This window comes from Centropristis striata, chromosome 4, assembly GCF_030273125.1.
Source record: "Centropristis striata isolate RG_2023a ecotype Rhode Island chromosome 4, C.striata_1.0, whole genome shotgun sequence".
Lineage (NCBI taxonomy): Eukaryota > Metazoa > Chordata > Actinopteri > Perciformes > Serranidae > Centropristis > Centropristis striata.
Window position 1 is genome coordinate 39854127 of NC_081520.1, and position 72089 is coordinate 39926215.

The window sequence follows — 72089 nt, forward strand, 5'->3', positions numbered from 1 at the left end:
CTAATAATCCTGCAATGGGAACTGATGTTTATCTGTTATACAATAGTTTGTCATTGTGCTGTTCTTTACTGGTCTTTCTGCTATCTTCTGCTGTTTTGTGACAGACAGAGGGTGAAGATAAAACTTCTAAACAAACACTGCAGGATCTGCACGTTAACCCCTCTAATGTTTTGGACTCTATCGCACCATCTGTTAGAGAGAGAGGGAGGAAAAAAAAGACAGTACAAAGAGTACAAAGAAGCACAGAAAGAGGAGACATTCATATATACATAGTTATACACAGACAAAAGGAAAGACGGACAGAGATGGAGGATTAGATGTAAAGTGTCTCCGAGCAGCAGGGAGTTGGCTCTCCGAGGCAGCTGATTATAAAAACAGTCACCACATTGCACACCCTCATTTGCATAGATGCTCAGTCAGCGCCATCCCAGTCTTGGGGTTTGTAGGTAACTAATGGCGGCGTAGACAGAGAGCAGACCGTCCTCCAATCGGAGACAATCTGTGCAAGTGGAGGACAGGCCGACACTGCCACCTAGTGGACAGTAAAGGTACCAAAGTCACAAGCAGGTTTGGTGCAAAGCGAGTTCTTCATCTTAACCCTCTATCGTACACATTATCATGCCGATTAGGGAAAAAAGTTTGCCTTAAAATAGATTAAATAAACATAATCTGAAGAAAAAAAAAACGTTTTTGGGGTTTGTTGCCTGTAGGCAACATTGTCCCATAACGATGCATAGGTGAAAAAGAAAGTTTTTAAATTAATTTCAACATAATTGATTTAATAAACACGTTTAAAAGATTCAGTAGCTTCAACAGGGTACAATACATAATATTTTAAATTTAAAAACATTATAAAAGGAACTTTTTTAACCTTTTTCTTGTCTGAATTTTGCCTGTAGGCAACATTGTACCATTGAACCAATAACCCATTGAAATGAATGTCTTGAACAGTCTGTGTATAAAATATATATCTCAAAAATGAAGTTTACTCACCTATCAGAAGGAATATATTTTTTTCCAGATGGAAAAGGGCCAGAAGATAACATTTTGAGTGACTTTTGTGGCGCAAAATGGCAAAGCTGTTTACTTTGGAAAAGTCTGCAAAATAGGGTTTCAATATGGCCTCTTGGAGGTCATGTGACTAATTAAAGTTTGCTATTGGTTCCCTATACTCTTCCCTCTTTTTTTAAAGTATCGCATCACTCAAAAACATGCATTGTAGAAATTTGACAGGCAAAAAATGGGTATGTTGCCTGAGGGCAACACCATACCATAGAGGGTTAACTGTAGAAAAGAAAATCATGCAATAAAGAGGGAGGATAGTATTTATTGTGTGTTATGCTTCTTTTGTATGCAGGTTTTGTGTTGCAGTACTCTGTGGACAACACAGAGGAATGGAAAGATGTTTTCATCAGTTCTACTGAACGCTCATTCAAGTTGGACAACCTGCGCTGTGGCACCTGGTATAAAGTGAAGCTGGCTGCAAAGAACAGCGTCGGAGCCGGACGCATCAGTGAGATCATTGAGGCAAAGACCCACGGGCGAGGTGAGGAGCCTAGGGTGGAGGATGAAGGAAAGGTAGTGAGGGTACAAAGAGGTGAAAAATACAGTCACTGAAACAATTATTAGATCCTTTTTCTTTAATTTCTTGTTCATTTTTGTGTCTGGTACAACTACAGGTACATCTGTTTGGACAAATATAATGATAACAACAAAAATAGCTCGCAAGAGTTTAATTTCAGAGCTGATATCTAGACATTTTCCATGGTTTTCTTGATATTTACCAAAATCATTATCATTATCGGAGTAGCAAGGTATGTATTACGACAGCAAAGTCATCTTATAGGCTCACACACAAAGTTAATATACACGAACAAACCTACAAAAATGTCCGTCAAAAGTCATCAATATTAATTGTCAAACATGTAATGAACATCCACAACTTGCAGCCATTGCTTTCTGAAGGATTCACATGGAAGATTGTGCTGGAATCATTAAGAGAAACCTTACAACTGCAGTCATGCTCTATTCTCTGTTTACATGCCTTCACTACTTCCTGTTTCCTGTTTCTTTTCCACCTTCAAAGTAAAAGCTCCACCAACTTTTTTAAGGAAATAACAATACAAATAAATGTTTAAAAGTTAACTTAAACTCTTCACATATTAAAGACATACAGGGCAGAACAAGGTATGTGGGGGTTCCTCAGACCCACATGGTATGGAACCACTGACCTAAAGGATCAAATTTAAAGTCTTTTTGCAACATACTTAATAATTAGCTGATAAAATATTTTTTATAGTCAAAAAAGTAAAATAATACCTTTAAATCATCACTTAAGCAACCTGACTGACACTGTACTTGGTGTCATCTGATTTGAAAGCTTACAACATACAAATATAGGTGAATTATTTCTAGATTAAAATTACACAATATTTAAAACATTTCATAACACCTACTCTAGCAGTTACTGCTGCTGACTGTTACCATGCAAGACGTTGCTTTTGGTGAATCACACAGGCCTGCTTATGTTGTCTTATGTTCACAGTTCAATACAATACAATACAAATGTATTTATAAAGCACATTTAAAAACAACTGCGTTGACCAAAGCACTGCATGACAATAAGCATTCTAGAAAAAAAGCAGAATAGAGCACAGTTCTTGTGCTGCAGAAGTTGCTTCTGAAACCTCAACATGGTAGTGAGGTTAAAAGTGTGTATAACTGGATATTATTATGCAAATGCAGTGATATTATTATGCAAATGCATTGGTTTGAAATCTTTGAAAGGCATCACAGCTGAACCACACCCTTTATCAGGCAAAGAACTATATTTGGTAACTTCAGGTAATATTTCGAGAAAAAGTTGCAAATTTACTAGATTAAAGTGGCAAATCTACGAAAAAAAAGTCGTAGATTTAAGAGATTTAAAGTGGGAAAAAAGCAACTTTTTTCTCTCCCAGATTCAACACTTTAAATCTCATAAATCTGCACATTTTTCTCTTGTAGATTTGCCACTTTAATCCCGTAAACTTTTTTCTCAAAATATTATTTTTTTACACATTCTGGCAGTATGTAATATCCTCCAATATTCTCTAGGGTTGAAATTTGGAATTTGCAAGTATTTCAATGAGATTTAAAGTGGTGAATCTGGGAGAAAAAAGTTGCTTTTTTCCCACTTTTTTCTCGTAAATCTGCGACTTTTTTTCGCGCAGATTTGCCACTTTAAACCTCTTAAATCTGCGACTTTTTTTCTTGTAGGTTTGCCACTTTAATCTAGTAAATTTGCAACTTTTTTCTCGAAATATTACCTGAAGTTACCAAATATAGTTCTTTGCCTGATAAAGGGTTAAAAGAGATTTTAAAACAGGCAGTGTAGGGGCCAGTCTGGTCTGTAGGGCTCTCTTTCATCTCATGATATTCCCTTTTTTACAGAACCACAGTTCAATAAGGATCAGCCGGTCTTCACTCACATCAACTCCAGCCACGCCCGCCTCAACCTGCAGGGCTGGGCTAGTGGAGGCTGTCCAATCAGCGCTGTCACTCTGGAGTTTAGACCAAAAGGTGAGTCATTGTCTTTTCTATTTGCAGTAATATTTCAAGCGACCATGCAACAAATCAAATAGAAAAAGTCTGCACAAAGACTTATCTTTTTAACTTGGCTTTTACCTGAACCATTTTTAGAGATTTTTCTGCTCATGCATCTTAGTGTTATTACATCTTCTCTTTTATTTATTTATTTATTTATTTGCTACGATTTATTAGTCTATCTCTATATATAGATTTTATCATGCTCTAGTTATATTAATTATTTATTTATTGTTTTATCTTTTTTTTATCTAGCTTTTTATTTTATTATATTTGTTTTTTTTTTATTTTATTATATTTTATATATATACTTTCCATGGTCATTATTGACTTTTATTTTTTTATTATTATTATAAATATATATTTTTATCTTATTTTATTTTATTTTATTTTATTTTATCTTAGTTTATCCTTTATCTAATTAATTTCTAACCTGCCTCCAGTGTTTCCTCACTGCTCCATGTTGAGATGGAGCTTCCTCAGTTCCTCAGTTTGTGCTTTGTTTTTAATAGGATGGGTGGGGTGGAGGGTGTTTGTTTCTATGTTTTGTTATCTTTTTATTATCATTATTTTCTACTTTCTGTTTTATGTAAAGCGCTTTGTGTTGCATCTCGCTTGTATGAAAAGTGCTATACAAATAAAGTCTGATTGATTGATTGATTGATAGAAACAAAGGTATACAGTACAGGCCAAAAGTTTGGACACACACCTTCTCATTCAATGCGTTTTTCTTTATTTTCATGACTATTTACATTGTAGATTCTCACTGAAGGCATCAAAACTATGAATGAACACATGTGGAATTATGTACTTAACAAAAAAAGTGTGAAATAACTGAAAACATGTCTTGTATTTTAGATTCCTCAAAGTAACCACCCTTTGCTTACTAGAAAATAAGACATGTTTTCAGTTATTTCACACTTTTTTGTGAAGTACATAATTCCACATGTGTTCATTAATAGTTTTGATGAATTTACAATGTCAATAGTCATGAAAATAAAGGAAACGCATTGAATGAGAAGGTGTGTCCAAACTTTTGGCCTGTACTGTATATTGTTAGTTTTGAGGTAACTTTTCATCTTTTAATGGAAAGGAAAGGAAATAGATCATCATTCAGATTATTATGTGTTCTTGCTGCAGGTACGTGGGCGTGGCAGAACGTACGCACCAACGCCACCACAGACGTGTTCCTGGCGGAGCTGCGTGAGGCCACCTGGTATGAGCTGAAGATGAAAGCCTGTAACAGCGCCGGCTGTGGAAACCAGAGCTCCCAGTTTGCAACACTGGATTATGACGGCAGTGAGTATTTTTTTTATTTAACCTTTATTTAACCAGGGAATATCTCATTGAGATTAAGAACCTCTTTTTCAAGGGAGCCCTGGAAGAAGTAGAAGTAGACTCTCTTTGTTTGGCTATTCAAATCAATACTTTGTGTGAAATTATTGATTTATTTAACAAGTAGCTGTGTAATAAAACGGATAATGTACAGCATGATTTAAGACCTGCACCAGCTTGTCAGAATTCATTTCACAATAATAACCAACTTGCTGTACAGCATAGGTGTCAAACTCTGGCCCGTGGGCCAAATTTGGCCCGCAGTATAATTATATTTGGCCCGCGAGGAAATACCAAATGACAACCAGAGCTGGCCCGCCGGTATTATACAGCGCAAATAAGACTACAAATCCCAGAATGCTCTGCTGGTGTTTTGGCTTGAACACAGTAGATCAGTGTGGAGCAAACTGAGCAACAATTAAAGTTGTCTTTATGTTCTTAATTTCGTAAAACTGGAAAAAATCTGTTTTTCTTTACGAGGGTCTTCAAATACATTTTTATATTTAAAAAAATGGGTAACGCTTTATAATAAGGTCCTTAATAAGCATTAATTAACAAGTAATAAGGCATTGTTCTCGCTTTAGATCCAGTAGTTGCAAAAAGCATAGTTAACTTATAGTTAACTTATAATAGATGAGCAATAAAGTATATTTTAATATCAATAAGCAAGCAAAATAAGATTAATAAAGGCATGGCAAGGACATAATGGGTGGGTCATGGGTGTTTGTAATGCCATTATTAACACTTATATAAGCTTATAAACACACAATAATGTTAATAAGCATCTTGTAAGGACTTACAAGGGCCTTATTACTTGTTCATTAATGGTTATTTCAAGGACCTTAATATAAAGTGTTACCAAAAAATGTTTTTTGATATCCCAACTGATTTGATATACAGTACAGGCCAAAAGTTTGGACACACCTTCTCATTCAATGCGTTTCCTTTATTTTCATGACTTTTTACATTGTAGATTCATCAAAACTATTAATGAACACATGTGGAATTATGTACTTAACAAAAATGTGTGAAATAACTGAAAACATGTCTTATATTCTAGTAAGCAATGGGTGGTTACTTTGAGGAATCTAAAATATAAGACATGTTTTCAGTTATTTCACACTTTCTTGTTAAGAACATAATTCCATATGTGTTCATTCATAGTTCTGATGCCTTCAGTGAGAATCTACAATGTAAATTGTCATGAAAATAAAGAAAAATGCATTGAATGAGAAGGTGTGTGTCCAAACTTTTGGCCTGTACTGTATATGTATTTTTGTTTTCATCCTATTTTTTTACTACTTACTTGTGTTGCATGTGTGTTGTTGTTTTTATTCGAAGTTCATCACTCTGAATACCTTAAAATGTTGTTGTAAAAGGGCAGTAATGCATCTCTGCTCTTCCTGTTTACAGGCACAATTCCACCAATCAAATCCCCGCTGGAAAAGAACGATGATGTCAAGAAGCTGTTTTCGATTGGCTGTCCTGTGATCCTGGTCACTCTGGGTGTTGCGTTGCTCTTCATCATTCGCAAGAAACGCAAAGAAAAGAGGCTGAAGAGACTAAGAGGTAAGAGAAGTGGTAGGAAGCAAGGTTATAATACTTTTGGATTTTTCATTAGTTTTAGTTTTAATTTCGTTGTCAATTTTTGTTTTCAAATTCGGTTAGTTTTAGTTAGTTTTCAGAGTGAGTTCATTAGTTTTAGTTTATTTTTTATTAGTTTTAGTGTTTTAGTAGTTTTTTTGTAATGGGGTATTTGTTGGGTGCCAGATTCAATAAGGTCACAATAAATGTTTCCTTTATTTCCTTTGTCTGATCCATCTCAGCCCCAATAAGTTTATTAAGTCATAAAACCAGATGGATTAAATAGATTTAATATCAACCAAAAGAATTAGGTATGAAAAAAGTTGACAAAGACGAAAACGAAGGACATTTTCACTATAATTTCAGTTAGTTTTAGTTAGTTTTGTAACCACAAAATACAGTTTTTTAAAAAACTCTTGTTTTCATTTTTATTTCAGTTAACGAAAATGTTTTTTCAATTTTAGTTTTTGTTATTTCGTTAGTTTTCGTTAACTATAATAACCTTGGTAGGAAGGAATTGGCAAGAAGAACAAAGCCGTCTTCAGAGAGATTCCTGAAGCAGACTTCACAGAGAATCTCGAATGAAGTCTCGAGAGTTGCATTTATTTTAAATGATTGATTTGTTTGTCAGAAATAAATAATTTGTAATGTTCTCTGCTCTGTGTAGATGCCAAAAGCCTCGCAGAGATGCTGATCAGGTAAGACTGCCATTTCCCAGCGCTTCTCATAAAAAATCAGTTGGAAATATTGTTCAGTGTAACTCATAATTAATTTCACAAACCCACAATTTTTTTTTAAAGCCTTGAATGTTGAATGTACTCGTCTTGTTCCTCTGGATTAGTAAAAACAACCGCAGCTTCGACACCCCGGTGAAGGGACCTCCACAGGGCCCACGGCTACACATCGACATCCCCAGAGTGCAGCTGCTTATTGAGGACAAAGAAGGCATCAAGCAGATCGGTGAGAGGAAGAAAGAGCGACAGAAAGAGTTGTTTTGTGTGTTCACATGTTTGTGCATGACCGTTGGATTAAATTATCTTTTAATCAAATGATGAAATTATGAAATTTTTGAGGAATTTGACTTGTGGGGGTTTTTTATTAGCCTGGGTATACCCATACTGCCTTGCGCATTCGATTTCATTTCGAACTGCCAAAGGGTCTGGAAACCAGGGAGGTTTCTTAGCCCTGTTTTAGGGATCCAATCACAGAACGGGGAGGGACAGCAAGACGATGACGCGTACTACTCGACAGACGGAAGCTTGTAGTTTTCTTACGGATCCAACATGGCTGCTGCAGACGCGAAACTCTCTTTAGCTGTAGATGGTGTTTTAAATAGTTTAGAGCGAAAGTTGAAAGGCGAAAGGCCTCTCGGCGGCTCCGCTGAGATCACCGGCGTTATGGTACCGGGGCTATTAGCTGCTAGCCGCTAGCGGCCGGTGATCTGGCTCCGAGCCGGGGGACAGCGGAGCCCCCAGAGACCCGCAGCAGCTTGTTTGTTGCCCATAAAATCAGTGGATGTGTGTGGCTGAATGACATGAGGGGGAATAAAGCGTGAAAATAAATAATCTTGCAGAAAGCGAGAACTGGAGAAGCAAAGCAGCAAGCAACACACACACACACACACACACACACACAACAAACATCCATTTCTGTTGCTCTACTACGTCATCTGGTATAACTGATCTGATTGGCTAAGAGCTACCTACAGACGCTTTGATAGACATTCTAAGCGTCCAATAAACGGCTCCGGAGGATCGTAAACCACACCTCCTCTACGGAGAAATGAACGGGTGGTTTCCAGACCAAATCTCATTTGAGATTAGTCTGGTGTTAGCCAGGCTAGGTTTTTATATGTCAGGAGCTGCTTTCATTTCATAATTCTGTATCTTATAGGTGAGGACAAAGCAACTATCCCTGTGACAGACACAGAGTTCAACCAGACAAACCCTCAGAGCTTCTGCACAGGTGTGTCGGTCCATCACCCGGCCCTCATCCAGAACACCGGCCCTCTGATCGACATGTCAGACATCAGACCAGGAACCAGTAAGTGCTCTCCATTTTCATGTCACGTAGAGAGTGAAGATAGGCCTTTTTATTCTGCAAATACTTGTTCATTTTCCTGGCTTTTTCTTTTTGATCTACTTAGAAATGACAGGAAGAAAGTTTAAATTACAAAAGAAAGAAGAAACACTATATGTGTGTGTTTCCATTAAATATTCTGTCTGAGAGCTACCTTTTCCAACTTAATCATTTCTATTGCTTTAGTGATCTTTTTTTCTGAGCCGTTGTATTTAAAGCAATCTTTTTTTTAACTGGCTTTAAACAGCCTCTGTACATCCTTCTTATTTTTTCGTCTGTTTCCCACCAGATCCAGTGTCTAGGAAGAGTGTAAAGTCGGCCCACAGCATCAGAAACCGCTACTCCAGTCAGTGGACTCTGACCAAGTGCCAGGCCTCCACGCCAGCCCGCACGCTCACCTCAGACTGGCGCACAGTCGGCTCCCAGCACGGCATCACCGTCACAGAGAGTGACAGCTACAGCGCCAGCCTCTCACAGGACACAGGTTGGCTCCATTAACATGCACATATAAGTAAAACTTGATTCAAATGTAGATTAGAATGTGCTGCAGCAGTGGGCTACACCTCATAAAACCTTTGCAAAACTTGAGAAAAAAAGATAGGATGAGATATAACTTTATTTATCCCGCAGTGGGGAAATTTAATTGTCACAGCAGCACATAGATATAAGAACTGAATAAGAATAAGAATATAAAAAATAAGACATATACCGGTACATACATTCTATACACATTCTATACATACATTTCTGCTATTTGGCATTATTATTAATATATAGTATTGTGTTGTTTGTTTTCCTGAGAGTACTTTGCATTTTACAGATATTGCACATTGGAGAAAAAATATTTTAGCATGTTAAATAAGTTAAATAAGTTGTTGCATGTAGTGGTATGAACATCAATGACTAAATATATTTAAATACATTCAGAGATCTACACATTATAGTATATGTGTACCAGGATAGTGACCTGGTGGTACAAACAGTGCTGTATTATGTGGTACTGCTGTTAAAAAATGCAACAAAATTAAAACAAAACAAAATTACCAAAAAAGACACAAATTGACCACAAAATTATAAAAAAAAACCCAAAATGACCAAAAAAAGACACAAAATTACCAGAAAATACACAAAATGACCAAAAAAGACACACAATGACCAAAAAAAGACACAAAATGACCAAAAAAAGACACAAAAAGGCCATAAAAAAGACACAAAATGACCAAAAAAAGACATTAAGTGACCAAAAAGACTAAAACACATTAACACATCAACACTTTAACACAGTGGAGACAGAGCTGAAATCAGAAATCATCTCGCGACCCCAATTGGGGTCCCGACCCCAAGGTTGAGAATAACTGGTATAGTGAACTATATAATGACAATAAAGACTATTTGATTTGATTTGATAAAATGCATTTAACTTTATTTCCCTTCTTCTCTCTTTCATAGATAAGGGTCGCAACAGCATGGTGTCGACAGAGAGCGCCTCCTCCACCTACGAGGAGCTGGCCAGAGCGTACGAGCACGCCAAGCTGGAGGAGCACCTGCAGCACGCCAAGTTTGAGATTACTGAGTGCTTTATCTCTGACAGCTCCTCTGATCAGATGACCACAGGAACCAATGACAATGCAGACAGCATGACGTCCATGAGCACACCTTCAGAGCCCGGAATCTGCCGTTTCACTGCCTCGCCACCCAAACCCCAGGACTACGACCGTGGCAAGAATGTAGCTGTGCCCATTCCACACCGCGCCAAGAGTGAGTGGCTGCTCCTTTTGTTGTTTTTAAGAAGTACTTTTTACATGATATTTTACATCAATTTAGATTGTTGTTGATATGAGTCATCGAGTATAGAGATGTGTTCCTTCACTTAAATATGATACACTGTAACAAATTGCTGTAAGAAAACAGCCAAATTGTGACAGTAACATACTGTTTTCCATTAAAAAGGTATTATACTGTAGAAAACAATGCTTTTGTAGGCAGCTTGCCGTTTCCCATAAAATATATTATATATATATACATATATGATTATATATATTATATTATATTATATTATATTATATATTTTATTTAACTAACTCATTCAGTATATGGTATATTAAAATTACTGAGGTTACAGTGAAGACATTGCTTAATTCTTAATTAATAGTAACTGGCTTTCAGACAGTAATATACTGCAACAATATTGCAACTAGCTTCAGCACTATACTGTGTTTTAGTCTACTATAAAAATCAATGAAATGCAGGATTTTACTGTAATTCAGTATGTGGTTTTATCACAGTAACATACTGTAAAGTAGATAACAGTAAGGGAACTGTACAATTAGACAATTGTTTACAGTGTAGACAATATGGCACTTCACAAACAAAACACATTTTTGGAAATGTAGTAGAAAGAACTATTTTCTTTTTCTAGTATGGTTACATGAAACTCACAACAAGGTATGTGGATTATCTTGAAAATTCAGGTCATTATTTTTTGCAAAGAGACATTGCTGTTGGTTGAGAACTGCAACCCAAGTGCCATCTTGTTCAATTACATTGGAGAGAAGCCAGACATCCCCAACGCTGGGCAACACACACAATCTGAAAAAAGTACATAAGTAACACTGGAAGTCAGAGAAAAATACTGTTGTTTTTTTTTATTTTGGGGTGAACTGTCCCTTCAAATATAAAATGGCTTAGATAGAAATGGGGTTAGTTATTAATATATCAGAATCAGAATTTATTCATCAAATAATGAAAAAAACGTGTAATATGGATTAGGTACCTGAACAGCAAAATGATAAACGTGGCAATAAAATAGGAAACACTTATATAAGCTTATAAACACACAATAATGTTGATAAGCATCTTGTAAGGCCTTACAAGGGCCTTATTACTTGTTAATTAATGGTTATTACAAGGACCTTAATATAAAGCGTTACCACATTTTTTTTATGAGAAGTAATATTCTGTCTAATGGGTTGGGTGTATGTAGTGTGCAAAGATATCTATAATGTTTCCAGATGAGTCTAGTTAAATCAGCAGTTTAGATAAATAGTAAGTAAGTAAGTAAGTAAGTAAACTTTATTTATATAGCACCTTTCACAGACAGAAGTCACAAAGTGCTTCACATAGAAATCATACACATAACATAAAAATGTACATACAAGTTTTAAAAGACCAAAACAACAGCATTTTAAACAACCATAGCAGTCCCGAAACAATTAATCAAAAGCCTGAACAAATAGAAATGTCTTCAGTTGGCTTCTAAAAGTGACAATACAAATACAGTTTCACAGTGTGCACAATGACTTGAATCAAATTTAATGTAACTTTTCCCTTCAAGGTGACTACTGCAACCTCCCCCTCTACATGAAGTCAGATCCCTTCTTCCGGAAGCAGTCGGAGCACCATGACCCGTGTCCAGTGGTTCCTCCACGTGAAGCCTCCATCCGTGGCCTGGCCCAGCGGGCGTACCACACCCAGGGCCGTCATGTGACTATGGACTCTGCCAAGCAGCAGGCCCTGACCATGGGCCACTCTGGCCTGTCCAACCTCAGCTCCTCTGGAGGAGCAACAGGAGGCTGTGGAGGAGGTAGTGGAGGAGCGTCTGCTAGCTCCAGCAGCTCCACGCTCCCCCAGAGGACTCTCACCATGCCGGGCTCCTCTGCCTCCGTGGCCCAGAGCGCAGCGGCAGCCGCTGCTGCGACCGCCGCCGCCGCTGCTGCTGCATCATCGTCCTCCGGCGCCACGGGAGGGACTCCTGGAGGAGCCTCCTCGTCCTCCTCCAAGATGGGAGGATCCAGAGACTCTCTCCTGGAGAGCAGCTCCTCGGGCTTGGGCAGACTGCAGAAGCAGAGGGATGGGAGGGAGGGAGGGGCGGGGGCCTACTCCAAGTCGTACACTCTGGTGTAGCCTGCCATCACCGCGGCCTCTCACTGTAACTCTTAACAGGACGCTGGGCACGCCAGCACTCGCCTGGAGCCTCTAAAGGAAAAAGTGGGATGAGGAACATACACATGCACAGCTGACCCGTCAGTGCCTGCGCTGTGCCAGGCTGCAGGGGGCTGGTTGGGTTCCCATTGACACTACTGTATGAAGGGGTCAGAGTTGGGTCTCCACAGCACAGGGGTTTGCCTTTCTTTCTGCCTGATTGCTTTCTATTATTATTATTGTGTCATCTTTCTCTTTCCCTAATTTCATCACCCTGGAAAATCACTTGCCAAAACATAAAATGATTCATCTGTTCACCTCATGCTTTCATTTTCCTGGTAAGGACACAGTACTTATGCACAAAATGCTTTCCACGTGCACTGTCTTGTTTTCTGGATCAAGACAGTCGTAGAATGAACCAGGTTGCTTGAGTTTTTGAGGTTTTTAAGTTTTTAAATATCTTTTCTGGTCTCTGTTTGGAAGAAGAGCTCATATCACAGCATTGTGCCATTAGCAGGATGCTTTTTACTGTATGCATAAACCACCAACCTTGGTGTTAACACTGGCTCTGAGAGGTTACTCCATCATGGATTCACACATTAGAGGCAGTGGAAGGACTGTCGTCTCAATACCAGATTTGAGATGTGGAGAATTTTTCTTATACATGCAATGGATGACACAGCGTAGTGGTCTTAACTGATGCTTTTATAAACAGACTCAAAGCAGGAAGAGATACAAAAAAAAAAGAAATGTCAAGCATCATCAAGTGAAAGATGAACCCAAACCTTTTTTTTCTCCTCCATCAGTTTTCTGTTTATTTCCTGATGATGGAAGTATAATCTCATGTGCACTAAGACAAAGTTAGAATGGATCCAAGTAACAGAAACCTTCACAAGCCTGCGTGTGTGTGCGTGTGGGTGTATATGTGTAAATATATATATGTATACATGTGGCAGGCACACACCAACAGTGGACCTTTTTAAAAATCAATCTGTATGCTGACCTCTCGGGCAGACGTCTGTGTCAAAACTGAACCCCCCTCCCCACCCCCCCACTGTTCATTTTGTACCTGTGAAAGGGGATTTCGGGGACAGTAACCATGACGATGCTGACGATGTAACGCTATACGATCCTAATTTGGTCCAGCATTTTGAAACTTTGTTTTGTTAAGTGTGATTGACATTATTGCTTAGGAAGTGATACTGAAGAGAAAGTGTGTTCAATTACTTTCTTATCTTTCTCCTCGTCAGAACAAAGAAGGAAGAGACCCTTTTATGATTCAACATGGCACCACAATCCCATTATTCTTTGTTTAACTGCATCCATTTTCCCTCTTTTCTATCCCTCCCCACCTTCACCTCTACCCACCCAGTCCCCCATCATATCCATACAGTGTCACTGTGACCTACTGCTAGCATACTGGCTAGTTAAAAAGACAGACTGACTGAGAGAAGAGGTCTAATATGCACAGACAGGCAGAAATGCTACTTGATGTTCAATGACAACTTGAATGGAGAGACAAGTTGCAGCAAATTTATTGAGATGTATACAAGAAAAATCATATTTGTATGAAGTGATCTTGAACTATGAACGGACAATGACTTTGAGATTATAGACAGAGAGCTCAAGTGTTGATAGAATTTGCAGTTGTGTTAGGGAAACAGGGAGAGGGGGCAACATAGACGAGAGAAATAAGTGGTCTTCAAAACTAAAAGATGTGTTTTCAAGTCCCTCCACCTCACTGAAATTTATTTGAGCTTTATGCATGGTACTGTATCTGCTAACTTTTAAGTTTATTATTTGTTTTTTCCCATTTCTTCTCCCAAAGCTTAATCCCATAACAAAGATCGTTCCAAAAAAAGAGTTGCTCCAAATGTTTTGCAATGGTAAAACGTAACATCAGGGCTCTCGCAATAGAAAAAAGAAAAAGATATGATATATGTTTGTTTTTAAAAGTATGTACATATATATTTCTATTCAAATATATAGCAAATATATGAATATTGAAAAAAGCAGAGAAATATAAAAGCCGTTCTAATTGAAAATATATATAAAAGATCACAAGACAATCGCTCAGAGTGAAAAACTGCAAGGAAGGAAGGAAGGAAGGAAGAAAAAGAAGAGCTTAAACGGGTAACACAACCAAGGACAGGAGATCTGGGAGAGAAAGGAAGTGGTGTGAAAGAAAGTTAAAGGGTGAAACTTGAGGTTTGAGGAATGAAACAATGACGCCCTTGTGATTTTGTAAATGTTTCAGCTGCAGCGCCTGTGCAGCAGGTAGCAGCTGAGAGGACAAGCACAGTAAAGTCAAACTATAGTGTGAGATTGTGTCGCTGGTTAACTGTGGTCTATGGCTCAGTGCAGAAAGTGTGGTGTTGAAAAAGAAAACAGTAAAACAAGGACAGCCTATACAGTAAGTGAGCCTATTGTAATATGTTGTATTGTACCTTCCAAAGGTGTGTTCACAAACTCAATGCCATTACCTGACTATAATTAATGAAGACAAACAGACCGAAAAGTATTTCTGTTTCTTATCTGTGTCATAGCAAGTCCTGAACCCGGTCTCACAGGAATCCGTGAAATAGCCACGGATTCGCTTAACTCAAAATCCGTGGAATAGCCACGGAATCACTCAAATTTCCGTGAAACTGACACGGATTTCGCTACAATGCAAGTTAATGACAGTCATATCCCGTGGCTATTCCAACATACAAAGTGATTATGCACATTCACTGAGTGAATATTTAGAAAATAAAACATATATTTCTCGCAAGAAATGATATCAAAATCCATTTTTATGCAGAAACTAAGTCAAAATATTGATTTTTTTCAATTAAAATGAGAGAACTGTCCGTCATGTTTTTTGTTCTGACCGCCGGGACCTTGAAAGTCACGTGACTTGGAACAAACCAATAGGAACAAATCATGAAAGAACTTTGTACTGGAACCTGGTCTCACAGAAATCCGTGAAATAGCCACGGATTTGCTTAACTCAAAATCCGTGGAATAGCCACGGAATCACTCAAATTTCTGTGAAACTGACACGGATTTCGCTACAATGCAAGTTAATATTTTTTCCTATTGGTCTGTTCCAAGTCACGTGACTTTCAAGGTCCCGGCGGTCAGAACAAAAAACATGGTGGACAGTTCTCTCATTTTTAGTGAAAAAAATCAATATTTTGACTTAGTTTCTGCATAAAAATGGATTTTGATCACATTTCTTGCGAGAAATATATGTTTTATTTTCTAAATATTCACTCAGTGAATGTACATAATCACTTTGTATGTTGGAATAGCCACGGGACATGACTGGCATTAACTTGCATTGTAGCGAAATCCGTGTCAGTTTCACGGAAATTTGAGTGATTCCGTGGCTATTCCACGGATTTTGAGTTAAGCGAATCCGTGGCTATTTCACGGATTCCTGTGAGACCAGGTTGGAAGTCCTCCCCAAACTCCAGGACTGCAGGCCAATAAACATACCACACAGTAACGCTTATAACTGCTCATATATGTATTAATGCTCCCTTTAATTTTAAATCTAGACAGGAGAGAAATTAATTTAGCTTTCCATTGTTAGTGGTCATGAAGCTTTTCCTTTTGGCCTTTATGTTTCAAGTCGTGAAAATACTTGTTTTCAGTAAAACAAGAGTTTGGGAATGGGGCAGGCCTGTTTTTAGCAACCAAAAACAGAGGCTTCCTTACTCCGGTTGTATGGATATTGGATGGAGTGATGGAACAAACTTCTGTCCAATCTGCTTTTCCCCGATTTGTCAGTGAAGTTGCCTCTACTGTAAAACACAGATCTACAGTCAATTTGCTCAAAGTGATGTAGACGTTTAAGAAAAAGTCCACCGTCTGATACTTTTACACTAAGAATATCAGCAATATGTACAGTAATGTTTAAAACAACAGTTTTACATCTTGGGAAATATGCTGATTTGCTTTATTGCAGAGAGTTAGATGAAAATATTGCAAAGTGTAAAAACAACATCTTACTAAAATGATAGAATAGGTTGTTTGCCAGTGACTCATATGTACAGTACAGGCCAAAAGTTTGGACACACACCTTCTCATTCAATGCGTTTTTCTTTATTTTCATGACTTTTGACATTGTAAATTCATCAAAACTATTAATGAACACATGTGGAATTATGTACTTAACAAAAAAGTGTGAAATAACTGAAAACATGTCTTATATTCTACACTGCAAAAAAGCCAACTTGTATTTTTTGGCCTAAAACAGTGATTTAAGTTGGTAAAACTTGGAAATATAAATTATTGACATTTAGGGCAATAATGTAAGTTAGCACAACAAAGGAAGCCAGTTGTCTGCTCAAAAACAAGTTTGTGAGTTGTTGTTATTTATATCTTTAAGTTGGGGTTCACAACAAGGGACAATAGTTCTGCTAACTCTTATTTCTTTGTTGTGAAATTCGGTCATTAGCGAAAGCTAGCGGCTAACTGATGCTAGCGGCTAACTGATGCTAGCATTAGCGTATCAATGCTAACTCAAAATTGTGGTCGCAACATTAGCTGACATTTCATAGCGGCGTTACAATTGTGCCAATTCAGCACATTGCAGAAATTAGCAGAAGTAAGGATTAAAAGTTATTACAATGTAAAATTATAAGTTAGTACTTAGTAATAACTTTGACAAAAATCTGAATTCAGAGTTGAGCAAACTCAAAAATAAAACTTAAAATATTTAGTTTAATTGTCCAACTTAACATTTTTTTTTTTAAAAGTTTGTTGCCTTGAAATTTTGAGTTCACCCAACTTTTCTTTTTTTGCAGTGTAGTCAGCAAAGGGTGGTTACTTTGAGGAATCTCAAATACAAGACATGTTTTCAGTTATTTCACACTTTTTTTGTTAAGTACATAATTCCATATGTGTTCATTCATAGTTTTGATGCCTTCAGTGAGAATCTACAATGTAAATAGTCATGAAAATAAAGAAAAACGCATTGAATGAGAAGGTGTGTCCAAACTTTTGGCCTGTACTGTATATAAATGTTATATTTAAAGTGACAGGATTAAGGCCCTAAATAAACACTTCCAGACCTTTTCAAGTTGTATTAAAACCTAAAATTGACGAGTTGCCTTTAAGAAACTGGTAAGCATACTGTACACAATGCTTTACAGTAAAGCACTTGTGTTTCTCATTGATTATTCTCATTGTTTTTGACAGATTTGGCCAAATATCTGCAATGTTTCAATGACCAATGAGTGATTAATGGTGGATTGTTTTCTTAAAATACAACAAACATACTTTCCAAACTGACTCTGAGTCTGTGTTGATGAGGCTAACTTCACATGTGCTACTTCCCCGACCTTTTCCACATCTGCTCAACCAATCAGATCTTCCCCTCTCACTGTACCCCCTGCCCACCTATACAACATTATTTCTACTCCATAATAGAAGACTTGTGTACATAGGAAAGTGTTTTGTATAAATGAGTACTATTTTCGACATCTTCACTAGAAACCAGGGCACAATGTAAACTTTGAACTGAAGTTATTGTAATGGAACAGAAGAGGACTTAATGAAAAACTATAGAATTATACAGACACCGCTTTATCTTGATTTATGGACCAGTTGAAACATGTCAGAGTGGACCATGCATAGTTAACAATATTTATTTCTTCTTTTACAGGACATTTGGTTGCATTGTCTCCTTTTTTTTTGTTTTTTACTTTGTCACAGGTGGCTTGATTTAGAGTTTGCCTTTTTTTTTTTTTAATCCCACTTTTTGGGGGGAGGACAGCAGCATTGCATGTTCTGAAAATTTTTGCTGGTTATAAAAGAAAAGGGGAAATGCTGAATTGAACACTTTAAAAAGGGGGTTAATGAAAACATTTTGAAAATGCAGAGGTTGTTCCTTAAACTTTTATGGGGAAACGTTGCTTCAATTTGCAATTGCTTGTGTTTAACTCTACATTTTCTTTTCTATGAAAACAAACAAAAACAGAAAAAGAGTACTCAACACCTTGTGCAATAAAGCTATCTTTTTATGAACCGTGATCATATTATTCATTCTTTCAAAACCATGTAGCATTACAGATTAAGTGCCTCCTGTATTATCAGACTGACATGGTTTAAAGATCCACATATTTTATTGTTGTAGTTCAAACTACACAAAAATGTAGTTTATCCATTATATGATTCAGAACCAGTGGTGGAAGAAGTATTCAGATCCTTTACTTAAGTAAAAGTACTCATAAAACACTGTGGAATTACTCCACTAGAAGTAAAAGTCCTGCATTCAAAACATGCTGAAGTAAAAGTACAAAAGTATCAGCACCAAAATGTACTTAAAGTATCAAAAGTAAAAGTACTCGTTTTGCAGAATGAACCCACTCAGATTGTTTTATATGTTCTAAATATATTATAAGATTATTTGTATTGATCCATTTATATAAGTAGCATTTTACTGTTGTCCAGATAGGACTAATTTTAACTACTTAATACACTGTTATGTTTTATAAATGTGTAATCATATTAAATATTTTTTCATGTTGAATCTGAAAAGTAACTAAAGCTGTCAGCTAAATGTAGTGGAGTAAAAAGTACAATATTTGCCTCAAAATGTAGTGGAGTAGAAGTATAAAGTTACATAAAATGGAAATACTCAAGTAAAGTACAAGTAACTCAAAATTGTACTTAAGTACAGTACTTGAGTAAATGTACTTAGTTACTTCCCACCACTGTTCAGAACCTGTTTGAACCACTAGAGGGCATCATGCAGCAATGAAACACAGTAAAGGCTTACAGAAGAGTTTATTGAATAGGTTCAATTTTAACACTTTTATTTTTAAAATACAGTGTTGACAACGTTTGATTATTATTTTTTTCCATATTTATATACTCTTTTATATATTTACAGCATAAACATAGTCACACACTCACATCACAGCACGTGGGAACTAACATTCATTCAAATGTTCAGTGTATTATAATATATATAATATATTATTCACATAAAGTTTTAGATATTATTACAAGAAAGTGCTGATGTAGGCTAATACTGTACTGTTTAATTGTATTTATACTGTGTCACTTATCCTGGAGCTCCACTAAGTGTGAGTGCTTTTGTGTATGTCAGTACAACAACCTGGTCTCACAGGAATCCGTGAAATAGCCACGGATTCGCTCAAATTTCCGTGAAACTGACACAGATTTCGCTACAATGCAAGTTAATGACAGTCATATCCCGTGGCTATCCCAACATACAAAGTGATTATGTACATTCACTGAGTGAAGATTTAGAAAATAAAACATATTTCTCGCTAGAAATGTGATCAAAACCCATTTTTATGCAGAAACTAAGTCAAAATATTGATTTTTTTCACTAAAAATGAGAGAACTGTCCGCCATGTTTTTTGACGTGACTTGGAACAAACAAATAGGAAAAAATATTAACAGTTAATATTTTTTCCTATTGGTTTGTTCCAAGTCACGTGACTTTCAAGGTCCTGGTGGTCAGAACAAAAAACATGGCGGACAGTTCTCTCAATTTTAGTGAAAAAAATCAATATTTTCTGCATAAAAATGGATTTTGATCACATTTCTTGCGAGAAATATATGTTTTATTTTCTAAATATTCACTCAGTGAATGTACATAATCACTTTGTATGTTGGAATAGCCACGCGATATGACTGTCATTAACTTGCATTGTAGCAAAATCCGTGTCAGTTTCACGGAAATTTGAGTGAATCCGTGGCTATTCCACGGATTTTGAGTTAAGCGAATCCGTGGCTATTTCACGAATTTCTGTGAGACCAGGTTCCAGTACAAAGTTCTTTCATGGTTTGGATCCACATGCGATCTCCGAGGCTTGAAGCACCGATTCAACCATCCCCCTCTTTCTTCATCTATTTGCCGTTCTTTTGCTTCTTCTGTTGGAACTTCCTGAAGTGGGTCTGAATGGTGGCGGCGGCCTTGTCGGCTTCAACGGGACTGAGCGGAGGATCAGCCGGAACGATGCAGGTCCCATTGGTGGCATTGGAGTCTGAGCACGACAGGACACAGGGGACAGCCAGAGATGCTGAAGCTATAGCCATGGAGACATAGTCTGTAGCAATAATTAGGTTCAAACACATGGTTTTCATATTAGCCTCTGGTCTAAGTGGTCTATTTTTCTGGCTAAAGTTGGTTAGATTTGACACTTGATTCAAATCAAGTGATTTTGAGATGAATTTCTACAGTTCAGGCCAAAAGTTTGGACACACCTTCTCATTCAATGCGTTTCCTTTATTTTCATGACTATTGACATTGTAAATTCATCAAAACTATTCGTGAACACATGTGGAATTATGTACTTAACAAAAAAAAAGTGAAATAACTGAAAACATGTCTTATATTCTAGTAAGCAAAGGGTGGTTACTTTGAGGAATCTAAAATACAAGACATGTTTTCAGTTATTTCACACTTTTTTTGTTAAGTACACTGTAAAAAATAATATGTTAAATATACGGTAAATTACCGGCAGCTTTGGTTGCCAGAGTGGGTTTTCTACTGTAAATTTAAATGTAAATCTCAGCAAAAACTGTAATTTAGACTGAATATTCCCTTTATTTTAGGGTAATTGTCTCATTGTGTCATCGTGGAATTTCTCCATTAACCTCACATGAAAATGTTATATTTATACAGCAGAACTGTGTTTCCTACAGTAAAAGTAAAAGTTTTGTGCTATTCTTTGATTTACAGTAATTAAAAGTGTCTACTACGGTGATATGCAATTTAAAATTTTACGAACTATTTCTGATGTAATTTGACAGAGTTTTACTGTGATTATAACTTTTTTTTTACAGTGTACATAATTCCATATGTGTTCATTCATAGTTTTGATGCCTTCAGTGAGAATCTACAATGTAAATAGTCATGAAAATAAAGAAAAACGCATTGAATGAGAAGGTGTGTCCAAACTTTTGGCCTGTACTGTATAGCAGAAAAATAGCCAGCATTGACATTAATTAAGAGTGTCACTTACTCTTTCTATACACTCCTATGCTGTTCCTCCTGAGGCCATCAAACTGTGAATGAAACAGAATACAGTGTGTTAGAAGCAAGCAGCAACTTCCAGGGCGGAAAAATTAAGGCAATGCAGAAGTGCTAAAATCTGCAGTTTCCTAAATGGCCACTAGAGGTCATCAATCCACATAAACCTCCATGTTCAAACTTTATTTATATAGCACTTTTCATACATAAAAATGCAACACAAAGTGCTTTACAAAAAAAAAGAATAATAAAAACAAACAATAAAAATGACGAAAATATAGCATGTTAAAATGCACGACTTTGCAGCAGAAATAGCCTGGTACAAAAACTGGTTTTGGTCTGTTTGGCTCGTTTTTTTTTCTGCTTTATAACAAAATGGTACAGGGGTTATATTATACCTGTTTAAATTAAGGCTTAAAGTTATGCATAATTAAGGGTGGGGCAATTTTATTACATTTTGATGACGTTTTTTATTAAATTTGAATGACATGCTATACTATGACGTTTTTATTACATTTTCAAAAATAGTGATAAACACCATATTATGGGATATATCCAAAGAGGAACCCCTCAAGAAAAAGTCAATGTGGATTTTTGTCAAAAATGATCAAAATTTAAAATCCCTAAAAATTCTTAAAATGGGTCAATTATAGTCTGTTGATACAAATTAGAGCATAAATGGCCAGAAATGGCAGAAAAATACCATATTATGAGATGTCCAAAAATGAACCCCTCAAGAAAAAGTCATACTATAACATGTCAATTTTTGTCAAAAATTGTCAAATTTTAAAATGCCTAAAAATGCTAGAAATGGCCCAATTATAATCTGTTGATACCTACGGAAGTACAGTTTGTCCAAAAGTAGCAAAACAAGAAAAAAAAACCATCATATTATGGGATGTCCAGAAATGACCCCCTCAAAAAAAAAGTAATTCTATAGCAAGTCTATTTTTGTCAAAAATGGTCAAATTTTAAAATGCCTAAAATTGCTTTAAATGGTTCAAATATAGTCTGTTGATAAACAGAGAAACATCAATAAGAAAAACATCAACTTTCCAAAAATGGCCCCCTCAAAAAAAGCCATCCCATAGTTTCTCGATATTTGTCAAATTTTAAAATGCCTAAAAATGCTAGAAATGTTCCAATTATAGTCTGTTGATATATATGGTACTATAGTTTGTCCAAAAGTAGCAACAAAAAAACCCACCAAAAAAAAGTTACAATTTTAAAATGCCTAAAGATGCTACAAATGACCCAAATTGATATATTTTCATTAGATAAACAATACATTAATGTGTCACATCTAAGAAGTAGTGATGGGTAGATGAAGCCTCATGAAGCCTTGAACCTTTCCAGCCAACTGGTTCGAGAAAAGGTTCATATCTTGAGGCTTCATGTGCTCACAAACCCCCTGCTGGTCCAAATCGTCATTGACCTTTGAGCTGTTTGTGAGGCCTCTTGGTGCATGGGAATAATCACTGCCAACAGAAATAAAAACACCTTAATTGATTTGATTTTGTGTGGTTCATTTATTTATCTGTTGTTTTGATTAATATGTGGGTAATGCTAATAGCAGTGTATAAGTAATTATTAATAATAATATATAATAATCATTATTATTTACTTTACCAGCATTATTTCAGTCAATGATAAAATAAATCCAATAGGACATGAAATGTTTGTTAAAAGTGTTTTCAAAGCATGGGGCAGAGATGGGACATCAATTGTGCTTGTGACTTTATTGATTGCAGTTTAAAAACAACAATTTCTCCACTGTGCTTGGACTCAGCCGGTTTCTTTTTTTGGAGACAACCTCTCCAGCTTTCGAAAAAACTCATTCACATGGGACTGAGGAGGCAGGGGTGCACAAGTCAAAACCATTTCCGGAACCACCGAGGCTTCGAACGTCATCAATGACGTCACTCGCCCTAAACAACACAAGCGTCGATACGCGCTCCACCAAAGACTTCCGGGATTTCTCGACACACGCTCCGAAGCATCGGCACGATCCGACCCATCACTACTAAGAAGGGCTTGAATCATTTTTTTGAGTCCATCTGTGGTATCCCTGGGGTCCCAACATGATTCTCTGAAGTTCTTTTATGAAATTTTAATGGCATATGCCTATGACACACTCGCCGACGCACAGAGGGCGATACAATCAGTTATGACAATTATCAACATTACAATCTTATCTGGAACTTGGATGAAACATTGTTCACATACCACCAACTGACAATCAAACCCAGTGACTCAGGCGCTTCTGCGAAATTCTTTACCTCGACAGGACAAAATGTGCTGCGATTAAGGAATGAATGTGCATGTGTGATTGCACCGATGTGTGTGTCCTTTCTACGTACAGTTAGAGTAATGACCTCAAACACAAATCCTCTTGATTGGGATTACTGCTCAAGCAGCGCAGCAGCAGGGAAGCCAGAGAGGCTGAGGACTGGACCAGCTTAGCCTGCTTATGCGTCAGTTTGGCTGCATTAAGTCCCACACACCAGCTCCATGAGCGCCCCAACGAGGTTCACTCTCTACTTCTACCGGAGGCGTTTAGATGTATTTAAACTGACATAAAACATCTTGCTTCACCTCTGCCTCTTCCTTCTCCATTTGTGCATGTTCTTGTGGGCTAATGTGTTCTCTCGCCTCCTCATCTGAGCACCTGTGCCCTCGGTTAACCACCCAAAGTTCCACTTCCTGCTGAACTTCAGCTCTAAAAGAGCTGAAAAAGTCAAAAGTCTGCAGTGCATCAGAAGCAACATTCAAACCGGTAACCTCAAACAACGACTAGGGCACAAAATACCCACAGAGAGATACATAACAGGTTTTTTTTTGTTTGTTTTTAAGCGTAGCACATCAGAAATGACTCTGAAATGTGCTTCTTGATCCAGAAATCAAACATGAAAAACCTGAGGAAAAGCAAAAATAACTGAAGTTGTGGACAGTGTCGATTAACGTTCAAGGACTTATTGATTTACTGATATTGATTCGCTGCAGGGCCAAAAGGTCAGTAATCAACTCAGTCTGATGCTCTCAACCTTATTTTTTTTATTGGATTTCTATATGATATATTACTGTTTGAGTGTAGGAGCACAAAAAGTCATCTCTATCTTGTAGGTTATTACTTACTTCTGCAGCTGTCCCCAGAGATACTAAAAGCAAACACAGAGCTTACAGCTCACATGCTGACTGCTGAGCTTTCCACATGCTCTGTCTCACCATTAGATAACACAAGATTAGACACAACTGATTTATGAGTAAAAATTCCAGCCACACTGACAAGGGGAAACTTTCTATTTCTTTCAAAATGACAGTTTTATCTTGTGAATGAGATAAAACTGATGTAATGATAAAACCAGAAGAGAGGATGTGAGGTAACAGTGGATTACTCAGTCATGCGCAGAAAGAATGTGCGTCATATCAGCTGTAAGGAGTCAATCACCTTGGTACATCAGCATGGCAACGTGTGTGTGTGTGTGTGTTCTTGTACTTCCTACATAGTGAGGACCGGTACACGTTTTTAACCAACAGAGTGTTTTGCAAAGTGAGGACATTTCAGCCGGTCTTCACTTCTTTAAAGGCTTTTTTGCAATTTCAGACTTTGTTTTAAGGGTTAAAGGTTACAATTAGGTTTATGTTAGGGTTAATGTTGGGCATTTAAGTTGTGATGATGAAGGTTAGGTTACAAGGTTATTAAAGTTATCAAAAATGAAATACAATAACGAAAACTAGAATTGAACAAACATTTTTCGTTAACTGAAGTGTTATAAGAGTTTGTTTTTTTTAAAGATAATTAACTGAAACTGTATAGCATGGTTACAAAACTAACTAAAACACATCTTTTTTTAAAAATTTCATACATAATGAAGATGGATCAGACAAAGGAAATAAAGGCAAAATTTACTGTGACCTCTTTTAATCTCCCATCCAACAAATACCCCATTACAAAAAACAAAAACTAATAAAAACTAAACTAAAACTATCAAACTCACTCTAAAAACTCTGAAAAACTAACTGAATTTGAAAACAAAAATTCACAACAAAATTAAAACTAATGAAAAATCCAAAACTATTATAACTATTATAAAGAATTCACCGTTCCAATGAGGGCCCTCACTAAGATAGAAGTATAAGAAGTTTGCGTGTGTGTGTGTGTGTGTGTGTGTGTGTGTGTGTACTTGTTCTTCCTACATAGTGAGGACCGGAACACGTTTTTAACCAACAGAGTGAGAGCATTTTTGCAAAGTGAGGACATTTTGGCCGTTCCTCACAAAACTAACAAAAATCATAGTGAAAATGTCCTTTGTTTTCGTCTTTGTCAACTTTTTTCATACATAATGAAGATTGATAAACCAAAGGACATAAAGGCAAAATTTACTGTGACCTCTTTTAATCTCCCACTCAACAAATAACCCATTACAAAAAAAAAACTAACTAACTAACTGCTAAACTAAAACTATAGCATTTAAAAAAAAATAAATACTAAACTAAAACTAACAAACTCACTCAATTCAAAACTATTATAACCTTGCAAGGGAATTCACTATTCCAATGAGGGCCCTCACAAAGATAGAAGTACAAGAATGTGTGTGTGTGTGTGTGTGTGTGTGTGTGTGTGTGTGTGTGTGTGTGTGTGTATACTGAGGTACAGAACAGCTCACCTCATCTACTTTGCTGCTCCTCCGACTGTGTGACACTGAGTGAACCTGCCAAGGCAAAGGCTGGGACACCATATAAGGCAAAGGGTCCTGCTGCTTCGCAAACCGCACCCCTATCTGAAAATGAAAAAGAGTTTGGGTTAGAGGTGGCAATGTAAACCTAAAACATGTAACGGTAACGCTTTATATTAAGGTCCTTGTAATAACCATTAATTAACAAGTAACCCACCCATTATGTCTTTGCCATGCCTTTATTAATCTTATTTTGTTTGTTTATTGATATTAAAATATACTTTATTGCTCATCTATTATAAGTTAACTATAAGTTAACTATGCTTTTTGCAACTACCGGATCTAAAGCGAGAACAATGCCTTATTACTTGTTAATTAATGGTTATTAAGGACCTTATTATAAAGCGTTACCCATGTAACTTCAGAAAAAAGTCACCTCTCTCCCACATGATTAATTTACTAAAAAAAAAAGAAGTAAAAACCATTATATTTTCAGCACAGTTTCCGTTAGTTTATTACCTCATTCATCAGGAACCATATTAAACAATAATAATCTCACATAAGAAGAAGACATGCATTGTACCAGATTAAACTACTAGCTAATTTCCATCCATTGAACTTGTCTTTGCAATTAATGCAAATTCAAGTTCAAAAACTGTAAATACTAAATTCAACTAAGGATCCAAATAGCCAGCAACTATTAATTATTACACCCAACAATTCTTCCCACCTCATATCTCCAGCAAAATGGAGTACAGACATAGGAATGGATTATAATCGAAAATGAATAGCACACAAACTATCTTCAATAAAAATACTCACATTATGTCTCAAATTAATGTAGACATGGTTGGTTTCTCACAGTCAAAAAAATCAACTTTTTAATATCACAAAAAAATATGCAAGTCCATGCTTTGTTCCATTTCTAAATGGCCTTAAAAAAGGCAGATTGTGCAAAAGGAGTTTGACTTCCTGAGATCTTGGTGACTTTTCACTGCTGACCTGGTCATTTTTTTATATTTCTATGAACACATAGTATTGGTGTTACATAATTAGCAGAAAGGAATAACAGAGAGGAATGATGCACATTAAAGGTTTGGTTTACACATTCATTATATTTGGATGTTGTTCATATAAGCCTGCTTTTAATTTGTCACATTTGTTTTAACATGCTCTAATCACATTTTGAGGTAACGCTTTATAATAAGGTTAATTATAACCATTAATTAACAAGTAATAAGGCATTGTCCTCGCTTTAGATCCGGTAGTTGCAAAAAACATAGTTAACTTATAGTTAACTTATAATAGATGAGACATAATGAGGCAAAGACATAATGAGTGGGTCATGGGTATTTGTAATGCCATTATTAACACTTATATAAGCTTATAAACACACAATAATGTTAATAAGCATCTTGTAAGGATTTACAAGGGCCTTATTACTTGTTAATTAATAGTTATTACAAGGACCTTAATATAAAACCACAATGTTGCAGTTGCTGCAAAAACACACAGGACTTTACTCACTACTTTATCTTCTATTTTTATATGAGGCTATTTTAAAACATAATGCATATCGAATAATACTGAATATTTAAAGTGAACAGAATATTAGACTGACACAACACATTTTGCCCAAACAATAATCAATTGACTTGACTCCATTTCTATTTCTATTCCATCAATCATTCTTGTCATCTTACCGATTCTACGACTTTGACCACCATATACATGGCCGTTAGCATGGTGATCAACATCTTGACCACTATTCCTTTAGTTTCTCTAGTAATCCTTAAAGCTCTCCTTGATTTTTGATAACTTTCCTCAGTCCTGCTGCAGGAAAGATGCAGTGAGTCCAAACACAAACAGATCCAAAGCAATCAGGAATGCAACGCAGGGCTGCTCAGGGGAAAGACAATTGGACACGCAGAGTTGAGTATGTCCACTCACACAGGTCTCAGGTGCACCGGACACTCACACACATACATAAACATGTGCACACAGTCCATTCTCACAGTCTCTGACACACAAGGGTAAGACTGCTAAAGAGCTTTGCAGGACAGAAATAGAGAAGCAGTAATCTTTTCCTTTGCACAACACTTATCCCTCAGGAGTGTTTACCTCTCTGGCAGAAGAGGCAGATCAGGTTTTAATTTTATCTATTTTAATCTCACATTGGATTAAAAACAGAACATGAACCCATGTCATAATTTTCTTTGCATAATTGTATTTTCCTTCTAGTTCAAATGTCTGACATGCTGATTAAACAAGCGTGTTATCCTGATGTGAATCAGGGAGAAGTTGACAAGCTGACGTACACTGCAAAAAAAGCCAACTTGTATTTTTTGGCCTAAAACAGTGATTTAAGTTGGTAAAACTTGGAAATATAAATTATTGACATTTAGGGCAATAATGTAAGTTAGCACAACAAAGGAAGCCAGTTGTCTGCTCAAAAACAAGTTGGTGAGTTGTTGTTACTTATATCTTTAAGTTGGGGTTCAAAACAAGGGACAATAGTTCTGCTAACTCTTATTTCTTTGTTGTGAAATTCGGTCATTAGCGAAAGTTAGCGGCTAACTGATGCTAGCGGCTAACTGATGCTAGCGGCGCTGCTTGTTACAGCTACAAGAGTAGCCATTAGCGTATCAATGCTAACTCAAAATTGTGGTCGCAACATTAGCTGACATTTCATAGCGGCGTTACAATCGTGCCAATTCAGCACATTGCAGAAGTTAGCAGAAGTAAGGATTAAAAGTTATTACAATGTAAAATTATAAATTTGTACAATTTACAGTTGAGTTGACAAAAATCTGAATTCAGAGTTGAGCAAACTCAAAAACAAAACTTAAAATGTTTAGTTTAATTGTCCAACTTAAAATTTTATCGAAGTTTGTTGCCTTGAAATTTTGAGTTCACCCAACTTTTCTTTTTTTGCAGTGTAACAGGTAACACTTTCTAATGGGGAACCTTATTAAGTGTCTAAAATGTAACTAATAAACATTTTATTTAGGTTAAAAACCCATTTGTTATTTTTAATAAATGTTTAATAAGTTGTTCAAAAATAGATTTTGGTCCCATGGAGCCCTTTTCCAAGCTATAAGTGGTCATACAGTCTGATCAATGAAAAGAATTGTTCACAACATGGCAACCCAAAGTTTACTTTTATGAATGTTTTTTAAGATGAAGTACGTTAATTAGTCACCATAATGGAAGCTAACTCATATGAGTGGTATGGGATTTTTGAGTCCAATACGAAACCAATTTTGGAGGGGAAATAATTCACTGATTATTGATATGACAGCCAACATTTTTGGGCTACAATGAAAATGGGTCTTTCAATGAGGATTATACATCAATATGACTCTGCAGAGGTACTAAGAAGGCTGCTTTCTTATAGAATAACTTTAAATTATTTTTAACATTATTATAAAATGTATTACTACGGAAGCGTATTGCTGCCACCCTTATAAAAAAAAAAAATCCTCCATTTATCTCGTTATAACGAGATACTATCACATTATTTCGAGATAATGACAGTTTCTCGTTATAACGAGATAATAAAAGTTTCTCGTTATAACGAGATACTATCACATTATTTCGAGATAATGATAGTTTCTCATTATAACGAGATAAATGGAGGATATTTTTTATAAGGGTGGCAAAACTGAAAACTAAGAAAAAAAGTAAAAGGAAAAAAAGGAGAAAAAAAGCTAAATAAACATCAGTACTGTATGTTTCGTGTCAGTTAATTTGTGGATCATTTGAATATAAAAGATAAATATTAATAAGATAAATAGCTTACATTATATCTTAATTACCCCAAGCAGAGTTTCTCCGCATAGTTTGTTGCGTAAAATAAGTTTTAATGTTGGTGCATATCAGACAACATAAATGCTGATACTGATAGATCTGATATGTCTGTTTTCTTACTAGAAAGTGGAACCAACATACCGACCAACAGATTCAGGATCAGATCAAGTTGGCTGATTCCCCTTGTGATATAAATTTAATTGAATAAATGCATTGAACTCCAACTAGTTATTAAGGATTCAAATTGCAAATATTCCCTGCCCTATTGTAATTATGATTGTGTGGCCCTCTTGTAATTATGGGTTCATGGTCTCCATATAAGAAGGCGAAAAGGGCGAATAATTGACAGAAGTTTGAATCTGCCTGGATTTACAAACTTAAATCCAGCAATCTGCATTAAAAGGTGTGTGATGTGTTAAATCTACTTTTTTCAAATGCATTCAGTATGAGGACACTTTGATTAATTTTGCCATACACACTTTTTTGTGACAGTAAAGTTGAAGTGCAGTGGCTCAAACAGCGTGCCGCTGGGATTTCTAAGAAAAGATGACGTGGGGCTGGAGGGAAACTGGTTATTGCACAAAGAAGAAGAAGCTTTGGTAACGCTTTATATTAAGGTCCTTGTAATAACCATTAATTAACAAGTAATAAGGCATTGTTCTCGCTTTAGATCCCTTTAGCTGCAAAAAGCATAGTTAACTGTTAACAAGTGCATAGTTAACTTATAATAGATGAGCAATAAAGTATATTTTAATATCAATAAGCAAACAAAAGATTAATAAAGGCATGGCAAAGACATAATGGGAGGGTTATGGGTGTTTGTAATGCTATTATGAAGATTTATAAGATACTCATGAGGCTTTTATTAATGTTCTTATTATACATCTCTTATAGCCTGCTATTAGCTGTATTATAATGCCATTATTAACACTTATATAGGCTTATAAACACACAGTAATGTTAACCCTCTATGGTACGTTTTTTGGCCTGTCAAATTTCTACAATATAGGTTTTTGAAAGATGCGATACTTTAAAAAAAAGGGGGAGAGTCTAGGGAACCACTAGCAATGCTTTAATTTGTCATCATTTGACCTCCAGGAGGCCATATTGAAATCCTTTTTTGTAGACTTTTCCGAAGGAAACAGCTTTACACCATAGGTGACCTTTATTTTTGATAGTTTCATCCACTTAGACTGTTCAAGACATTCATTTCAATGGGCTGTTGGTTCAATTGTACAATGTTGCCTACAAGCAAAATTCAGACAGGAAACCAGTTGAAAAAGTTCCTTTTATAATGTTATTACAAATAAAATGTTACGCATTGAAGCTCCTAAATCTTTTACACATGTTTATTAAATAAATTATGTTAATGTGTGCACCGTTTAGGGACAATGTTGCCTACGGGGCAACAAACAAAAAAACCTTCCAAAAAAATGACTATGAAAATCAAATTTCTACAATGCATGTTTTTGAGAGCTGCGATACTTTAAAAAAAGAGGGAAGGGTCTAGGGAACCAATAGCAATGCTTTAATTTGTCACATGACCTCCAGGAGGCCATATTGAAACCCTTTTTTGCAGACTTTTCCAGAGGAAACAGTTTTACCATTTTGTGCCACACAACGTCATTTCCTGGCCCTTTTCCATCTGGAAAAAATATAATCCTACTGATAGGTGAGTAAACCTTCTTTTTTGATAGTTTCATACACTTCATACACACGACAATGGGTCGTTGGTTCAATGGTACGGACAAGAAACGGGTAAAAAAGTTCCTTTTATAATGTTTTTTAAATTTAAAATGCTTTGTATTGTACCCTGTTGAAGCTACTGACTCTTTTACACATGTTTATTAAATAAATTATGTTAAAATTAATTTTAAAAACTTTATTTTTCACTTGTGCACCGTTATGGTACAATGTTGCCTACGGGCAACAAACCCCAAAAACTTCCCACCCCCAATTTTTTTTAAAGAAAATTTCTTCAGAATATGTTAATTTAGTCTATTTTCAGACAAAAAACACTCCAAACATATTTTCCTAACTGCCATCATAATGCGTACCGTAGAGGGTTAATAAGCATCTTGTAAGGACTTACAAGGGCCTTATTACTTGTTAATTAATGGTTATTACAAGGACCTTAATATAAAGCGTTACCGAAGCTTTCTATGAATTAGAGGTAGTGTCAGTCGGCCAACTACTTATTAGTAGTAATCAGCTGGAGCTATCTGAGAGATCACACATGACTGAGGCTTTATGTGCGTCATTGTCTGGAGCCTCGCCTCTGACCCTGCAGACCAATGATAATGCTTTGGACAGGTGTCACACTGAGTTTCACTGAGGCTTAGTAAGACAGACGCCGCCTGCTGTTATCTGAGTATCAAGTGTCATGTGAAGACGTGTTATAATACGACTAGTGTCACTTGTCAACTCTTACCTACGTCTGCCTCCACGAAGGCTGTGGGTCTGTGTGCGTATGAATGATGTTCATTTTGTTCTTATGCGATTAGGGAGAAGAGCAGGAATGTGTCTTATCACTGAAAAGACAAGTATAAAAGCTCTCAAAAACCACTGCAGTGGTGACAGACCAAATGTGAGGGACTCTTCTTTTCCCAAACAATTTTATGAGGAGAAATAGGTAAGAACATTTTGATTTTAGCACAAATGCTAACAAATGCTAACACAGACACTTACACAAATGACTGAAACCGGCAGCTGTGGTTGCCAGAACTTTACCGTAATAAATACGTTGCAACTTTTTGTAATATTACAGTAAAATTGTATTAGCACTGTTGATTTCCCATTTAAGATTGCCATTTTAGTCCATATTTTAGCGTAAAAAGATAAAGTTTTTCCATCAAAAGAAACGCTGCTCTGCCATATAACTGACAAGAAATACTTTATAAATGCTGCATAAATTAAAGATTTTACCATTAAATATTACAGTATATTTCTGTTGGAGATATGGTGTTTAGTACATTTAACAGTGAAAAAAAGTATTTTTTACAAAAAAGAAATGCAAAAATTACGGCTTGTATATATACAGTATATTTTTTGCACGACAAACATGGTGCCAGTGGATTTTACAGTGAAGTAATGTATTTAAAAAAAAAAAAAAGTAATACTAAATACTGTTTTGGCTGATATAAACATTTACGATGTTTCATTGTTACTGAAACTGAATTAACCCATTTATCATTTTACAGTCTGTAAATTTTACGGTGAAAAACTGCTAAACCACGACAGTAAAAGACCATAAAATGATAAATGGGTTAATTCAGTTTCAGTAACAATGAAACACCATAAATGTATATATCAGCCAAAACAGTATTTTTTACAGTTTTTTATTTTTTTAAATACATTACTCCACTGTTAAATACACTGGCACCGTGTTTGTAGCAAAATATATATTGTAATATATATACAAGCATCACTGTAACTTTTGCATTTTTTTTTTTTGTAAAAATACTTTTTTTTTTAACTGTTAAATGTACTTAACACCATATATGTAACAGAAATATACTGTGATATTTAATGGTAAAATCTTTAATTTATGCGGCATTTATAAAGTATTTTCTTGTCAATTATATGGCAAAACAGCGTTTCTTTTGATGGAAAAACTTTATCTTTTACAGTAAAATATGGAATAAAATGGCAATCTTAAACAGGAAATCCACAGTGCTAAAAACATTTTACCCTAATATTAAAAATAGTTGTACCGTATTTATTATGGTAAAGTTCTGGCAACCACAGCTGCCGGTTTTTTACCGTAAAAACAACAGTTTTTTTTTTACAGTGTATCATTAATGGCCTATTTGTTTCATTAGAGAATTTATATATGGACATGTTGCTTGAGGGAAATATTGTTTTGGTGCAGAAGGGCAGCTGTGTGAACATCAACACTATATTTTAGTGAGTTAAAAATAGAAGAATCAAGATTTGGAAAAAAGTTCACAAACTTTATAGTTTATAGTTGCTGACACTTATCTGACTGAACATGCAATGTTCTTCTTAAATTCTCCTATTTTTGTGATTCATGTGTATTCGACAATACAGGTCAGAGTTTATAATAAGGTGCAAATAATACATTTAGAAACACATTACAGTAACAGACATGTTTCTCAAAAAATCAGACAATATAGTGAAATAGTGATACGCTACTTAAAAACAGACTGATATGCTTTTTATTCCACTACATCTATCTGACAACTGAGTTACTAATACTTTTTTACAGATTAAAATTTTACTTAATTACTAATTTAAAACACAAAAGATTTGACCTGTGACCTCTTATATAAACATGTTGCACCAAAGAGATATTTCCCCTTGAAATGTCTAACATGGTTTTATTTGAATGACAATTTAAGGCTCAAATTGGTAAAATTATTATTAGAGTTGCGCATCAGAACTTAGTTCTTCGTTCTTTAATCTTCGATTATTTATCTCATACCCCTTAGATTAATCTTTGACTTGCACTCGGTTGCATTAGTATTGATGATCAAATACCATATAACAAATATGTTATAACATAACAATTACAGGTGACACAAATTTTAAATGCATATTTAACTTTTTTTGTTTTTTATAATTCAAAGTTTTTATGATCGTTTCATTTTTACAACATACAAACGAACATCAAACAAACTAGACATGATGGAGGTCATAAAAAAATAAAAATAAATAAAAATAAAAAAATAAAAAAAATAAATAAAAAATAAGAAAATACAATAATAGTAAATAAATAAAATACAAAATCTGAAAATAAATTAACTAAAAACAAGACAGGCAAATGCATATTTAACTTGTAATTGATTTGATTTTAGCTTAAGTTAGTTTATTGCTAAGTTTGTGTGCTATATTAAATGACATATTAATTTTATGATTTCACCAACTTTATTCCTGCATAATAGCAAACAGTCAGCAATGAGGTGAGACCATTGCTCACCACTGGAAAGCAGCCAAACTAATCTGAAACTAAAGCGCTGTGAGCTTAAAGCTTTGGGAGGTATAGTCACTTTAATATCAGTCTACAAGTGTTGAAACTTATCGTTGTGATTGTCTCCTGATCTGAAGAGAGGCCACTATAACAGCATCACATGTTCAGCCTGTTTTATTGTAGTGAAAACAAAACAGGGAGGAGAGTCTTGCTTCAGTGAAGCATTTCAGGGAGATAAAAGTCCGGACAAACCAGCCTCCACTGTACTTTCCACAATGAGCAGTCCCTGAGACACCTGGGAGTAAATTTAGAAACACATTACAGTAACAGACATGTTTCTAAAAAAATCACACAATATAGTGAAATAGTGATACGCTACTTAAAAACGAACCTGGTCTCACAGAAATCCGTGAAATAGCCACGGATTTCACTTAACTCAAAATCCGTGGAACAGCCACGGAATCGCTCACATTTCCGTGAAACTGACACGGATTTCGCTACAATGCAAGTTAATATTTGTTCCTATTGGTTTGTTCCAAGTCACGTGACTTTCAAGGTCCCGGTGGTCAGAACAAAAAACATGGCGGACAGTTCTCTCATTTTTAGTGAAAAATCAATATTTTGACTTAGTTTCTGCATAAAAATGGATTTTGATCACATTTCTAACGAGAAATATATGTTTTATTTTCTAAATATTCATTCAGTGAATGTACATAATCACTTTGTATGTTGGAATAGCCACGGGATATGACTGTCATTAACTTGCATTGTAGCGAAATCCGTGTCAGTTTCACGGAAATTTGAGCGATTTCGTGGCTATTCCACGGATTTTGAGTTAAGCGAAATCCGTGGCTATTTCACGGATTTCTGTGAGACCAGGTTGTTAAAAACAGACTAATATGCTTTTTATTCCACTACATCTATCTGACAGCTGAGTTACTAATAACTTTTTACAGATTACAATTTTACTTATAAAAAATATGATCAGAATTTAAAACACATAAGATTTGACCTGTGACCTCTGATATAAACATGTTGCACCAAAGAGATATTTCCGGACGAACCAGCCTCCACTGTACTTTCCACAATGAGCAGTCCCTGAGACACCAGGTGACATCACACTCTTATCTATTGTAAGCAGGACACATGAGGTTTCCATTTTCTGTGGTATTAGACCAAATAAGATTGATGGTCCTTTTGGCTGTTTTGTGTTACCAGAAATGTAATGTCATGAATTTTAATCATAGGTTTCCAGTCAACACGGGAAAATAACTCACTTGAAACGGAGAGAAGAGACACTCAGCTGGATTAGTCATGTCAGTCAAGCTGGCTAAGAGGCCCAGCAGCAAAAAGAAAAGTATGTTTCCTTTTTTATTTTTCAGGGGTGTTGGTGTCATAGAAATACACATTTTGAAAGGAACTTTGGTAACGCTTTATATTAAGGTCCTTGTAATAACCATTAATTAACAAGTAATAAGTCCTTACAAGATGCTTATTAACATTATTGTGTGTTTATAAGCTTATATAAGTGTTAATAATGTCATTACAAACACCCATGACCCACCCATTATGTCTTTGCCATGCCTTTATTAATCTTATTTTGTTTGCTTATTGATATTAAAATATACTTTATTGCTCATCTATTATAAGTTAACTATAAGTTAACTATGCTTTTTGCAACTACCGGATCTAAAGCGAGAACAATGTCTTATTACTTGTTAATTAATGGTTTTTAAGGACCTTATTATAAAGCGTTACCGGAATTTTTAGTTGTAACATGACAAAATATTCTATGGATTAATCAATTAAAAGATTGATAAAACAGCTATTCTCAACCTTGGGGTCACGAGATGATTTCTGGGGGTCGCCAAATCATTTTGGAAGTCAGCTCTGTCTCCACTGTGTTAAAGTGTTCATGTGTTAATGTGTTTTAGTCTTTTTGGTCTTTTTTTTTTTTTGTCATTTTGTGTCCTTTTTTGATCATTTTCTGGTCAATTTGTGTCTTTTTTGGTAATTTTGTTTCCTTTTTTTGGTAATTTTGTGTCTTTTTTGGTCATTTTTTTTCTTTTTTGTGTCATTTTGTGTCTTTTTTTTTTTTGTCATTTTGAGTCTTTTTTGGTAATTTTGTTTCCTTTTTTTTGGTAATTTTGTGTCTTTTTTGGTAATTTTTTTTTCTTTTTTTGGTCATTTTGTGTCTTTTTTTTTGGTCATTTTGAGTCTATTTTTGGTCATTTTGTTTCCTTTTTTTGGTCATTTTGTTTCTTTTTTGGGTGATCTGAACTGTGCGTGTGAGATTCTGTTCAGTGAGCGGGGGTCGCGGATAACATGCATGTTAAATTGGGGGTCGCGACTCAAAAAGGTTGAGAACTACTGTGATAAAAATGCCTACCTGCCAACTGTTACAGCTACAAATGTGCCTATGCTTCCCCTAAACCTCAGCTAATCCAAGTATCTTTACATCCAAAGTGAATGCGTTGGGTAATAATGCAAAACACCTTTTTTTTCGTGCTATTAATGAAGGCAGAAATAAATTAGGGCTGACCACTATAGTGGCATGCTGTGACTGCTCTGGCTTTGGAAAGGAAAAGAGAAAAGAAAAAAGAAACCTGTGGCTTGGAGGGATAGGTTGATTAAAGCACAGAATTGCTGAATGTTTTAATGTGTTTGGCAATTAATAATAATTGGTGGCGGCAGCAAGTGTACATTTGTATGTTAATTGCACCACGGGATGGTGCTTTTAACAGGGACCACTGATGTTTTGTTTGCAGGTGAAGCTGAGACTCTGAGATAAAATGTAATGGGCTGTTCTGTTTTTTTAATGGTAATTACAATTGTTAATGGTGCATGTTATATCTATACCTACAGTTTATATGTAACTTTGAACAAAAAGGAAAAGGATCTTATTTTGCATCTTGTCTAAGACAAAAGCTGAAAAGGAGTGTTCAAAATAAGGATTAATAAGAACTCAGTATAAGTATATATTGTACATAATTTATGCACTATTTTTTTTCTCGCATTTTAACAAAACAAGGGCAACTTTTATTAGTTTAAACACTTTGCCTGAGGAATTTCCTAAGTACCACTTTAAGCCAAATTAATGACATGTTTTAGCTTTTTTTACCCCCAAATCATATGAAATTTTATTTTACATTAAACTGGATAAAACCATAAGGTAACACTTTACAATAACCATCATTTATAAATGGTAAACAGATAGTTTATTCATGTTTAATCATCATTTATAAACCATATATAGACCATTTAGAATAGTAAATACATCATTTATTAATGTTTAACTAACTAAATAATTTATAAATGGCTAATAGATGGTTTATTAATGTAAGTTTATAGTTACTTTCCCATTAAAAAACAATTTAATTATAATTAATAGTTCATTAATAGTTTAAGTTGCACTCATTTTAACATTTTTAACACCATATTAAGTATGTTAATGATTTTGAAATGATTTATATACCTTTAAGAAATTGGCTGAAAATATTTAAAGATTAAATATGTATATAGCACTTTGAAAATGGTTAATAATTGGTTTATAAACCATCTATAAACATTATTTAGTTGGTTATTATAAAGTGTTACCAAACATAACACCACGTATGAATATGTAGTGTATCCACTGGCTAAATGATGAATTATTTTTCAAACCAGAACCTCCAAAGGAGAATGCCCAAGCCGAGGTCCTAAATAAACTGGGTCTGGAAGCCTTCTGGACTACACCACTGGACCCAGCATCCATGTTGGACATCAGCACGTGGACTCTGGAGAACCAAGATCCTGTAGAACCCAAAGATCTACCAAATGCTTTCCTCAGACGCCTTTGGCTGCTCAGCCCAGATGCCCGCAGCCCGAGCTTTAAACCTCTGCATGATGATCTGAAGAGTGACAACACATCCCCCGAGGAGATGATCAATAGTTTTGGTGGGACAAGCCAGTGTGCTGTCAATCCCCTCGATCTAGTTACAGCTGTCTTTATGTCCGCCAACACTTTTCTTCAGCAGGAGATGACTGTGCGCATGTTGCAGTGCCAGTTTGCTGTGCCCCTTGTCCTCCCAAGCATAGCTCCAAAAGAAACTGGTCAGTTCCTTCTTTGGCCTTTAAGAGGTGCTGTGAGCCAATGGAAGTCTCGATTTCCCATTAACAACACAAAGGTCCACGAGGGGGACTTGGCCAGTACATACATGCCTTTGGTTTCCTGTGTGAAGCTTGGTCACAGTGGTGTCTCTAAGTCACAGGTGCTAAACAAAGTTATAAATGGACTCAGATCTCCCTGTGACACTTTCCTCCACAGAGGGGTGGATGGAGGAGAGTTGCCGCCAAGACTCTCCAATGGCCTGGTAGAGATTGGATGGCATCTACCCATTGGAGACACTGCCAAAGATATATTCCCTGTTCCTGTGGTCATTGCAAACCTCCGTGGGGACGCCAGCACACATGAGAAACAGCTCAGCTTCCTATGTCAAGCCTCTTCTGCTGTGGTTGTTTTCTGTGGGAATCTTAGCGAGAAAGAAAAACAACTTCTTGTCACCTGCAGAGAAATGGCGAGCAAGCTCATATTGATTGACCTATCAGACGCTGAGGAGGATCAGAGCAGAGTTGTGGGATTTGTTGGTCAGAACCTTGAAGAATACATGGGGCTTCCTGGAGGATCAGTGTTGAAAGGTAAAGATCTGAGTGAAGAGGAGCTGGCTAATAGGCTGTGTGACACCCTGACGGATTGGTTACCAAATGAGCTGAAACATGTTTCACTTGAGGCAGCAGCGAAATTAGCAGAGGAGCTAGGCTTTAATGTGGATGAAGGGGCAGTCTGTAAGAAGGCAATGGCCAAAGTGGAGCAAGTATTGAAAGGTTTAGATGAGGGATCTGCTGAATATAGGGAGAAACAGCTTCCTTTGCAGGGGCCTTTGTGGAGCAAACTTGCCGAAATAGAAAAGGAGGAAAGCAAACAGAGAAAAGAAGGAAAAGCAGTTGATTCCCAACTGCAAAAAGAAAAGAAAGACATCTTGGTGGAGTTGAGCACGTACAAAATGACCTCAGCGATGAAGCTTTTCACTGATGTGGTTTTCACATCAGATAAAGTGGAGAGGACTTATTTCCTCAGTTGGATGAAGCTGAGGCTTCAGCTGAAGCAAATCAAAAATCGAAACAGTCCACAAGATCTATTTACAAACCTTAAGACAGAACTGGGTGATGGCATCCCAGAACATTACAGCGAGCTCCATAACGGAGTCAATGTCTACCTTGGAGACAGTGATAGTTTCTGCACAGATTCAACATTTGAGGAGGAAACTGAAGAGCAGCACGCATCTGAGGATCAGTTTGAGATAGGTCAAGATTCAGAGAATATTCTGCAGAAGTCTACAGAAAACACCATACAGGTCACACACAATCCTGTCTTACAGCAGCAGTTAGATATGATGTCAAATGAAGAAGAGATGTTAGGTGATGAAATTTCACATCTGTCTGAAGAAAATGAAACCTTAAGCTCCCAATGGGACCAGCAAGATGAAACAGAGCTCTCACTCAAGAAGTCAGATTCAACTTTTTCTGCCGAGCAACAGATGTATCTAGATGTTGCCTCCTCATATTCACAGCCTTTGGAAGCTGATCAGTCCTCGCTGGGACTTGAGCACTTTTTGCGTGAGATGGGTTTAATTTTTGAGCTAACCCACATCAGCCCCGGGAGTGGGAGCCACAATGTGTTGCGTCTCCCAAGCGTAGCTACAGACCTTCTTCTCTATGGGATCCCACTTGAACTAATGGATGGAGACGCCTCAAACATCCCCATCAGCTGGCTGAGCTGTGTATTTGCAGAGCTCAAGCGGCGGATACCTCAAGAAAAGTGCAGGACCCGAGTGCTGACGAACCTTGGAATACATCAAAGCAGCAATGCTGAGGTTCTTTCTGCACTATTTGGGGTAAAATTTCATGACGTAAAGCAAAGAGCCACGAAAGGGGTGTACATGGTCGCCCTGTGTCTCCCTGATAACCTCAGACAGGACATGGAGTGTGATTTACTGGTGTTGATTGATGTCGAGGGCCTCTGCTCGCTGTCAGACAATGAAAGAAATATGCTGATCCACGACAACGAGATGGCCACTGTTGCAACAGGACTGAGCGATGTTTTAATGCAGAACATCTCGTCACATGCTGGGATGGAGTATGAAAATAACTTAGCCGTTATAATCAGTGCTCTCCTACGCATCAAAGAGTGCGGTTCCATGCCCAGTTGCCAAGTCTTGACCCAAGATGAAGAATTAAGCAGCAAATTACAAGCCTCACAGTTAAAGCGTGTATCTGATATGCTTCAGACTGAGACTAGTGACAGAGGAACTAGAGATGCTAATAACCATTGTCCCAAGACCACAGCCTGTATCACATGTGTCAAAGGACCATGGAATAATAAGTCACTCTCTGAATCAATTGAAACCCAGTACAGTGAGACTGTGTTAACACTTAAGCAAAACCTGTTTGGGTCGTTGAAGAAATGTGCAGCGAAGTCTAAAGCAACAGGTCTTCCTGAAATCATGAGCCGTTTGTGTGCTGTTTGGGATAAAGTAAAAGCAGAATCATTCTCCATTGGTCTGCAAAATACTGACACAGGTTTAGCATTCTCGTTACTGTGCACAAAGCTTTCCCAGTCTGAGGAGATATTCCTGGAGCACATGGAAAACTGGCTTAAGGGGGCCACAAAGAAAATCATTGCCACAAAGGCAAAGGCTTTAGATACTGAGATCCAAAATGGCCTTTTGAGCGAGCTAAGGGTTGAAGCCAGAGAGGAAATCCAAACGGAGGTGGACAAACTCCGGACAAAAAACGTCTCCTTGATGGAAGACAACCCTCTCAACATGAACAGATTCAGGCCAATCCTAATGAGCAACTTGGATGACCTCCAGGAACAAGTAATGGAAGACATAATACAAAGGTTGGGGACAGTCAATGAGGACCACTGTTCTTCAACGCAGTTGGGAAAATTTGAGACATTGTTGGAAAAAGAAGAGGAATCAAAGCTACTACAACTGTTAGAGAACAGCAAGTCAACCAACGTTCTCCTTCAAGATGCAGAACTGGAAGAGGAGTTTGAGGGTGTGTGGAGTAAGACGTTGTCCGACTTTGACTTCAGGCTTTCAGAAAGAGATGATATCACAGCAAGAGTGACAAATGTTTTGAAAGAAAATCTAATCAGCCGTGGTCTCCAGAAACACGTAAAAAAACTTGATGTCATCGGTCAAAACCAGGCACCGAGCTTCCAGGTTTATGATGAGCACTTTGGATACCGCAGCAGATTAAAGCGCATGTTTGAAGACAACAACAGGCTGCAGAGGGAGGCAGCTCAACAGGTAGCATGCAATGTTATAGAAGAATACAATCAGTTTGTGGCAGAGAAATTGAGCTTACCAGCAGATTTCTCTGACAGCTACATTACAACACTGTTAGAAAATGTTGAAAAAGCTTTGAAAGAAAAATCAATGGAAATCAGATCAGCTTTTGAAGTGGACCTGAAAGTTCATCTCTGCAGCGCTGCAAGCAAAGATTTCCAGAAAATACATGACCGCTTTGCCAAGGACACTGAGGTTTTGACATGTATCACTGCGACCAAGAGTACATACCTGGCTGAGTTTATCTACCAGTTCAGGAAAAGAGACCAGTGCCAGAGGGTGGCTCAAGCATTTACCTCTATGGTCGTCAAACCCACCGTGTTGGAATACATCTATAGACCACTGGGAATGCGTATTGTGGGAGATATCCAAGCTAAAGCCCAGCAGTATCAGTCCCAAAGGGCCTTCCAGCAAAGCTTACTGGAAGAGCTGATAGTGGAGGACCACTTTGAAAGCTTCTTGGAATATCTGCATTCCTATGAAAACTTCAGAGTGAGGAAGATCCAGGAGGCAGTGGCAGCTTACTTCTCCGAATCAACCAACCTGGACAAATGGAGGCAACAGAGACTTGGAGAAATCGTAGGAAAGGTTGCAGCAGCAGTGAGCCTTACAGCAGAAGGTACCAATGGAGTGCTGAGTGATACAAAGCCGCTGCTGGAGAGAGTGTGCCTCACTTTGGAGACAGATGGAGATCTGGATGTCTCCAGGGCCTCTCTGGATGGACCTTTCTTCAGTATCACCACAGAATGGGACCGCTTCGTCACATGTCTAATGGAGTTCTTGGCTGCAATGCGGTTGGACCTAGCCAAAGAGTTCGCCCAAAAAGTGGATATCACCAGCCTTTTTGAGGGCCTTACAATTCAGCCCCAAGACGTCCTCTTCAACAGAGTGAAAGGCTGTGGCCAGCAGTGTCCTCTCTGCAGAGCCCCATGTGAGCTGGAGGAGTGGGGACATGAGGTTCATGAAGCTGTCCTCCACAGGCCCAGTGGCATGATGCCCCACAACACTGGTTCTCTGTCCTGTTCCAGTTTCCCTGAAAGCATGACTGAAGACCTCCATACCCTCCACCCAGACTGGAGCTTCTCCACCGAGGACCCAAGCAGCCAGATGCCCAGTGCTTACTGGAGGTACTGTGTGATTTATTAATGCTTTAATTTCACAATCATTATGTTGCTTTTACATAGCATTACATTCATCTGTTTTCTATATACCAGTATACAGTACAGGCCAAAAGTTTGGACACGCCTTCTCATTCAATGTGTTTCCTTTATTTTCATTACTATTGACATTGTGATTCATCAAAACTATTAAAGAACACATGTGGAATTATGTACTTAACAAAAAAGTGTGAAATCACTGAAAACATGTCTTATATTCTAGTAGGCAAAGGGTGGTTACTTTGAGGAATCTAAAATACAAGACATGTTTTCAGTTATTTCACACTTTTTTTGTTAAGTACATAATGCCATATGTGTTCATTCATAGTTTTGATGCCTTCAGTGAGAATCTACAATGTAAATAGTCATGAAAATAAAGAAAAACGCATTGAATGAGAAGGTGTGTGTCCAAACTTTTGGCCTGTACTGTATATATTTTTGTATGAAAATGTTGCAAAAATTTGCAAAATATGTTTTAATTTACAGATATGTCTTGGCGAGATTCAGCGAGAGGTTTGCAGAAGAATACGAGCAGAAGTCAGCAAATATTCCCGAGGAGTGGAAGAAGATCACGAAGGAGGAGGCGTTAAACAGTCTGAAGGAGGTCTTCCTCATGGGACAGAGCAAATAACTGGACCACCTTGTGCTGTATGTTGCCTTTATAATAACACATGTAACATTATATTGATCAAGTTCAGATTTCATCTGGTTTAGAGGTCTTATATGTCTATATATATCTTATATATGTATCAAGGATGTTGATGGTGATGATAATGGTAATAGTGGACAGAAAGGTATTTAAATGGACTATTCATTCGAAACACTGACAATGATAGGTGATTTGTGTTCTGCCTTTTCTTTTTATTGTCTTCTTGATAAAATAGTGTTAAAATATGCTTTTGAAATATATTGTAAATGTTGACTCTTCTTCTCCACTATATTGTGAAAAACTGTGAGGTATTATTATGCATTAACAGCCAACCAATGACAAAAACCTCCGAGATCAAAATAAAATCTGTTTACCTATTTAGACGTTTAAAAAGGAATGTGAATGTTTTGGGGTTTAGGGAATGGCAGAAATGTAAAATAGTCATTAAAATATTTTATCTTAACTGTTTCTCACTATACTGTATATCCAGTGTGGGTTCTGAAATGACCAACTAGAATGTATCAGTTAACCATTGGTTTTATAAAGAATATAATGTAATAAAAAATGTTCCTATCTGTATGTATTTTCTCCTCGCTTCATTTGAAACTGTCACACCTACTGAAACGTGCTGCTCATTTCATACCACACCAGGTTCTGATAGGATTTAGCTTTTCCTTTCCAATGTAATTTACTGTATATAAATTATTGCAAATGAAGCCAAGATCCTGATAGCAATTTAGGATAAAATGTGGCCCGCACAATCATAATTTCTGCCACAACAACACCATCAAACTGTAACCGTATAACATTAAACTAATTGTCTCTGCATTCATAGCACAGACAGGATCTTCTACTTGGCCAGTCAGGACAAAATTAACCCTTTTTATGGAAAAAATACACTCAATACACTCATACTACTCAATAAAGGAGAAGAATGAGTGAAGTAGAGGGAAAATTCAAATGGTGAAATCCACAAGAGGGCAATGTGGGATGGAGGAATCCCTGACAGCTCAACGCTGAGACGTATGATCAATGTTTTATATGTGTGAACAGGAGCAAACCTGACTAGCACTTTAATATATAGGCTAGTCATTCATCTGTCCATCTATTCTACCTGTGCAGGATATTTTATTCAATGATTGTTTTATTAATAAACAAATGTATACAAATTATACCATTTTTACACATTAAATCTGATAAAACTGCCCTTCAGGAAGAGACGGTAAAAGACAGTGACAGTGACATTGAGATTGAATACTAGTAAATGGACAGACTGGTCATCATGTGACAGCAAAGGCCACTTCTGTTCTTCAGCTTGGATTCTGTACAACCATGTGACCATCTCAGGCTGCATGTGAAGGCTTAAAAAATCAAATTATATTGATCTGAAAGTCAATATAAACCGCAGTGCTTTTATTTTGAAAAAAAATAGCAAACATTAGCATTAGCACTAGAGCTAACAAGCACTTTTACTATAGTTAAGACAACAAATATAGCCACTAATATATATGACAGAATAAAATAAACTTTAACAAACCTTGTGTCCTGTCAGTCAGCCACTATAGAAGCCTTTTGATACTTTATATCAACTTTATATGAATTACAACGCACTCGTTATTATTTACCGTTTGTTTTTCATTTTTACCGTTCTACCTGTTATTCCTGTCACTACCTTTCAAAAATAAAAGCACCCGTTTCACACTGGACTGTGCCTTTTCAAAATAAAAGCATCACAACATTGTAAAATACCTAGAAAATTTACAAAAATGAAAAAACAAGCTCTATAATACAAAAACAACAATAGGAACCTTGCTAAAGGTCATTTACAGTTGTGTTTAAAATAAATGAAATAGTGATATAGTGATTGGAGTATTTACTACTTTTTACTGCTATATTTGATTTACTCCACATTAACAGTCTTATCATAACATGTGTTCCTATCAGTAGCAGCACAAAATCAGATAATTTACTGTATTTTATAAAGCGATTACATTAATATTGAGCAGAATTTAGTTCAGAGTTTTGATCCGGCCCCTGCAACCTTCGTGGTATTGGTCATGTGGCCCCTTGGTAAATTTAATTGCCCACCCCTGTTCTAGACTCTGAGCAAGGTGATAAACTGCTTTAAGAATTTGTTACATTTAAAGACGCATCTTTATATTTAAAGCGTACATGATGTGGTCCTAGTTCCTTACTTCTGTAGGGCGAGGCTTGGCTGCAGAGATTGAAACAATCTGCAGCAGTTGCCCTGGAGGAGCTGTGATTTCATCAGAAATTCGTCATTGCCCTCCCACACTTCCTCAGTGTGATGTAATGTGGAGCACTTTGTTTTATGCAAAAGGTCAGGAGATTTCTACGTGCCACTCTGTCATCATGCCACACTTGGTCTATATATTTTGCACTGTACAGTACAAGTGCAATTGTTTAAATTGTTCCATCCATGTTCCTTTCTTCACTTCTTTTATGATAAGCGGAGGAAAATTAATGAATGGATGGATGGATGAATTCTTCAGGAGTTCCATGAATCCATGAAAAACTCTTGAAAAACTAACTTCCTCACCTCCTGAATAGTATTATCACTTCATTAACATTACATCACATTTTCTACACTACAAACAGCATATTGTTACAGTCTGAAAGAGCCACACCAACATTAAATAGCAGTGATTTCAAAATCTTTGTTAAACAAATCAGTATAGGATTTCCCTACAGAACCTCTGAGTGGATTAAATACTACACGAATAAAACAGTCGGGAAAATAAACGTTAAACATCGGGTGGTTGCTTTTTTATGTGGCATGACTAATCATTATTTTGCAGGCAAATTATTTTTAAAAAGACAAATTTGACAATTTTTTTCTAGTCAATGACCTCCTCCGGTTGTGTTTGTTTTGTTGGATAATCACAGCATGGGTTAGTATGCCTTGCAGCCAGATGGAGAAAACAAAGCCACACAAGCAGCAGCATGCCATGAGCCGCAGGTTTAGGGACCGACATAAGTATAAGGTGGAAAAAAATTGTATTGGGCAGATCAATACAGCCTGCAGCTCTCTATGTTTTCTAGACACACCAGGGAGAAGCTCAATGAGAAAGAAATTTAAAAGAAGGGATAACTGTCTCTTCAACTGAGAGTTTATTCTTTGCTGGTGATGTAATTTTGGCACAAAGTGCAGCTTAAAGTTATCAAAGCCAGGATTCATTAAGGTGCCATCATTCAAATTTTTACAAGTACAGATTGAAGCATTATTCAATATGCACTTTGAACTGTTTTCAGCCACAGCTCCCACAGACTAACGGAATAAATAACTACATTTTAATGGTCAATTTACAGGCTCCGAGTTGTTTTCCAGGCAGGAAACGCATGCAGACAACTCCAGAGGCCTGAGGCAGGATGGAAGAAAATGAGGCAGGGTTTAGATAAACAGACAAATAATGAGGCAGATACTGTAGCAGGCAACTGCAAGCTTACACGTAGGGCAGAACGGAATAATCTGGCTAAGGGCGACTAAAAATTGCACTCTATAAAATAATATAAGGTACACTTACATAAGGTTAAATAATTCCAATTGAGGTTCTAGTATTTACTGGGAACTCTCACAAAACCTACTGGAATCCTGCAGGAAACTAGACTTTTAGGATGTGTGTTTGTTTGCATACTGAAGACTGCTATAATAAGTAATAATAATATAAGTACTGAAAGATTAATTCTCCAAACCCCATTAATGCTGCCATAGATAAATTACTGCACTCCCTCCTCCTTGAAATGGCATTATTACAGTCCGCCAATAAATCTTATTTGATTGAAAGTTTTAATAAACAGTTTTTGTTAAAGCAGTTTTAGATCGGAGGTAGTTCAACTGTAAGGTCATTTTAATTTTTATGCATCAGTTTCCCAACGTTAGAGAAAAATGACATTAGTAGATGTTATGAAAAAATAGCTAAATAAGTAAATAAATGCATGCAACTCATGGAAGTGAAATAGTTACATACAGTGGTGGTTCTAGACCAGTTTTACAGTGTTTAATCAGAGGGGCACATTAGCACATGGAAAAATGGCAAAGATGATATTTAAGCTTTCAAAATCTTTGAATGTCTTGAAAAAGACACAAAATGACCAAAAAAGACACAAAATGAGAAGACAGAATAACCAAAAAAAACCCCCACAGAAGACATAAAAATGACAAAAAAGACACAAAATGACAAAAAAAAGACACAAAATAACTAAAACAGACACAAAAAAGACACAAAATTACCAAAAAAAGACAAAAAAAAGACACAAATGACCAAAAAAGACACGTAAAGACATGAAAGGGATTCAAAAATGGACAACATAGCCCTATAAGTCTCCTTAGAGTTAAACTATTATACAATGTACACATTCTGGGTTCCTTTTGTGTACTATGAGATATCGTTTGAACAAAAAAAGGTTAGAATTGTTCCATTGTTCATTGTTATGAATTGATCATTTTATTATTAATTTGACACAGGGGCCACAGCAGGGGCCAAGGGCTTCTTCACAGGGGCAGTGGCCTCTGGAGGCCCCTGTGTAGAACCGCCACTGGTTACATAGCTAATGTAACTACCAGCACTATGTATGAAAATATGCATATGTTACTTTAAATAACATTGGTAACTTTTTTCACACCGGACTTGCAGGAAAAGCCACCACCCCTCCCCTTTGGTGCTTAATACTCCATTTTCTCAGTTCCCCTTTTGCTTTCGCACTCCGTAACGCAACGTCACTTCGGCACTGGAGTCATTCATCATTACTGTGGCCTCTAGGGGGCGCCGATCACTACACACATAAATACAAGTCATGATAAGCTGCAGGATAAACGACACATGGGCTTTTCTTTTGGAAGAAACCAGTCTCCAGAAGTAAAAGCACTGAAGCACTTCATAGGGGAAACCTGTTTGGCTTTTTTTCAACTGGGAGACAGTTGTCACAGGAAAAAAAACATGACACGTCTTCATCTCCCCGGTAAATACTGATATTTATGCATTACAGGCAGCTCATTTGACTCAATTTACAATCTTGCTGCCTAACACACAAACAGAGAGAAGATGTGCACATACTCAAACACACACAGGTAATGGAGTTGCCACAGAGTGTACACGCAACTTGATTCCATCTAAACTTTAATTTGTTCGCAGCAGTACAATCTGCAGTGAAATGCGCTGAGAATGAATCAGCTCTAACAAAAGCAAAGAAAAAAAAAAAAGAAGAAGCCATTTGCTTTTGTGGATTCTATTTAATTTAACAACCCACTAAACTGTTTACAACTATTGCTGTAAATCTTTTTCTGCACAGACTGGAACTATCAGTGCCTCCTCTACAGTTCTTGACAATGTTTTGTTTTTCAACACTTGAAAAAGATTTCAGATTTAGCTCTGAAGTACATTAGTCTGTCACTCTGACACCTCAAATTGGTTCAAAAACAGCATCAATATCAGAACCCTTGATAATTTTAGACTTTAAAGTCTTCTTGAAAACTAACATAGAACTACACATCTTTATTTCATCATTTAGTCCATTCTATAATTTTACACCCAAAACTGACACACATCTGTACATAAGATTAGTTCTGACTTTGTGAGTTAAAAAACATTAGCATATAGCGGGACATTTGTGGTACCGAACTATGAAAGGGCCTGTTGTTTGATTGTCATCTTGTAATAAAAAAAAAAGGCCTGACAAAGCATGAATTTAGACTTTTTAAACATCAGCATGTTGTTGTTGTTGTTGTTGTTGTTGTTGTTGTTTAGATAGATAGATTTGACTTTATTAATCCCACAGCGGGGAAATTTCTTTGTTACAGCCGCAGAAAATCACACAATTTTAAGATAAGATAAAAAACAATCTAAGAAAAGACATTTAACAATATACAAAATATACAAAATAATAATAATATACTATATACAACTTAGTGCAAATTAAGTGGAGAATGTGCAGAGTGAGTCAACCTACTTTTGATCCTTTTTGTCTAAAATAAATCACAGCTAAATATCCTTATTTTGGGTCCATATTGATGTATGAATTTAACAACCCACTAAACTGTTTACAACTATTGCTGTAAATCTTTTTCTGGAACTATCAGTGCCTCCTCTACAGTTCTTGACAATGTTCTGTGCTGTTTTTCAACACTTGAAAGATTTCAGGTTTAGCTCAGAAGTACATTAGTCTGTCACTCTGACACCTCAAATTGGTTCAAAAACAGCATCAATATCAGAACCAATTTCTTGTAAGGTGTTGGTGGCTCCGACAGTTGGACACTCTGTGACTCTGTCATTAATAGCAAGCCAACAAGTGTCACAGCACGCTGCCTGTGATACAGGGTTTTGACCTTTTTAGTCCTGTGAGTGGGAGTGAACAGACTGATTACACAGCAGTGCCTACCAACCTGAGAATATCAGGAAAACTTTACCTGCCAGATGATTTTAGTTCCAAACTGAAATGAATGGAAAACAACAGCTTCTGAAAAAGAAACGGGTTCTGCACATGTCAGCGTTATATAATGCTACGGTTTCAATAAAAAAATAATCAATAGACAGCCAGGTTGTGCAGCTTGTGGCAGTCATGAGTCATCCGACCACTGGGAATGGTAACAGACGAGCTTCCAGAAACATCTACTCCAGCTGTGACAAAGGACCCGTTTTTAACATCCAATTCCAATTCTATAAATTGTTAACATATCTGCAATGTAAGGTTATTTTAAAGTGATTATAATAATAAGATAAAACTTGCAGTGCCTGTTTTCAATGTGGCAGATACATAATAGATAGATAGATAGATAGATAGATAGATAGATAGATAGATAGATAGATAGATAGTTAGATAGTTAGATAGATAGATAGATAGATATATTGATAGATAGATAGATAGATAGATAGATAGATAGATAGATAGTTAGATAGTTAGATATATATATATATAGATAGATAGATAGATAGATAGATAGATAGATAGATAGATAGATAGATAGATAGATAGATAGATATACTTTATTTATTCCAAACTGGGAAATTACAGTGTAGCAGCAGCATTACACACATAGACAATGACAACACAATTAAATAAAAAGAACAACCTAGGCATACTTCAAGCAATAAAATATAAAAATACAATAAAATACAATAAAATACAATAAAAATACAATAAAATATAAAGTGTCTAAAGAAGGAGTAGAATAGAATTCCAGTGCAGAATAAATATGAATGTACAGTATAAAAATAAAAATGTTGGTGCTATGAAATAGCATGAAATAGCATATGAAATAATAATATAATAAGGGAATATTATTTAATAATATATGTGATGTAATATATAAGAAGGGGTTACTTTTAGCTGAGGCCATGTGTTTTGTAAATCAGTGATCTCCCAGCCAGCTGCTGACATACCAGACAAGAAACAACAGCAGCAAATAGCACCTGAGCTAACAGATGCATCTAAACAACAATAGTTCTCAAACATGATCAAGCGGTGCCCTGCTCATTATATCGGAAAGGTCACCGCTCATTCTGTCCCCAAGCTGGCTGCAGCACTGATTTGTTGGCCAAAAATAAGCAGCAGGCAGCAGCAGCATCCATTTATAGTCGATAAACTATCAGTGAACATATAATGACAATGAATATTAATATTGTTGTTATTGTTTGGCAAAGTCAAAGTCAGTTATCTGTGATATTGTCGTCTTGTGGACAGACTTGACAAAGAATGAATTCAGACTTTTTTTTTTTACACAGCTGTATCATGATGCAGGTAGAATCCTTTTGATCACTCTGTCGCAATTAAATCACAGTAAAATCTGTTTATTTTGAGCCCTTACTGCTGTATGCACGGCAGTCACAATAGCCCAAATTGTCCTGAACTCCATTCAGGGGCAAGCATTTTAAACATTTGATAGTTTCACGTTTGACGTTTCATAGTGCCATTTCTTGCCAGGACATTTACGGCCCTGTAACGTCTTGCCTGCACTATGAAAGCAGCAGAAGTGGGATGGCAATTTTCCGCCTCCGGAGGAAGTCACAGAGGAGGAAAATTGGTTGGATTGTTGGAAGCGGTCCCACTTTTAAACGGGCATCCCGGCAAGAATATTTGACGTCGCGAGTGACGTCTAAAACACACCTCCCACTTGGTCCGACAGTCATCGAATCACTCACTGCGGCTGTCGTCGCTAACTGTGCGCAGTGTCCGACGCTTATTGTAAACAAACCAACATTGGTAACTGTGCACAGAGTTTCCGGTGCTTGCTGTAATCAAACAGAGGTCGCTAACTGAACCATAGACTGTATATAAGTATTTTATTTGTATTCTTTACCTTCTATTTTCTTCTAAATGGGGCCATTATTAGAACTATTGACATCAAATTGTCTTGAAGATCATTTTTAACTAGCGATTGAGACCATAGTGTTGTCCTGAAAAAAATTTCTGAGGTAATAAATCAAGTCAGAAGTTTTCAAATTTTGCACTGAAATGAATGGGCAGATTTTTTTTGCAGCCAAACTTAGCGCCCCCTGCTGGAATTTTCGGTGGATTGCAGGCTTAAGGCACTTCCTGGTTGGCCTCCATGCTCAGACACGGAGGTTGCCGACTGAACTGAACACATTCTGCTGCATACTACTGCATACACATTTAACTGCTACAGAGCTAACTGTGTAGCCTATTAGCATTGAGCTACTGCACAGCACTGCTGCTGCTCTGTCGTACTTCACTGTCATCTCTTCCCACTACCCTCCCACTTCGTTCCACGATGCCGGATTGCACTATGGAAGGGCACGAATATCACGCCTTCACAGGATCACTATGAACACCCTAAGGCGAAAAGCCGGCAAAGATCTTTCCAGTAATATAGCGGGACATTTGTGGTACCGAACTATGAAAAGGCCTGCTGTTTTATTGTCATCTTGCAAAAAAAAGGCCTGACAAAGCATGAATTTAGACTTTTTAAACATCAGCATGTTGTTGTTGTTTCAACCTGCTTTTGATCCTTTTTTTCCAAAATAAATCACATCTATATCCTTATTTTGGGTACATGTTGATGTAGTAACACAGCACTGTAGCAGCTGTCGTCTAGACTCAGTTTCTGGAGGAGTTAAATTCACCTACCTGTGTGATACTCCAGATGATATTTGTCCAAACGTGATCTAAACACAGATTAATCGAAGAACAAACGCTACCACAGCAGTAGTGGTTCTTTTGGTTATGGTTGATTGCAGAGTTTTTTACTCTGATGCATCTCACTCGAGTAACATGAATAAAAACAAATGTGATCTTGCAGTTTAACATACGGGCCAAAAAAAAAAGAAAGGAATGAGGTCCCAAGATGTGCAGGTGCTGCATCGGCCAAACGCCTGCAACAGACCAGGTGAGGCTTGTTTTTAGCCGATTAGCTGATTGGCAGTAATGTTTTGTAGCTGAAGCAGCCATTGATGACTTGCAACACCCACTGAGTCAGTTAAGAGGAGTCAGCACTCGTAATGATATAAAACAATCAATTAAACAGATTTATCAAACATGAGAGGCCCTTGAGCATAGTCATAAATATGCAAAATAACTGTCAGAGTTATTGGTCCAGCACTATGAGAGAATAGCTGTGGACACAGCTGTTTATTCCACAGCTGAAGTGGGCGTGGGGTCACTGATGCCTCCAGCAGTAGGTGGATGCTTTTACCTGTATGATGATTATGTGTGTATTTATTCACATTTGATTGTGTTAAATTGGTAAGCTAGTGAAAGAGATGAATAGGGCTGTGAAATGAATATTCTTTTTTTAATACCATTTATATTTCGGAATTGTATTGTGCTCTTACAGGAGAAGGTGTCACTGGGAAATTTACTTTTTTCTGTCTTTTCCAGCTTTGTAAGATGTTTTTCATTGTAAAGGAAACTCGGTAACACTTTACAATAACCAACTAAATCATGTTTATAGATGATAGTATATAAACCAATTATTAACCATTTACAAAGTGCTTTACATATTTAATCGTTAAATGTTTTCAACCAATTTCTTAAAGGTGTATGAATCATTTCAAAATCATTAACATACTTAATATGGAGTTAAACTATGAAAATGGGTGCAACTAAAACTATTTATAAACAATTAGTTATAATTTAATTGTTTGTTAATGGTAAAGTAACTATAAAACTTACATTAATAGGCATGTTTATAAATGAATATACCTCTATTTGCCATTTATACATGATTAAGTTAGTTAAACATTAATAAATTATGTATTTACCATTCTAAATGGTCTATAAACAGTTTATAAATGATGATTAAACATTAATAAACTATCTGTTTACCATTTATAAATGATGGTTATTGTAAAGTGTTACCAGAAACTCTAATAATCTTGTGAAATGCATTGGTGAAAATGCTTCAAATATCTACAGAAATTGCTGGTTTTTGTCCAATGGATGGTTACACAGTTCAAACATGCACACTACTTCACTTAAAGTGTGCCCACTATCTAGATTGAATATACGATCCATGTTGAATAGAACTAAAAAAAAACCTCCCCCCACTTTCTCTTGTAGATGTGAAGGATCTGCCTGGCTACTGAATGGACTGTTGTGCTGAAATATCCGCCGTCACATCTGCTGCAGGGAGTAAAAAGCCACACTGCCAAGGAAACAGCCATTTCACATCATCTTTGTGGAGTTACTGAAGAGAAAAGAAAACATTCTAAGGAGTGTGAAAATGTCTTTGAGGGAGCAGGAAGAACAGGCGAGCTATGGATTGTCACATCACTGAGCTGCTTTAATGACGATGGTGGCATCCAAGCATGAAATCAAAATGAATTCAAAAGAATATTGCCCTCTTGTAAAGCTCACTTGTAACTAAAAGTTGAAAAAGCTGTTATTTCCCTGTTCTCTCTCTCTTCCTTATCTTTAAAAGGATACACACTCTGTTTTTGTCTTGTTTTCTATAAAGTCGACAGCATACTTATCCTGACTTATTGGCACCTAAAGTGCTGCATCATTTTGAGTTTTGCTTTTTGCTAAAATCAATAATAGACTTATCATTTCTTTTGTACTCTCCACTAAAAGCGCCACTCCTCAGCTTTCACGTCAACCACTAATCCTCTTAACATGGTCACCTCAGTTCTCTCTCCCTCCACACTCCGATCTTTTGTTTCCCTATAGAATAGGTGGTGTGTGCACAGACAGACATATGGATGTCAGAGCTAATCTGCCATGACTGTTTGTCACTAAATGTGTCCTTTAGGGGCGTCAAATCAAAATGAATACAGACTGTGACATTTAGCCAGGCAGATGCTGCTACACCCTTAAAACATCAGACTTCAGTGGTAATCAAACTCAGACAAACACAATCCATAACGACGTATTTCTTGGTCATGTTTCTCCAAAATTCTTATGATTAAAATTGTACAAAAATACCATGATAAGCTGGTCTAAGCCACAGTGAATAAATCATTCAAAGCCCCACAGAAGCAAAACTATCCATAGTTTCACAAAAAAAAAAAAAAAAAGATTACTCCAAATGCACAGCAGAATGTTTTTTTTCTTTTTTGCCCAGTTAGTAGCCAAGGAGCAGCAAGGATTGATATTTATAAATACATTAATGTAAAAACATAGCCTGGCTAACGCCAGACTATATCACAAATGAGATCATAGTCTGGACAACAGCAATTCATTTTGCGTAGAGGAGGCGTGGTTTACGATCCTCCAGAGCCGTTTATTGGGCGCTACGAATGTCTATCAAAAGCGTCTGTACGTAGCTCTTAGCCAATCGTATCAGTTATACCAGATGACATATGTAGAGCGACAGAAATTGATGTTTACATAGCCGGACTAGCCCTCTAGCATCTCTACTTTGAGACTAAAATGCTCAATTCTGCTTCTGCAACATTTTTCTGCAGCATGTTGGTGGCGTGTGCACAGACAGACATATGGATGTCAAAGTTAATCTGCCATGACTGTTTGTCACTAAATGTGTCCTTTAGGGACGTCAAATCAAAATGAATACAGACTGTGACATTTAGCCAGGCAGATGCTGCTACACCCTTAAAACATCAGAGTTCAGTGGTAATCAAACTCAGACAAACACAATCCATAACGACGTATTTCTTGTTCATGTTTCTCCAAAATTCTTATGATTAAAATTGTACAAAAATACCATGATAAGCTGGTCTAAGTCACAGTGAATAAAACATTCAAAGCCCCACAGAAGCATAACTATCCATTGTTTCACAAAAAAACAAACAAAAGATTACTCCAAATGCACAGCAGAATGTTTTTTTTTTTTTTTTGCCCAGTTAGTAGCCAGGGAGCAGCAAGGATTGATATTTATAAATACATTAATGTAAAAACACAGCCCAGCTAACGCCAGACTATATCACAAATGAGATCAACAGCAATTCATTTCTCCGTAGAGGAGGTGTGGTTTACGATCCTCCAGAGCCGTTTATTGGGCGCTATAAATATCTATCAAAAGCGTCTGTAGGTAGCTCTTAGCCAATCGTATCAGTTATACCAGATGACGTATGTAGAGCGACAGAAATTGATGTTTACATAGCCGGACTAGCCCATCTCTACTTTGAGACTAAAATGCTCAATTCTGCTTCTGCAACGTTTTTTTCTGCAGCATGTTCTGACTCTGGCTGCTCACAGTCTACCGGCTCTTTCCCTTTGAAAGCAAGTACTAGCTCTAAAAGCTGCTGTATGACATCATAGGCTCATTCACATATTGTAGAGGTTACTGTGCAGCAGGTTGACAGGTTGTGTAGGCTCACTGCCGGCCTGCTCAAGGTTCAAGAGGAGGGGGAGAGACTCTGTGCTCTTGGCAGAAGAGCTGTGGGCTGTGACTGCTCTGAGCAGCATGCGTGAAAACTAATTACAATAATGTATTTCTCTTGTTTTCTCTGATAATTCACAGTCACTAAATTTGACGCTAGCTGCTTTTTAAAGGGCCAGAGCAGTCCCTAAATCTAGCGAGAAAGTTGGCAAATTCATAACACAGGAAAAAATGTCTAAATAAAAGAAAATGCATGTAAAAACGATATAGTTGGATAACAGAATTTATACCATAACATTATATTTTTGTTGGATCCGTAAGAAAACTACAAAACTACAAGCTTCCATCTGTTGAGTAGTACGCGTCATCGTCTTGCCGTCCCTCCCCGTTCTGTGATTGGATCCCTAAAACAGGGCTAAGAAACGGCCTTAGTTGCCAGATTGCCTGCAGGTTCGAAATTAAATTGACAAGGCAGTATGGGTATACCCAGGCTAGTAAAAACACCCCATTACAGGTAAAAGTAAGAGCTTTACACTTTCAAACATAGCAGCTAATTGTAATTTAATAGACTGTCTATAGCAGAGGTGTCAAACTCTGGCCCGTGGGCCAAATTTGGCCCGCAGTATAATTATCTTTGGCCCGCGAGGAAATACCAAATGACAACCAGAGCTGGCCCGCCGGTATTATACAGCGCAAATAATACTACAAATCCCAGAATGCTCTGCTGGTGTTTTGGCTTGAACACAGTAGATCAGTGTGGAGCAAACTGAGCAACAATTAAAGTTGTCTTTATGCACTTTTTCTTGCTAGTCCAAGGCTTGAATGGTTGCACATTCATTGAAGGACATTATTATTATTAGTCATTTGGTTTATTATTGTTATTTTATTCTTACATTTATTTTTAGCCTGTGGAAAAAGATTACTGTTAAATTTAAATTTAAAGAAGGCTGCATATTAAATAAAGGGACATACGATTTTTATTTAAATTTTATTTAAGAAATGAATGCCATTGATGTGTTTGTTTGTTTTATTTGATATTCGATTTTGCATGTTTGCAATATTAAGTTATATCAAGCTTTGCTTGTTCCATTTCGTTTGAACTTGTTTAGGTCAATTTTTTCAATAAATATCAATGTTGGCCCGCGACTTTGTCCAAGTTTTAAATTTTGGCCCACTGTGTATTTGAGTTTGACACCCCTGGTCTATAGTTAATTGTAATTAATCATACATTTTGTGTATCCTTTTAAAATGTACCTTAAAAGGGAGATTTTGTGTTTAATCCTTTTATCAACAAGGAACTGGACAAATGTGCTTCATGCAAATGTATGTAGATTTATTATTGTAAATCACAAGAGTTAGAAGGCAATGCACGTATCCAGAGAGCTGAAGTTGCATCCAGTAATTTTACGTACCATTTCCCACTGCTGGTCTAAACACTGTGCCGCCACCCCAAAGTAACAGTGACTGCTGAGTGAAGTGCGGTGTTATTAAAGACTAGATTGCTCCAGTGGTGAAAACATTTCACATAAAAAGTAACTGCAAATAACGGTCTAGTCAACAGACCCATCTGGCAGGGCTTAATAGCAGATGTTACCCTTTTTTTCTTTATTGATTGCTTGCTAGTTGCCATTCAAGGGTTATTATAGCACAGCCTGCATTGATACAGAAAAACAGTTAGTGGCATTGCAGGGAATTTGCGCCATTACTGCGTTTTTTCCAGCCTCAGTATTAGTATGTTTTGCAACAATAACTGATGTTTTTGGCTCCTTGAGCAGCAATTGTGAACACAACATTGATGTCATCATCTTTAAAGTTCATACAACAAACTTGCGGCTTATTTAAACACACCCAGCAGCTATGAGTCATGTTTCTGGCCACATGTTGACCTTAACTCTAATATTTACTCTCTTTTAGTTCTGTTGTTGGTCTCTACACTGCAAAAAAGCCAACTTGTATTTTTTGGCCTAAAACAGTGATTTAAGTTGGTAAAACTTGGAAATATAAATTACTGACATTTAGGGTATTAATGTAAGTTAGCACAACAAAGGAAGCCAGTTGTCTGCTCAAAAACAAGTTTGTGAGTTGTTGTTACTTATATCTTTAAGTTGGGGTTCAAAACAAGGGACAATAGTTCTGCTAACTCTTATTTCTTTGTTGTGAAATTCGGTCATTAGCGAAAGCTAGCGGCTAACTGAAGCTAGCAGCTAACTGATGCTAGCGGCTAACTGAAGCTAGCGGCTAACTGATGCTAGCGGCTAACTGATGCTAGCGGCACTGCTTGTTACAGCTACAAGAGTAGCCATTAGCGTATCAATGCTAACTCAAAATTGTGGTCACAACATTAGCTGACATTTCATAGCAGCGTTAAAATCGTGCCAGAGGAATTCAGAGTTGAGCAAACTCAAAAACAAAACTTAAAATATTTAATTTAATTGACCAACTGAAAATTTTATCGAAGTTTGTTGCCTTGAAATTTTGAGTTCACCCAACTTTTCTTTTTTTGCAGTGTACTAACTACTGGAGGAAATATCTGGCACTTGAGCTGCCAAATGCTTCACTATAGTTTTTTTGCCATTTGATGCTGAGTATCGCAGCTGCCTGCTGTGGCGGGAAACGACTCTATCAGAGCAGAGTGAGTGAACCACAACAGTAGAGTTCACTATAAAGATCTGTAAAGCCGCAAGGAGATTTAGGTCAGCAGATTAATCACTATGAGCGACCCCCCACCATGTCATATTGTTTTCACATTATGATTTGGTACATTGTTAGTATAAAATATTGGTTTTAGTCACTTCAGGTAAAAGATTGAAAGCTTCCTCCACCACTGTAGGCCTGAATGAATTTGAAAACTAATGTATTATATGGTGCAGCAGTGATTGATGGATCTGTGTGTGTGTGTGTGTGTGTGTGTGTGTGTGTGTGTGTGTGTGTGTGTGTGTTTGTGTGTGTGTTCTGCTATCTTTCTTTATGTGCAACACCATCACAAACTTTATTCTCCAGTGCTTGTAAGTTGCAGAAACACATTATTATCAGAGGAGTCCTGAAATGTCAAAGCCAAAATCAATATAAGGATTTATTCAGTTCCTGTTCACACACACACACACACACACACACACACACACACAAAATATATATATATAAACCAAATATTATACCTCTACTGCAAAGACACATTCATCTCACAGTCAATTATACAGATTACTGTGACACAAAGTTAACAAGGTTAAATAAATTGAGACTCATACTGCTGCACTTGAATGCTTACTCATGCATCAGCAGAGAACAGAGAACCATAATTATTTTTCAGTCCAAAGGGCCAGAAGAACATAATGCATACAAACACATTAATCTTCTATCATTTGGGGGTTGGCAAATACTATTATAGTAGGTTGAAGGATAACATTTTTGACATTTGACACTTTTTAAACAACCAAACATGTGTTTATGTAGTTTTGATTATATGCCTTTTTTTTCACTATTTATTCGCTTTAAGTCCTGCAGCTAAATATCTCTACAGCCTTTTCAGCCTCCTTTCATCTGCAAGCTTTCCACAGTGGTGACATAAACCAATCAAACGATCACTTGGGCTCCTACAAAAAGACCTGCAGCGCAGCATTCTTCTATAATACACTGCGATCCATATCTACTGCTTTCTCCTATCCGTGTCTTTTCACCATGGAATTTTTTCTCTCTCTCATGTGTTTGGCAGGTCGGTGTGCTGTATTGAGTTGTCCGCCTTGTATTGAATTGGGCCGCCAATTGATGCTGTGAATGGAGTAGATTTCTAGGCTCAAGGGTCAGTTCCTCATCGTGCGTTCAACAATAGTGACAAAGAGAGGAGCCAGAGAAGAGAGTGAGATGAAGAAATAGCTGAGACATTTTTTGAGGCTCCTTTTATTGCTGCTGTCAGTCGATGTGTCAGCAGGAGTTCCTCTGAGCAAGCATTACATTACAAAGGGCAGTACAAAGATGAACCAGTACAAAGTACAAGTACAACTTGTAAAGACAGACTCACAGCCTTGTGTGTAAATTATTTTAAAGCTGGGCTTGTGGATTTTGCATTAAAGGGATCATTAGATTTATTGATGTCATCTGTTTGAGCTAATGTCTCACTTATCTCACGCATCTGCAATTTTTCTTTTTTCTTTTTGTTGGTATGATAACTGGGCATTTCCCCCGGAGATAACGCAGTGAACAGGATTCTGTCCCTTTTGCACACTGTTGCTTGTTTTCTCCACATTTCTCTTCAGATGTAGAAGAATCGGCTGGCAATTAGGCTGCCATGCAGCAAATAAAGCAAATGAAACTGGAAAATAATAGGTTGCTGTACAGGTCTTCACAGCATGTGACAAGGGAAGCATGCAGAAGTGTGCATTTTTGTGTGTGTGCATACATGTGAAATGTGAAATGCGTGTTGATGCAGGCAAAGTAAGGAGAATAGGTGGGAGGGGGCACTGTGTATGAGGTTTTCAGGGAGAGAGGTTATGTGGGTCCCCTTTTTTCCTCTCTCTCCTTCTGTCACTCTCACTCAGTGCTGAGTGAGGCAACACCAGCTGACTGTCTGATTCCTCATATCACTGTGGGCTTATATATAGGCAGCAGGAAAAAAGCATTTCTGACCAGACAGGCAAGATCTGTAACAATAGAGACAAGGTGTGAAGAAAAAAAGGTGACGAAGAAAAAAGGACAAAAACAAGCTTATTTGCTGAACCGAGGTGACACCACACAAGGATATCCTCACTATCTCCAGTTTTAAACATCTGCACAGGTAAGATACTCTATCTCTCTCTGCCGTTCACTGCATGCACTGACATTTACAGACACAAGTCACACACATGCATGGAAGCACACATAGTTTGGGCATAGGACACACATTTTTCCACAAATATTTGCTCTTTGCATTTTTTTTATTGCTTAGAATTGAGAGATGTAATTTAAAATATGGTGTCATTTGCATAACTGTCTAATTAAAAGGTTTTTTTTTTTTGTGCAATTCATTACAATTTCAGGTGGCTAATACACAAGTATCATCTTGTATACGCAGCATACAGAGGATGCGCAATATAATGTAACAACTTCAGCAAAAGGACGTGAACAGTGAAATAACTTTAATAAGACTTAAATTACAAACTCTGCCATATAAGTGGTCCACATTAGAATTAATGCCAATTAGCAGTATTTGTAGACTTCGAAGGAGGTCTGTGAATCTGCACTTTGGGGCTCTTACATGAGTCATATGCATTATATGAATTGTACATATATGCACCTATATGCTTGATATCAGAAATACTACTTTACTTGTTTAGTAATACTTATTTTGTAATCAGTAAAGACAAAACATACATTCAGGTAAAAAAAATGCACAATTGTACAATTGCAACATATAGGAATTTTCAGTTAATATGTCATGTTCATTATTATATGAGGAATCTTAAACAAATATGATGTAAAAAAACATGAAGAGCACTTACAAAAATCACAAAAAGCAATCCCAGAATGAAGCTGAGATAGATGGATAGGATGGTCAAACACAGCGTGGTATCTCCCAGATACTGGCTGTATACAAATATGTACACCCACTCCCCAAATGTTTGACATGCTGCAAAAAATAAGGGGGTTGATTTGCAAGTCCGGTCCTCTTTTGTGTTTAGTATTTAAAAACAGGAAGAAAAAAAAACTTTGTTGATGCAAGCATGTCAGTGTAATTTCCTAGAAAAAGAAAAGTGTACCATGCTCAAAGCACAATTACATCTTATCTTGATTCTAACATCTTCAGTCCATTTCCTACAAGAGATGTAATTTCAATTGTAAAAATTGACACACTCTGTAGACCAGAAGCTGCACTGCCAAGGTAGCCAAGCTGTAAGATGCACAGCACTGTATAAATACAGTCTGTTGACAGAAAACCACACATCAAAGACAAACAAAAACACAGAGCACATCAGGAAAAGGTTAAAAAGATAACCTGTAAATATGAAGTGGATGGAACCGCAGTGAATACACAATGTGGATTGTGGCGTATCGTCTTGAAGCCTTGAGATCGGCTAATTGGCTGTCAATGTTGCAATTAAGTTTATAAATTGAACACACACTGTGAAAGGCTCAAAGTTCTAAGATGAAAGCACAAGGTCTGGTTTGGTAGCGACCTGTCAATCACAAGGAAACAACTGCTAATACATCTGAAATTGCAGACTTCTGAGTCAGAGTGTGCACAGTGTTCTAACAGCAAGGGAGCATCAGTTTGTTGTGCTAGCCCTGCAATGGCCACTCTAAAGAGGTTCAAGGAGGCCAGTGGCCCTGTAATACTGAGCCTGGCCCCCCTAACTGGATCTCAACCGACATTACTTTCTTTAGATTAAATTAAGATTAAGATTCCGTTTTAAACAAACACACTGTAACAGCGAGCGGGGAATTTGTCGTCTGCATTTAACTCACCCAGGTGAACACACCATGCTAAGCAGCAGTGGGCAGGACATTTCACCCAGTGGGGAGCAGTGGGGGGTTAGGTGCCTTGCTCAAGGGGCCTTACAGTCCTTGACCTGACAGTCCTTACTGGCAACCCTCCAGTTACAAGCCCGATTCCCAACCTCTAGACCAGTAGTTCTCAACCTTTCTGAGTCGCGACCCCCAATTTAACATGCATGTTGTCCGTGACCCCCGCTCACTGAACACAATCTCACACGCACAGTTCAGATCACCCAAAAAAGAAACAAAATGACCAAAAAAAGGAAACAAAATGATCAAGAAAGACACAAATTGACCACAAAATGATCAAAAAAGACACAAAATGACCAAAAAAGACACAAAATGACCCAAAAAAGACACAAAATGACCAAAAATGACACAAAATGATCAAAAAAGACACAAAATGACCAAAGACTCAAAATGACCAAAAAAAGACACAAAATGACACAAAATGACCAAAAAAGACACAAACTGACCACAAAATAAACAAAAAAGTAAATAAAATGATCAAAAAAGACACAAAATGACCAAAAAAAGACACGAAATGACAAAAAAAACACAAAATGACCAAAAAAAGACACAAAATTACTAAAAGAAGACACAAAATGACCAAAAAAAAGAAAACAAAATGACCCAAAAAGACACAAAATGACAAAACCAAGACACAAAATGACTAAAGAAAGACACAAAATGACTAAAAAGAACACAAAATGACCAAAAAAAGACATTAAGTGACCAAAAAGAGGAAAAAACACATGAACATTTTAACACAGTGGAGACAGAGCTGACTTCCAAAATGATTTGGTGACCCCCAGAAATCATCTCGCGACCCTAATAGGGGTCCCGACCCCAAGGTTGAGAACAGCTGCTCTAGACCACAGCCTGCCTGAAGTGGCCTCAGATTTCTAGCTAGATCATGTAAAATAAAAAAAATTGATGCACCGGGATGCATTCCTCATCATTTCACCTTGCGGCCCTCTGAAGAGTTAAATTAATAAGATGTCTTGGGATTTAAAGCCCTGACTTCTTTTTGCAACCAGTGGACACGCCCCCTGCTGGCCATTAGAAATAACTTAATTTAAAAAAACAGGCAGAAAGTTATTTCCTCATTGGCCTCCTTTTTTAGACCCAAAGACTGCTGCTTGAATAAAACTGATGAAGCTTTGTGTAGTTATTTGGCAATTAAAACAAGTCTAGTTATAATCCAATTATTAATTGCCTACTGTGTCAGTAAGGTAATGCATGAATGCACACACACACCCTGCAGCACCAACAACCACAAAACTGTTCTCACCAGACGGGAACACTTTGAGTGCTGATAAAATCTGCCAAGTGGAATTTAACTTAACATAACTAACCTTAAACCTTTTGTGCTGATTTTTCTAGCACTTGTGCAAATGCTGTATGTGTTTGTACGTCTTAAATTGTGATGGGTGTTCCACACAGCCGATGCTATTAGAGTGGCTTTGACCTCTCTTAATGAAAGGGTCAGCAGAAGATAATAACATTTAGCCAGCAGTTGATCATTAGCCCTGGAGACTGGGAGAGAGTTTTTCGCTGCAGTGAGAAATTTTCAGTGTGTAATCACTTTAAAACACATAAAAGCACCTGCTATCTGGTCCAGACTTTAGTGCAAGTCATACAAAACCGAGAGCGATCTGTAGAGTCAAAAACATGTTGTCCAAAAGTAATGAGATTGCAAAGTATTTTTATTTCCTGTCTGCCTGTCTAAATTATCTGCACCAAAACCATCAAACATTTTGTGTGGCAATAATGGAAAAGGAGCAGGTCTTCCATATTCTCAATTAAAATAATGAGATACGCCATTAACTCGTCAGAATTGCATATAATGAACTTAGACCTCCTTTGGGTTGCATGTGTGTCCAGCCTCTGCTCCAGCTCACTTTGGATGCTCCAGAGTTGCAAATGCAAAATTTAACACGCACGGGTTAGAAAATGTCATCGGAGTCAGAGAGAGCAAAGAAATGACGTGAAGACTGACAGGAAGGGTGAGCAGAAAAAATAGGGTGAGAGTTGTCAACAGTCGTTCTTTCCGATTTGCATTTTGAGGGCTCTCAATTCTCATCACGCTTCACAAATTAGCCCGAGGTCTGGCTGGTTTGCACAAAGGCCATGGCAACAGCGTTACTAGGCAAGGGTGGGTTTCTTCCAAGCTGTTAGATAATATAGATAGTGCCACACCAGATGGGATCAGGAAACATATTGTTGCTTTTGATCATGGACAAGAGCAGAACAAATTAGATATCAGACACTATGCAACCTGCTACTGAGAGACGCTTCCTCTGCTGCTGCTGAGCAAGATGTGGTAAATAAGATAATAAGACAATAACAACTTTTTTTTCCAAATGAACATGTAACATTTTCTCACACCTCCTTCAAACTGGTGTGCACTGGAGTGGATGCATCTGCTAAAGATTTAACAATCTGAATCAGTTATTCATCCAGTTATTGTTTGTTTTTATCAACACCAGCCTTGTTTAAAATATTTCTTTGATCAAGATTTATGATTATAATCTTGGCTGTGGCAAAGTTCAGCATTCTGCAGCAGGTTTTTACCACCTAATTAGGACAAAAAATGTAAATACACTGTAAAAAATGTTGAAATTACAGTCAAAACTGTCAAATTGCATCAGAAATAGGTTGTAAAATTAAACATTGTACATCACCGTAGTAGATACTTTTAATTACTGTAAATCAAAGAATAGTATAAAACTTTAAATTTTACCGCCATAAACTGTAGAAAACACACAGTTTTGCTGTAAAAATATAAAATTTTCATGCAAAGTTAATGGAGGAATACCATGATGACACAATTATCCTAAAAGTAATGGGATTATTCAGTATAAATTACAGTTTTTGCTGATATTTACATTTACATACGCTCACTGTATTTTTTACGGTGATGTTCTGGCAACCACAGCTGCCGGTATTTTACCGTGAATTAAACAGAACTTTTTTTACAGTGTAGATTGTCAGACACAACTTAATCTCATTGATAAAAATAGACACATAACTAATGCTTTCCTTTAAGCTACGTAAGTGAGGTTTGTTTGTTTTTTAAACTTAAAGGGACAGTTCAGCCCAAAATCAAAAATACATATTTTTCCCCTTATAATCTAGATTGTTTCTGATATGAGTTGCAGAGTGAGATGTCTGCCTTCTCTCGATTATAATGGCACGACATGGCACTTTGCTTGTAGTGCTCAAAGCCATCTAGATCCATTATATGAGAGAGAGGCAGGCTGATATCTGCAGCACTCTGCAGCTCAAACCAAAACAATCGAGACTGATAAATACCACAACAAATAAGGGAGCAATGTATGTTTTTAATTTTAGTGTGAGCTCTCCATTTGAGTATAAACAAGTACATCTGGTAAAAAAAATCTGTCTAATCTTTTTAATGCTAGTGTAAAATGTGCCACTAGCATTTAGCTGGATTGAGACAACATGGTCTCACAGGAATCCGTGAAATAGCCACGGATTTGCTTAACTCAAAATCCGTGGAATAGCCACGGAATCGCTCAAATTTCTGTGAAACTGACACGGATTTCGCTACAATGCAAGTTAATGACAGTCATATCCCGTGGCTATTCCAACATACAAAGTGATTATGTACATTCACTGAGTGAATATTTAGAAAATAAAACATATATTTCTCGCTAGAAATGTGATCAAAATCCATTTTTATGCAGAAACTAAGTCAAAATATTGATTTTTTCACTAAAAATGAGAGAACTGTCCGCCATGTTTTTTGTTCTGACCGCCGGGACCTTGAAAGTCACGTGACTTGGAACAAACCAATAGGAAAAAATATCCATGGAATAGCCACGGTATATGACTGTCATTAACTTGCATTGTAGCGAAATCGGTGTCAGTTTCACAGAAATTTGAGTGATTCCGTGGCTATTCCACGGATTTTGAGTTAAGCGAATCCGTGGCTATTTCATGGATTCCTGTGAGACCAGGTTCATTGAGACCTAGGAAACATTGTGACCAGATGGAACGTTATGATACACAACTCAAGATTTGATATGTTTTTTCTTAGTTAATATGTACAGCATAAGGTACCCAACTCATTGGAAATATGATATTACAGGATCAAAAATATGCTGAATGCTGAATTGCAGTACTCCCGTGATGCCTATTCTCTATCTTCATCAAAATTAGAAAACATTATAAAGCCCTTTCAGTCATGAAGCTGCACCACACTCAGAAATTTAACTTCCACAAGGAGAGTTCGGCAAAGAAAATAGCAACACAATTTAAGTTGATCCAGTTGCTTTCTTGAATCAGCTCTGATATGTATGACTCAAACATTTGGTCTGCTGTTTCTAAATGTTAATGGAAAAAACAAACCATGTTGTGCCTTTCAGCAAATGTTCTAATTCAAAACACATAGGGAGGCTTACTGTTGTTGTTTAAAAGCCACGGCCTGCCTGGCACCGCTGCCCCCCTTGAAGAGTTTCCTCATCCAACTATAAACGGGAACTGCGTATGTGGCTTTTATTGAGGTAACAATAAATAGAGCAGCGATGCCCTGTTTGCGTCCAGCCTCCCTGATGAGGGCGTAAAAGATCACAACTGCAGCATTTTCTGTTCTTGTAAAATAAAAAAAAAGGTTGCATTTAATCACAGCACACTTTCTTGAGCATTTTCATACTTCACCCAAATCTCACAAGTTGCTATTTACCTTCAGACAACAGTAATGGGAGGAGTTTATTTAAAAATAATGAAGAAAAGAAACAAAACATTCGTATAAACTCAAACAATTTCAGAAACATTTTTGATATCAGGACCGTCTAGAGGTGTGAATCAGCAGAGGGACCAATATACGATTTTATCCCGATACTTGAGTCCTGATACGATATTATTGCGATTTTTAGCATTTTGTGATACAATATATTGTGATTTTACTGTTTATCTGCATTTTGTGTCCACAAAATTAAATTCGATCAATAATTGTTTTATCAAATCAGAGAAAATACTCATATTATTGATAATATTCATCTCACTTCAGTCTTTTTATTTCTCCACAATGAGTTCAAACACACAGACTGACCAACAAAGTATTCAGTCAAATTGAACTTAACTGATATCAAACATGTATGGACGACAACAACCGCAGCATTTTCTCAAACTTTCCTCAACTTTAAGCGTCACTGCTCTGAATTTTTTTGAATGAAACATGAAACTAACTAACTTTGCAGCTATAACTTTCATTAGATCTTATACCTTGATACCAGTATCTCCAGTATATTCCTAAAAGTGAGCCGGCTACGGCCTCTGCAAAAAAAAAAACCCTGCGAAAATATTGACGGAATAATGACGCAAAATAATGCTACTTGGCGGCCATGAATCATTATAATATTGCCACGCAAAACATGATAATATTATGCTGTATCGATTTTTCTCCCACCTCTAATACCATCCAACAATACACACATTTCCACCAGAGTTTGCTAAATATACTGCTGAGGTCTGGAGTGATGCAATGCAAAGTGACAATATCGATACATCATCTTCAAAACACACCTTTATTTTAAAATTCCCACATTATATATATATATATTTTATTTATTCAAAAATGCCTGGAGGAGCTCAATAATAAATCATACTTGATTGGCTTTTTGTGAGTTGATAAAAGTAAAACTCACTGTGTTAATTTGCATATGATATTATCTTATATTGATCCCCATGAATCAAATGGAATCTCACAGTGGCAGACTTTGTGATATGAGCAAAACATCGTATCTTCAATCCAATCCAATCCAATCCACTTTATTTATATAGCACAATTTTAGCAAACACAAGGTTTCCAAAGTGCTGCACAAACAATAAATACATAACACAATACAAAGAGATGTAGTAAACAATAGAACAGTAAGATGCAATAAGATAAAATAAATTAAAAATGGGATAAAAATAAATAAAATAAAATGTAAAATGTACTGCCTGCACAAAATAAAATATGCATGAATACAATAAAAACAAAAAATCATAAAATCAACACTCTACGTGGTGTTTCAAGCCAACGAGAAGAGGTGGGTTTTAAGAAGAGATTTAAAATGAGTCCAAAGAAGCGATATATTATCGTATCATGATGAAACTTATGTGACTTGCATCCCTATTGTAAATTTTCTGGGGGAAAGCTGCAACAAGAGCATTGCATTCAATCCCTCTGACTTCACTTTGTAGTCTATACAACCTGCAGTAACTTGAGACCTTTACCTCAATTTGTACTTTCAAATGGATTTCCAAAGAGACCTTTAAAATAAAAAGAATCCAACAAATCGTTAGGGGGGAGCACCAGAATAAAGTCTATATATGGGAAATATAGATCTGTAGACAAAGGTCAGGATCAAAAGAAAAGAGAACATGACATCAATAAAAATATTCAATGCCATCAGAAAATCTTTTGATGTGCAGGCACAGATTTATGGAGACAGTTTGGTGTTTCCAGTATTAACTGCCAAAGCCAAAAGGCCACAGCATGGCGGGGAACAACTCCCAGCCAGCTGCATGTGAATGTGGTTTGCATGTGTTTGATAGAAAAGAAAATCTTACTTTGTATGAGATCCAACAAGCCTGTTTCAGTCAGGCACTGTTCCACTCGCTTCCCCAACACACTGGAGTTTTCTCATATCTCAAAGAGGATTTCTGTCATCTGCATTTCTCAAAATACAAAACATTTTAGTCAGGATTTCTGTCCATCTTATGAGATTGGATCTACTTTTTATCTGTAAGCATTAGGGTATGCACTTAACCCTTAATAGGGCACTCATTTAAATACTTGCAAATTCCAAATTTCAACCCTAGAGAATAAATGAGGATATTACACACTGCCAGAATGTGTAAAAAAAAAACAACATACAGACCCGGGGGATATTTTGAGAAAAAAGTTTATGAGATTAAAGTGATGAATCTGCAAGGAAAAGGTTGATTTTTTTCCCCCACTTTTTTCTTGTAAATCTGAATTTTTTTTTATTCTTTCTCTAAATTTGCCACTTTAATCTAGTCTCTTTAATCTCCTTAATCTGGGGACCCCATTTTGATGTCCACTGAAGTCACCAAATATAGTTCTTCGCCCAATAAAGGGTTAACAAGGAACTTATATTTAGTTGTGGAAAATATATCTAGCCGCTAGCTTTTGCTAATGAAACTAAATATTTTTGTTTTTGAGTTTGCTCAACTCTGAATTTCTCTGGCACGCTGTACCAGCCGCTATGAATGTCAGCTAATGTTGTGACCACAATTTTGAGTTAGCATTGATACGCTAATGGCTACTCTTGTAGCTGTAACAAGCAGAGCCGCTAGCATCAGTTAGCCGTTAGCATCAGTTAGCCGCTAGTATCAGTTAGCCGCTAGTATCAGTTAGCCGCTAGCATCAGTTAGCCACTAGCATCAGTTAGCCGCTAGCATCAGTTAGCCGCTAGCATCAGTTAGCCGCTAGCATCAGTTAGCCGCTAGCTTTCCCTAATGACTGAATTTCACAACAAAGAAATAAGAGTTATCAGAACTATTGTCCCTTGTTGTGAACTCCAACTTAAATATATAAGTAACAACAACTCACAAACTTGTTTTTGAGCAGACAACTGGCTTCCATCACATTATTGCGCTAAATGTCAGTAATTTATATTTCCAACTTTTACCAACTTAAATCACTGTTTTAGGCCAAAAAATACAAGTCAGCTTTTTTGCAGTGCAGTTGAAACAAATTAGTGTAACAGTCAGTCATGCCTTTAGGCCAGTGTTCACAATACCAAACCCCTAGAACTAGCTTAGTAACAAGCTGGGCACAGTGTGGAAATATTATAATTCATACTGATTATGGTAGGCAGATCCAATTGGAGCTAAATTGTAGGTTGATGCAGTTGCAATTTTACCACCATATGTGAACAAAGAAGTCAATATTTAAAATCACATTTTGTTCTACAACATGCAGAGACATTATAATAATCCTCAATAAAATTACACAGCAATATAATTTTATCATTTAAACGCCTGACAAAAACACTGCACCTACATTTAATATTCTTGACAATCAAGTGAAAACCAAACCAGTTCACATCATCTCTTAATGATATATTTTATGGCTGTGGACTCCTACTATATATCTACAGGCTGCTCTGAAGGCACAGCAGTGGACAGGGACTGAATTTAACAGCTATTTGAAGGAAGAGACACTGCAGGGTGTATGATGGACTTTACAAGGCATTGGGGCATAAAGATATGTTCATTATCTCTGATGACTCTGTAGAAAGGGCAGGGAAACTTTAAAACGTTTCTCATTTATAACCAAACTCAGTTTATAGCCAAATGGCTATGTAGATAGCCGATAATGAACCTCTTCCCAGAGAAGTTTCAGAAAACTTCTACAAAAGAGATTCATGTTAAAAGAAAACAAAATGAAAAGCATATCACTGCAAAAGTATGAACATAATGGAATATTCTTTGACATGAAGTGGAAGCCAACCAAGCATTCCTCCTCACTGAAGTCGTACAGTTGGCTACACAACTTCTTGATCAACATGAATCACTATCAGAGCATTTTTATGATCACTTTTGGATCAAAACAGCATACTTTTCCTGCATATTCACTGACTACAGTGAACCAAACAGCAGCTAAAGGGCCCCAGACCAAACACCATGGGTTTTACAGGTTTCAGTAAGATGAATGCCAGTCAGACGGATACATTATAGAGGATATCTTATTTTTTTTTTAATGCCA

The 72089-nt window shown here is 36.8% G+C and overlaps 4 protein-coding genes across 4 annotated transcripts in view; 3 read left to right on the forward strand and 1 right to left on the reverse strand.

Moving 5' to 3' along the window:
- The window catches only part of dscaml1 (Down syndrome cell adhesion molecule like 1), a 155846-nt gene extending 142905 nt beyond the window's left edge, over positions 1 to 12941 (forward strand). Inside the window, exons 26-35 of the mRNA XM_059330638.1 lie at positions 1358 to 1546; positions 3433 to 3561; positions 4726 to 4884; positions 6334 to 6489; positions 7172 to 7202; positions 7346 to 7464; positions 8398 to 8547; positions 8873 to 9067; positions 10033 to 10341; positions 11918 to 12941. Coding sequence (XP_059186621.1) covers positions 1358 to 1546; positions 3433 to 3561; positions 4726 to 4884; positions 6334 to 6489; positions 7172 to 7202; positions 7346 to 7464; positions 8398 to 8547; positions 8873 to 9067; positions 10033 to 10341; positions 11918 to 12486 — 2006 coding nt within the window. The 3' untranslated portion in view covers positions 12487 to 12941. The remainder of the gene's footprint in view (positions 1 to 1357; positions 1547 to 3432; positions 3562 to 4725; positions 4885 to 6333; positions 6490 to 7171; positions 7203 to 7345; positions 7465 to 8397; positions 8548 to 8872; positions 9068 to 10032; positions 10342 to 11917) is intronic.
- Positions 12942 to 20176: 7235 nt separating this feature from the next.
- LOC131969585 (uncharacterized) lies at positions 20177 to 45711 on the reverse strand. The gene is made up of 4 exons (XM_059330658.1): positions 45659 to 45711; positions 26173 to 26286; positions 21498 to 21540; positions 20177 to 20516 (listed from the first exon to the last, which is right to left on the reverse strand). The coding sequence occupies exons 2-4, from the start codon at positions 26242 to 26244 to the stop codon at positions 20380 to 20382; spliced, it is 252 nt and encodes an 83-aa protein (XP_059186641.1). The 5' UTR covers positions 26245 to 26286; positions 45659 to 45711; the 3' UTR covers positions 20177 to 20379.
- si:dkey-202l22.6 (interferon-induced very large GTPase 1) lies at positions 42281 to 44503 on the forward strand. The gene is made up of 2 exons (XM_059330653.1): positions 42281 to 43442; positions 43959 to 44503. Exons 1-2 carry the CDS (start codon positions 42406 to 42408, stop codon positions 44101 to 44103), a joined length of 1182 nt encoding a protein of 393 aa, XP_059186636.1. The 5' UTR covers positions 42281 to 42405; the 3' UTR covers positions 44104 to 44503.
- A 15798-nt stretch (positions 45712 to 61509) lies between the features above and the next one.
- si:dkey-202l22.3 (7 transmembrane receptor domain-containing protein) overlaps positions 61510 to 72089 on the forward strand; it is a 19181-nt gene continuing 8601 nt past the window's right edge. Inside the window, exon 1 of the mRNA XM_059330654.1 lies at positions 61510 to 61643. The gene's annotated coding sequence lies outside the window, so the exon portion shown is untranslated. The remainder of the gene's footprint in view (positions 61644 to 72089) is intronic.

Excerpts from the sequence above, each read along its gene's own strand:
- LOC131969585 (XM_059330658.1), bottom strand. The coding sequence starts at position 26,244 with ATGGTGTCCCAGCCTTTGCCTTGGCAGGTTCACTCAGTGTCACACAGT. Across the intron at positions 21,541-26,172 it reads GGAGCAGCAAAGTAGATGAG|TTTGATGGCCTCAGGAGGAA; the intron begins GTGAGCTGTTCT and ends TTTCATTCACAG. Across the intron at positions 20,517-21,497 it reads CATAGGAGTGTATAGAAAGA|ACTCCAATGCCACCAATGGG; the intron begins GTAAGTGACACT and ends TGTCGTGCTCAG.
- si:dkey-202l22.6 (XM_059330653.1), top strand. The coding sequence starts at position 42,406 with ATGGAAATCAGATCAGCTTTTGAAGTGGACCTGAAAGTTCATCTCTGC. Across the intron at positions 43,443-43,958 it reads ATGCCCAGTGCTTACTGGAG|ATATGTCTTGGCGAGATTCA; the intron begins GTACTGTGTGAT and ends TTTAATTTACAG.